General features: G+C 43.2%; 3 protein-coding genes across 13 annotated transcripts in view; 2 read left to right on the top strand and 1 right to left on the bottom strand.

Annotated features, from left to right (window-relative positions):
• The window catches only part of SYTL4 (synaptotagmin like 4), a 79525-nt gene extending 51980 nt beyond the window's left edge, over positions 1–27545 (top strand). For 4 of the 7 annotated variants that reach the window (XM_036840924.1, XM_036840922.1, XM_036840921.1 and 1 more), the window contains 12 exons: positions 11380–11481; positions 11961–12036; positions 12386–12476; positions 12589–12692; positions 13205–13297; positions 15085–15263; positions 15557–15659; positions 16189–16350; positions 20564–20672; positions 22537–22636; positions 23393–23601; positions 25600–27252. In XM_036840924.1, coding sequence (XP_036696819.1) covers positions 11380–11481; positions 11961–12036; positions 12386–12476; positions 12589–12692; positions 13205–13297; positions 15085–15263; positions 15557–15659; positions 16189–16350; positions 20564–20672; positions 22537–22636; positions 23393–23601; positions 25600–25748 — 1477 coding nt within the window. In that variant the 3' untranslated portion in view covers positions 25749–27252. Of the gene's footprint in view, positions 1–11379; positions 11482–11960; positions 12037–12385; positions 12477–12588; positions 12693–13204; positions 13298–15084; positions 15264–15556; positions 15660–16188; positions 16351–20563; positions 20673–22536; positions 22637–23392; positions 23602–25599 lie in introns of all 7 variants that reach the window. The other 3 variants (XM_036840925.1, XM_036840926.1, XM_036840927.1) reach the window with 3 other exon arrangements.
• Positions 27546–30129: 2584 nt separating this feature from the next.
• Positions 30130–54223, bottom strand: SRPX2 (sushi repeat containing protein X-linked 2). Of its 3 annotated transcripts, none has more exons than XM_036841040.1 (11): positions 53867–54223; positions 51947–52179; positions 47568–47648; positions 39590–39781; positions 37304–37480; positions 36900–37026; positions 36619–36740; positions 35347–35526; positions 34150–34283; positions 31751–31872; positions 30130–30662 (listed from the first exon to the last, which is right to left on the bottom strand). In XM_036841040.1, the coding sequence occupies exons 2-11, from the start codon at positions 52026–52028 to the stop codon at positions 30482–30484; spliced, it is 1398 nt and encodes a 465-aa protein (XP_036696935.1). In that variant the 5' UTR covers positions 52029–52179; positions 53867–54223; the 3' UTR covers positions 30130–30481. The 3 variants fall into 3 exon arrangements, with proteins under 3 accessions (XP_036696935.1, XP_036696938.1, XP_036696937.1); XM_036841043.1 differs by having other exon boundaries at positions 30134–30662; positions 51947–52029; positions 53867–54206; XM_036841042.1 differs by lacking the exon at positions 53867–54223 and adding an exon at positions 53654–53725 and having other exon boundaries at positions 30137–30662.
• A 7905-nt stretch (positions 54224–62128) lies between these two features.
• TSPAN6 (tetraspanin 6) lies at positions 62129–67853 on the top strand. 3 transcript variants are annotated; one of them, XM_036841118.1, is made up of 8 exons: positions 62129–62352; positions 63275–63316; positions 63721–63795; positions 64637–64735; positions 65023–65157; positions 65470–65553; positions 66267–66372; positions 67009–67235. In XM_036841118.1, exons 1-7 carry the CDS (start codon positions 62266–62268, stop codon positions 66333–66335), a joined length of 591 nt encoding a protein of 196 aa, XP_036697013.1. In that variant the 5' UTR covers positions 62129–62265; the 3' UTR covers positions 66336–66372; positions 67009–67235. The 3 variants fall into 3 exon arrangements, with proteins under 3 accessions (XP_036697013.1, XP_036697014.1, XP_036697012.1); XM_036841117.1 differs by having other exon boundaries at positions 62130–62352; positions 63275–63463; positions 67009–67853; XM_036841119.1 differs by lacking the exon at positions 63275–63316.
• The last annotated feature ends 743 nt before the right edge of the window (positions 67854–68596 follow it).

Below are 68596 nucleotides of genomic sequence, written 5' to 3'. Positions count from 1 at the left end.
GTGTTGTTCCTCATTGTTTGTTTGGTCTTTAATTCTTGTAGGTCTTTGTTTGGTCTGGTGTGTTTTTACCTTGCTCCTTCATCTGCTGTGTGTTTCTCTGTCTTCTCATTTTGCTTAACTTACTGTGTTTGGGGTCTCCTATTCGCAGGCTGCAGGTTCGTAGTTCCTGTTGCTTTTGGTTTCTGCCCCCAGTGGCTAAGCTTGGTTCATTGGGGTGTGTAGGGTTCCTAGTGTAGGGGAGTGGTGCCTGTGTTCTGGTGGATGAGACTGGATCTTGTCTTTCTGGTGTGCAGGAGCGCATCCGGTGGTGTGTTTTGGGGTGTCTTTGACCTTATAGTGATTTTAGGCAGCCTCTCTGCTAATGGGTGGGGTTGTGTTCCTGTCTTGCTAGTTGTTTGGCATAGGCTGTCCAGCACTGTAGCTTGCTGGTCGTTGAGTGGAGCTGTGTCTTAGCGTTGAGGTTGGAGATCTCTGGGAAAGCTTTTGCCATTTGATATTACATGGAGCTGGGAGGTCTCTGGTGGACCAATGCCCTGAACTCGGCTCTCCCACCTCAGAGGCACAGGCCCGACACCTGGCTGGAGCACCAAGACCCTGTCAGCCACACGGCTCAGAAGAAAAGGGAGAAAAAAAGAAAGAAAGGAAGAAAAAATAATAATAAGATAAAATAAAGTTATTAAAATAAAAAAATATGAAAAACTAAAAAGTAGTAAAAAAAATAGAAAAGAAAGAAAGAAGAGAGCAACCAAAACAAAAAATAAATCCACCAATGATAAGAACCACTAAAAACTATACTAAGGAAAAAAAAAAAAAAGAAATGGACAGAACCCTAGGACAAGTGGTAAAAAGCAAAGCTATACAGAAAAAATCACACAAGGAAGCATACACATGCACACTCACAAAAAGAGAAAAAGGAAAAAAGAATATTTATCTATATATATAAAAAAAGAGGAAGAGAGCAGTCAAATCAATAAACAAATCTACCAGTGATAATATACTCTAAATACTAAACTACAATCAACATAAAACCAGAAACAAATTAGATGCAGAAAGCAAACCCCAAGTCTGCAGTTGCTCCCAAAGTCCACCACCTCAATTTTGGGATGATTCGTTGTCTATTCGGGTATTCCAGAGTTGCAGGGTACATCAAGTTGATTGTGGAGATTTAATCCGCTGTTCCTGAGGCTGCTGGGAGAAATTTCCCCTTCTCTTCTTTGTTTGCACAGCTCCTGGGGTTCAGCTTTGGATTTGGCCCTGCCTCTGCATGTAGGTTACCTGAGGGCGTCTGCTGTTTGCTCGGACAGGATGGGGTTAAAGGAGCAGCTGATTAGGGGGCTCTGGCTCACTCAGGCTGGGGGGAGGGAGGGGTATGGAATGTGGGGCAAGCCTGCGGCAGCAGAGGCCACCATGACATTGCAGCAGCCTGAAGCATGCCGTGTGTTCTCTGTAGAGAGTTTTTTAAAATTACAGATTCTATTTCACTTCTAGTGATCAGTCTGGTGGGCTTTATGTTTCTAGAAGGTTGTCTGTTTCTTCTAGGTTGTCAAATTTGTTGTCATAAAATTGTTCATATTATTCTCTTATGGTTTTTTTTTGTATTTCTGCAGTATTGGTTGAGATTTCTCCTTTTTCATTTGTTATTTTATTTGGGTTCTCTCTCTTTTCTTCTTGGTGAGCCTGGCCAGAGGTTTGTCAATTTTGTTTACCCTTTCAAAGAACCAGCTCTTGGTTTTATTTACTTTTTCTATTGTCTTTTAAAATCTCTATTTTGTTTATTTCCTCCCTGATCTTTATTACTTCCTTCCTTCTGCTGACTTCAGGTTTTGTTTGTTCTTTTTTTTCTAATTCCTTTAGGTGGTATGTTAGGTTGTTTATTTGAGATTTTTCTTGTTTTTTTAGGAAGACCTGTATTGCTATGAACTTCCCTCTAAGAACTGCTATTGCTGCATCCCATAGATTTTGTATGGTTGTGTTTTCATTTGTTGTTTTCTCAAAGTATTTTTTAATTTCCATTTTGATTTCCTCGTTGACCCATTGGTTTTTTAGTAGCATGTTGCTTAGTCTCCGTGTAATCATTTTTCTGTCATTTCTTTTCCTGTGGTTTATTTCTAGTTTCATGCCATTGTGGTCAGAGAAGATTCTTGAAATAATTTCTATACTCTTAAATTTGTTGAGGTTAGTTTTGTGCCCTAGTATGTGGTCAATCCTAGACAATGTTCCATGTGCAGTTGAAAAGAATGTGTATTCTGTTTTTTTTTAGATGTAATATCCTGAAAATATCAATTAAGTCTAACTGTTCTATTGTATCATTTAGGATCTCTCTTGCCTTACTGATTTTTTGTCTAGAAGATCTGCCCATTGATGTGAGTGTGGTGTTAAAGTTTCCTACTGTTACTATATTCCCATCAGTTTCTCCCTTAATGTCTGTTAGTGTTTGTTTTATGTGTTTGGGTTCTCCTATATTAGGTGCATGTATGTTGATAAGTGTAAAATTCTCTTGTATTGATCCTTTTACCATTATACAGTGTCCTTCTTTATCTTTCTTTATGGCCTTTGTTTTAAAGTCTATTTTGTCTGATATGAGTATTGCAACTCCTGCTTTCTTGTCATTTCCATTTACATGAAATAACTTTTTCCATCCCCTCAGTTTCAGTCTGTGTGTGTCCTTTGCCCTAAGGTGGGTCTCTTGTAGGCAGCATATTGTAGGCTCTTGTTTTTTTTTATCCAGGCTGCCACTCTATGTCTTTTTTTTTTAATTAATTAATTTATTTATTTTTGGCTGTGTTGGGTCTTCGTTTCTGTGTGAGGGCTTTCTCTAGTTGTGGCGAGCGGGGGCCACTCTTCATCACGGTGCGCGGGCCTCTCACTATCGCGGCCTCTCTTGTCGCGGAGCACAGGGTCCAGACGCGCAGGCTCAGTAGTTGTGGCTCACGGGCCCAGTTGCTCCGTGGCATGTGGGATCTTACCAGACCAGGGCTCGAACCCGTGTCCTCTGCATTGGCAGGCAGATTCTCAACCACTGCGCCACCAGGGAAACCCCACTCTATGTCTTTTGATTGGAGCATTCAGTCCATTGACATTTTAGGTAATTACTGATGCATATGTATTTATTGCCATTTTAAACCTTGTTTTCCAGTTGATTCTATGTTTCTTCTTTGTTCCTTTCTTTTTCTTTTTGTGGCTTGATAATTTCCTTTTATTTTATGCTTGTGGTCTCTTCTTTTTGTTTTTTGTGAATCTGTTGTATATTTTTGATTTGTGGTTGCCCTGTTTTTCAAGTATGTTAACCTCTACCTATATCTGCTTGCTTTTGACTGATAGACATATAGTCTCAAACACATTCTAAAAAAAAAATAATCTACATTTTCTTACTCTCCTTCCCCACATTTTATGATTTTGATGTCCTCTTTTACATCTTCGTGTTTATCCTTTTGCTGTTCCTTGTGTTTATCATCACTTTCACAAATAGGTTTTTTTTCTCTTTTTGATCTGTATACTGGCTAATTTTAGTGATTTACTTTCCAATTGTGATTTCCTCCTTCCTATATCTTCTTGCTTCTTTTCAATTTAGAGAAGACCTTTCAATATTTCTTTTAGGATAGCTTTAGTATTGCTGTACTCTTTTAGTTTTTGCTTGTCTGAGAAATTCTTTATTTCTCCTCCCATTCTAAATGATAATCTTGCTGGGTAGAGCATTCTAGGTTGCAGATTTTTCTCTTTAAAGACTTTGAATATATTTTGCCACTCCCTTCTGTCCTGCAGCATTTTTGTAGAGAAATCAGCTGATAGCCTTATGGGGGTTCTCTTGTAATTAACTCTCTTTTTCTCTTGCTGCCTTTAGAATCCTCTCTTTAACTTTTTACATTTTATTATAATATGTCTTAGCGTAGGTCTGTTTGGGATCATCTTGTTTGGGACCCTCTGTGCTTCTTGTATCTGGATATCTATTTCATTCTTAGGTTGGGAAGTTTTCAGCCATAATTTCTTCAAATACATTTCCTTTCTTTTTTCTTTTTAATTAATTAATTTATTTATTTTTGGCTGCATTGGGTCTTCGTTGCTGCACACTGGCTTTCTCTAGTTGCGGCGAGCGGGGCTACTCTTCGTTGCGGTGCATGGGATTCTCACTGCGGTGGCTTCTCTTGTTGCGGAGCGTGGGCTCTAGGTGTGTGGGCTTCAGTAGTTGTGGCATGCAGGCTCAGTAGTTGTGGTGCACGGGCTTAGTTGCTCCACGGCATGTGGGATCTTCCAAGACCAGGGCTCGAACCTGTGTCCCCTGCATTGGCAGGTGGATTCTTAACCACTGCGCCACCAGGGAAGTCCCCTTCAAATACATTTTCAATCCCCTTTTCTCTTTCTTCTCCTTCTGGAATCCCCATTATGCATAGATTGGCACGCTTTATATTATCCCATAGGTCTCTTATATTGCTTTCACTTTTTTTCTTTTTCATTTGGCTTTCTGCCTGCTGTTTTGATTGGGTAATTTTCATTATTCTATCTTCCAGATCACTTATCCTTTCTTCTGCATTATTCATTCTGCTGTTCATTGCCTTTAGCTCAGCTTTTGTCTCGGCAAATGAATTTTCTAATTTTTCTTGGTTCCTTCTTATAGTTTCTTGTTCCTTTTTATAGTAATCTGCATTTCTGTCAATAGCCTTTCTTAATTCCTTTAGTATTTTCATTATCTCCTATTTGAAATCCATGTCTATTAAACTGAAGTGGTCTGTTTCATTGTTTGTTCTTTCAGGACAATTTTCTTGGTCTTTTAACTGGGAGTGGTTCCTCTGCTTCTTCATTTTGCTTATATTTCTCTTACCCTGTGAGTTTAGGAGAAACAGTTATCTACTGTAGTCTTGGAGGGCTATTTATATGCAGGAGTGTTCCTGTGTAGGTCGTTTGGGTTTAATATTTTTTTGGCATGAGGGCTGTTTTTGGTTTGGTTGCTTGCCATCTCTTTCCTCAGCGTGTGTTGGCAGTGCATGCTCCAGGGGAGACGGCAGGGGTGGGGAGGGCAGAGGTTGGTGACTGGTCACAGCACCCTCAGCAGTGGCGGGTCTTGCGCACTCCCAGGGAAGTGGGGGCAGTGGCTGGCGCCTGATCATGGGATCCTTGGTGGCAGTGGGCTGCACACCTTCCTGGGGAGGCAGGGGCAGCGGTTGGCACTCAATCTTCGGATCCTTGATGGTGGCAGCAGTCTGTGCCCATCTCTGGGGTCTGAGATGGCAGTGGTGGCTCACGCCCACCCTTGGAGCTTGTGTAGGCAGTGCCTTGCTGCTTGAGAGTCTGTGCTCGGAGAAAGAAGCTCCTATGGTGAGCTCACTCCTCTCCTAGCACCCCCCCAACAATGGGGCCTTGCCTCTCCTGCGGGCCCAGGCTTATTCCTGTATTCCCTTGATTGTGGCGCACCACACCTTAGCCCCCTCAGGCTGTCTCCATGCAGCCAACCCCAGTCCTCTCCCTGGATATGACCTCCGAAGCCCGAGGCTCAGCACCCAGCCCCCACCTGCCCCAGCGGCTGAGCGTCTCAGGCTGGGTAGTGCCAGATGGTGGCACTGACTTTCTGTGCAGGTCTTTCTCCACTTTGCCCTCCATAAACCAGTTGTTTCACTCTCCTCCGAGGCTCCGAAGCTCACCATCTGTCCTGGCTTGATCTCCCCACCAGTGAGGGGACTTACCAATGTGTGGAGACCTTTCCTCTTTTGCAGCTCCTTCCCAGGGACACAGGTCCCATCCCTATTCCTTTCTTTCTTTTTTTTCTTTTGTCCTACCCTGTTATGTAGAGATTTTCTTGCCCTTTTGGAAGTCTGAGGTCTTCTGCCAGTGTTCAGTAGATGTTCTGTGAGAATCGTTCCACATGTAGATGTATTTTTGATGTATTTATGGGAGGAGGTGAGCTCCACTTCCTGCTCCTCCGCCATCTTGATCCGATCCCCTGACCATACCAATTTTTGACAAGGATATAGAGCAACTGCAATTCTCATACAGTGCTGGTAGGAATGTACAATGGTGCAGCCACTTTGAAAAACAGTTTAGTAGTGTCTTAAGTTAAATGTGCACCTACCTGTGAGTCAGCCTTTAAATTTCTAGGTATTCACTCAAGAGAAGCAAAAGAATATGTCGTAGAAGATATACAGATTGCCAACAAACACATGAAAGAATGCTCAACATCATTAATCATTAGAGAAATGCAAATCAAAACTACAATGAGATATCACCTCACACCAGTCAGAATGGCCATCATCAAAAAATCTACAAACAATAAATGCTGGAGAGGGTGTGGAGGAAAGGGAACCCTCCTGCACTGTTGGTGGGAATGTAAATTGATACAGCCACTATGGAGAACAGTATAGGGGTTCCTTAAAAAACTAAAAATAGAACTACCATACGACCCAGCCATCCCACTACTGGGCATATACCCTGAGAAAACCATAAATCAAAAAGAGTCATGTACCACAATGTTCATTGCAGCTCTACTTACAATAGCCAGGACATGGAAGCAACCTAAGTGTCCATCGACAGATGAATGGATAAAGAAGATGTGGCACATATATACAATGGAATATTACTCAGCCATAAAAAGAAATGAGATTGAGTTATTTGTAGTGAGGTGGATGGAATTAGAGTCTGTCATACAGAGTGAAGTAAGTCAGAAAGAGAAAAACAAATACCGTATGCTAACACATATATATGGAATCTAAAAAAAAACAGGTTTTGAAGAACCTAGGGGCAGGACAGGAATAAAGACACAGATGTAGAGAATGGACTTGAGGACACAGGGAGGGGGAAGGGTAAGCTGGGACAAAGTGAGAGAGCGGCATGGACATATATACACTACCAAATGTAAAACCGATAGCTAGTGCGAAGCAGCCGCATAGCACAGGGAGATGAGCTCAGTGCTTTGTGACCACCTAGAGGGGTGGGATAGGGAGGGGGGGAGGGAGACACAGGAGGGAGGGTATATGGGGATATAAGTATATGTAAAGCTGATTCACTTTGTTATAAAGCAGAAACTCACACACCATTGTAAAGCAATTATACTCCAATAAAGGTGTTAAAAAAACGTATTAGAAAAAAAATAAAAGAATATGTCCATACAAAGACTTGTACATGAATGTTCATAGTGGCTTTATTTGTGATCACCAAAACCTAGAGACAACCCCAGTGTCTATCAACAGGTGAAGGGATAAACTGTGCTTTGTTTATACAGTGGAATACTACTCAGCAGTGGAAAGGAATGGACCACTGATACATGCAACAACATGGATGAATCTCAAAATAATCACGCTGAGTGAAAGAAGCCAAACAAAAAAGAGGACATACTGTATGATTCTGTTTATGTAAAATTCTAGAAAAAGCAAGCTAAATTTCAGTGACAGCAGATCAGCACTTACTTGGAGATGGGGTGAGGAGGGAGAGATGGATTATGAAGGGGCACAAGGAAACTTTGGGGAGTGATAGATATGTTCGATAGCTTAACTGTGGTGATGGTTTCACCAATGTATACATATGTCAAAACTCATCAAACTGCACACTTAAACATGTGCAATTTATTTATGTCAGTTATAACTCAAGGTGCAAATGGGAAAAAATGACAGAAAAATACAACATTGACATCTTTCCATGTCAGCACCAAGGGTCTGCCTCATTCTTTTTGGTCTCTGTATGGTGTTTCATTGTATGTATGTACTATGATTTTATCCACACAGCCTTGGGTGGGTGACTCATCTGTTTTAGGTGATGAGGCCCCCCTTTTTCCTTTGCGGATAAGGATGGCTTTTATTTCCTGAACCTGATTAACACATCTGGCATCATTGGTCAGAATGTAATTTCTGAAGCCCATTGCTTCTGGCTGTCTATGATCTCTTGTCTCATTGGGCTCAGAAGACTCTTATTTATCCTAAACATGGAAACAGATTAAGTGGCCATAAATGATCTTTTCCATAAAATTATGGAGCCTCAGAGATAATCTAATTCAACCCCCTTATTTTTACAGAAAAGAAAGCAGGATAAGTGATTTACCTGAGATCATACAGATAGTTAGAGCCCAGGACTCCCATCTCTTAGTCTATTTTTCTACTGCACAGATGTCAAATAATTGCTTTTTTGCCCTACGGTGGTTTGTATCAGCTTTGGATCAGTACGTATTAATCTTTAGGAAAAAATACAAGCAGAAAACACTCTCCATGGGCCATTATTAAACTACCTCTCTAGAGGAATGGTTCTGCTTTAGGTTCTTTATTCTTTGTAGCAAATGGGGAAAAAAAATGGTTCTAAAGTAAAAATGCAATCAAACTCCCTGCTGTGTCTTCACCTATAAAGCTAATGCATCTCTCAAGAAATGACCGCTATTTCACCTCTGGCATGCCTTAGGATTTCAACCCCAGCTGTCTGTTTTCGTAAAGCTATCTCAGACATCATGTTATGTTAACTTGGAAAGTTTAGTCTCTACTGCCTAAGACGTTATACATTTTGGTTACTTCATTCTTTGCTCATTTGTTATTAGTTCCTTCATTTGTTTGACAAATGTCTATGAATGCCTACTATTTTCCAGGCACTGTTTTAGGCAGTGGGATACACTGGTGAAGACAACAAAGTCCCTTGCTTGAGGAGCTTAAATTTGGGAGTGGGGGGCACAGACAATAAGGGAATAATCAAGTAAATATATTGTATATCAGATGTTGACAAGTGCTATGGAGAAAAATGAAGTAGATTAAAGGGAGGGAGTGTCAGGAAAGCATATGTGTATATAAGCTGTTTTATCTAGGCCAGCAGGGGAAAAGTCTTAATAATAAGATGACATTTGAGAGAAGACAGGAAGCAAAGAGGCACAAACCCTTAGAGTATCTGGGGGAAAGAGATACCTTCTAGGCAGAGAAAGCAGCAGGTATAAAGGCCCTAAGGTGAGTTTGTGTTTGGCACGTGTGAGTCATCTGGAACTGGTGAGCAAGTGGGGAGGGTAGGGGATAAAGACAGAGGTGAGGTGAGAAGCAGATCATGTAAGATATTGTTGGCACTTGTAAGGACTCTGTCTTTTACTCCGAGTGAGAAGGAGGGCTCTGAGTGACAGGATATTATTTTTTCTTTTTTTAAATTGGGGTAAAATTTACATAACATGAGATTAATCATTTTAACAGTTTTAAAGTATACAATTCAGTAACTTTTAATACTTTCAGAATGTTGTGCAACCATCACCACTGTCTAATTTCAGAACATTTTCATCACTCCAAAAAGAAGCCCCGTGCCCATTAAGCAGTCAGTCTCCATTTCCCTCAGCCCCTAATCTGCTTTCTGTCTCTATGGATTTGCCTATTCTGGACATTTCCTGTAAATGGAATCATACAGAATGTGGCCATTTGTGTTTGGCATTTTACTTAGCACAATATTTTCAAGGTTCATCCATGTTGTAGCATGTGTCAGAACTTCATTCCTTTTTATTATCAATAATATTTCATTATATGGCTGTACCACATTTCCTTTATCTGTTCATCTGTTGATGGACATTTGGACTATTTCCACCTGTTAGCTATTGTGAATAATGCTGCTATGAACATTTGTGTACAAGTTTTTGTGTGGACACGTGTTTTCAGTTCTCTTGGGTAGATACCTATGAGTGGAATTGCTGGGTTGTGTGGTAATTCTGTATTGGGGATATATATATATATATATATATATATATATATATATATATATATATATATAAATGATTGATTGATTGATGGATGTTTGGCTGCATCGCGAGGCTTGCAGGATCTTAGTTGCCTGACCAGGGATTGAACCCAAGCCCCCGGCAGTGGAAGTGCAGAGTCCTAACCACTGGACCACCAGGGAATTCCCTGGACTTATATTTTAAAAACTCATTTTGGCTGCTGTGTTGAGGATAGATTGTATGAGGACAAGGGCAGAAGTAGGGAGTTCAGTTAAGAGGCTACTGCAACCATCCAGGAGCTAGGTGATGGTGGTTTAGACCAGAGTAATGGCAGTGGAGGGGGAGAGAACTAGTCATATTCTAGATATACTTTGAAGATAGAGCCAAGAGGATTTGCTAACACATTGGATATGTATTTTGAGAGAACGAGCGGAGTCAAGGGTGATTCTTAAGATTTTTGACCTGAGAAATGAAAGGACAGAGTTGCCATTTGATGAAATTGAGGGAAGAGCAGGTTTGGGGGAGGATTAGGGCTTTAATTTTGGACTTGCTGTGTTTGAGACATCCCAGCAGAGATGTCAAGTAGGATGTTGGAAATAGAAGTCTGGCGTTTGAGTAAGAGAGAAATTTGGGAATTGTTAGTTTATAGAGCATATTTAAAGCCATGAGACTAGATGAGATCATTTAGGGATAATTCTAGATAGTGAAGAGAAGCAGCCCAAGGAATAAGTCTGGACACAATCCAAAGATTAGAGGTCTAGGAGGTGAGGAGAGACCAACAAAGAGACACTTCAGGAAGAATGATTTTTTTTTCCTTTTCTTGTTCTCACAAATTCCTTGAGGTAAGGGGTCCAGGAATTGTGTCCTTCCCTTTAGAGATGAGGACTGCTGTTTTGAGTGCCCAGGGTCATCCTTCATTAAGCTGAAAAGGAATTCGGGTCTTCTGAATAATATCTTCAAAGCATACTGCTTATTTATGTATACACTTTATGCCCCACTGAGGGCATTTAGTCAAAAATTCAGTCAAAAAATAATTGAGTGCCCACTCTATGCTTGTCTTTCTTCTAGGCATTGGGAGTGCAGCAGTGAACAAAATATGTGGTCAGTGATCTCCTGGAACTTACTCTAATGGAGGAGAAAGACATTAAACAAATCATTTGTTTAAATTATTGAACAAATTAAATAATTTATGTAAAAGACATAAAAAGTTACGCATATGATGACTGCTACCAAGGCATCAGGGTGCTTTACGAGCATATAGGAAGGTTACTAATCCAGACTTGGGGTGGGGGCATGGTCAGAGAGATCTGCAGGAACTGACATATAAGGAGAGACCAGAAGAAGCAATAGATTTAGCCAGAAGTTTCAAGTAAACAAGAAAAATGGCCATTGTGGCCATCCCAGGCAGAGAAAAGAGGGAAGAAGAAGAGCGTTGGCACATTCAGGGAACCAAAAGAGCTTCATCATTCTGGAATGTAAAGTATAAGGAGAGGTGGAGGGTGAAAGATGAGTCTGCAGACGTGAGCAGGGGTCAACTCATAAGGATCTTCTTGCCATGCTAAGGAGTTTGAACTCAATCCCAAGAGCAATGGGGAACCACTGGGCAGTTTTAAAAGCATACTCGGCTCTTAGAAAGATCACTTAGTCTACCACTGTGAAAGGTAGGAAGGAAGCCTGCCTCCCGGCAAGAGAGCCCACTTCCTTTATGTGTTGGCTCTTGGTTTTTATTCTAGTGTGCCATTTGAAGTCCCCAAGCTGAAAAGTGGAAAGAGTGCTCTGGAGGCTGAGAGTGAGAGTCTGGATAGCTACATGGCTGACTCGGATAGCACGTCCAGGTGAGATGCCCCCAGTCCCTGCTGCTCTGCTCAGCCGAGCTCCCATTTTGTTCTCTAGCACCAGGGTGCGGGAATCCGCTGCCTTCAGTGTTCCTGACTTCTGTCCTCGGCAAGGCGAATGAAGTATTTTCTCTGACGTTGCCGCAAGTCTTCCAGTAGCACTTCTACTGTTGGCTCTGAGCACAGCCTTCTGGAGCATGCGAACTTCCACAGGCTGCACCTTGGAGGATTCTTCCTGGACCAGCAGCAACGGATGCTGCTATCCCTTAGGCATGGGGGTGTGAGCATTTGTGTTTGTACAGAGTTGCTTATCTAATCGTCTGCATTCCTTCAAAGTAAATCAGATGTGAAGTTTACCTTCTGGATTTGGTTACTGCAGTGGCCTCAAGCCAGTAGCTCTCTATCCATAGAGCTTGGGTCCCTAGACAGAGGGGAAGGGGAGAAGGTGATTTTATTATAGCTTCTGTATCTGCCTCCAGGAGAGACTCTCTGGATAAATCTGGCCTCTTTCCAGAATGGAAGAAGATGTCTACCCCCAAATCTCAAGTAGAAAAGGTAAGCTTTATTTATTGGTTGGTCTATCTCTGTCTCTCTTTTGTCTGTCTTTGTCTATGTATGTCTCTCTCTCTTTCTTTTCCCTTCCTCAGGAAGAATTTAAATCAAGAGTTCAAACAAACAAATTTTAGTTCAGATTCCCTTGGGAGCGTTTTCTAAGGTTTTGGTTGAAACATGTGAGAAAATAGGTTTCGTACAATTTCCTAGGATTAAGTTAAAGTCCTAAGATTAAATTAATCTTTCCTTTAAGTTTGTCATAGTTTAGTGAAAATCTGAGCCTTCTTCCTTACTTCACTCTTCCACCTACTCAACTGTCTTTTTCCATTTCCTTGCCCTCATCTCTTCCTAGGAAGCTCAGCCTGGGGGTCAAAATGTAGTATCTGTGGATGAGGGTGAAATGATATTCAAGAAGAACACCAGAAAAATCCTCAGGCCTTCAGGTAGCTGGTTTCCCTTCATGGCCTTTTGAGATTGAAGTTCTGAGTACTTGGTGGGTTATTCGTACGGAGAAGAGTAGGTTTCTTTTGATTTGGTTTTCGGCCTTCCACTCAGAGTACACTAAATCTGTGATTGATCTTCGCCCGGAAGATGTGGGGCATGAAAGTGGCTCCTTGGGAGACAGAAGCAAATCTGTCCCAGGTCTCAGTGTGGATATGGTAAGTACCCTTGTATTTCACTTGGTCACTATATGAAATTTTATATATCTAAAGTTGACTTTACTGCCTGATACTCTCAATTCGCCTGTTTAATTCTTTAGGAAAAGGTAGCATGAATCTTGATTTCCCTCTCAATTTCTAAAGTAAATCTGGTTGCTGAATTTCTTAAAGAAAAAGACTATCTTTCACTGTCTCTTTTATTTTCTAAACATTGCTTGATATATGGTTGGGGGCTCAAATAAATACTTATCTTGAATATAATGTAAAGAGATGGCTGGGTTGGGGCAGTCAAATGAGAAAGAGATATTCTTATCTTATTATTTTTTGATTTGAGAAGGGTAGTTGGAATATAGTTTGGAAGCCTGAAATGGGGAAACATAAAGATAAGTATGTACGTGTGCATATGACACCTCAGAGCTTATCAACAATTATGGCCCCTACTAAAGGAAGGATATTCGTCTTTGAACTTTTTCTTATTTTTATTAACTCTGAATCTATATTTATTTTTCAAGGAAGAGGAAGAGGAAGAAGAAGACATTGACCACCTGGTGAAGTTGCATCGTCAGAAGCTAGCCAGAAGCAGCATGCGAAGTGGCTCTTCCATGGTAAGTTCTATTAGTTCTGTGGCTATGGACATGTTGGGATACCAGGAAGGATGGAAGTGCCTCCCTAGAGCAGGATCAGGACCTGGGGAAGTTCTCCTAGTCACTCTTTCTAGGTAAGTGAGATGCATTTGTTTGTTCCTTTCCTCAGTTTAGACCATAGTTGCTTAGTGCACAGTTAGGTGGCTTTCTCAGCCTCTGCCCTGGAGATTCTTACATCAGGTAGTTAGAGCTAGAGATGTTCATCATAGCTTTGTGAACAGTAACCCATAACTTCTCCCTTAAAAAGGTACCCAGGCCATGAAGTGAACAAGATCAGGTTTCTTCATCAGAGCACGTACCAAGTCTCACATTCAAGGGCAGTGAGTGCCATGAGAAGGGCCTTGACAGGGTTAATTGGCATCAGGATATGATTGAGGAACAACAGCATCAATCAGAATCATGAAGTTAAAGGGACATTTAAGAATCAGGGCCTAGTTCTGTCATAAGTGTGAAGATTGATGTTTAGGGGAAACAGAATCAGAAAGCAGGGTGATTAGATGGTCCCACTCACACATAGGAAGAGAACGGTGGGCTTGCAGAGTCAATTATTACCTGAGAGGAAGGTATCTTTTCACCTCTGTTGGGGTTTTCCCCCCAATTCTGATGCAATCACTTTTCTCTATAGGTCTTGAGAGACATAAGGTGGATAAAAGAAACCCACAAATAATTAAGGCCCCTTGTTTTAATTAGTAACTGACCCCTTCTAGCCAGCATTGTAGCATATATAACACACACCAAAATCGGACTGAGCTGCGTCTTGCCTCTACTCCTTGCCCACCTTCTGGGGCAGTTGAAAATTAACAATAAAATGTGTAAAAAGAGGGGAGAAGAGCAGCTCGGAGCCTAGGTGAGCCATGAGCTGATTGATGAACCTGAGCAGTTGTGCGTGTGCTCTTAGCTGTCTCTTATACTCTGGGTACAAGACGACTGGCAGTACTGGCTGGTTGGTTGCAGGAGGCTTTTGTTTTCTTCAGTGACTATGGCTTTCTCATGAGGGAAAATGTTAGCAGTGTGGCAGAGGGAGTGTGCCTTCGCCAGATGTTTGTGGGTGCTTTATCTTTTTTTGTTTGGTTGGTTTTTTGTTTTGTTTTTTGCCACGCCACACGGCATATAGGATCTTAGTTCTCCCACCAGGGATTGAACCCGTGCCCTCTGCATTGAAAGCACAGAGTCTTAACCACTGGACCACCAGGGAAGTCCCTGTTTGTTTTTTTCTTCCAGTTTTACGGAGATATAACTGACATACAGCACTGTATAAGTTTAAGGTATACAGCATAATGATGTGACTTACATACGTCATGAAAAGGTTACTGCAGTAAGTTTAGTGAACATCCATCATCTTATATAGATACAAAATTAAAGAAATAGAAAAAAAATTTTTTCCTTGTGATGAGGACTCTTAGTATTTAGTCTCTTAACAACTTTCATGTATAACACACAGCAGTGATAATTATATTTATCATGTTACACATTATATCCCTAGTACTTATTTATCCTATAACTGGAAGTTCATACCTTTTGACCACTTTCATACAATTCCTTCTCCCTTGACCCCTTGCCTCTTATAACCACAAATCTGATCTCTTTTTCTGAGTTTTGTTTGTTTGTTTGTGTTTGAAGTATAATTGACCTACAACACTATGTTAGTTCCTGTTACACAACATAATGATTCGATATTTCTGTAAATTTCAAAACGATCACCATGGTAAGTCTAGTTACCATCTGCCATGTGGGTGCTTTATCTTCAGAGTACGATTGGCAGCATGATGAGCATTTATAGCGAAGCTGGCGATTTCGGGAACATCTTTGTGACTGGCAAGATTGCCTTTTCCCTGAAGTATGAGCAGCAAACACAGGCTCTGGTCATTCACGTGAAGGAGTGCCACCATCTGGCCTATGCTGACGAAGCCAAGAAGCGCTCGAACCCGTGAGTGCTTCTGGACCCTGAGCGGTGCTTGGAGATGATCAGACCCCAGCATCTCTCTGGGCACCCTTGAACCGAGGCTCTCACTTCCTGGGCAGACAGGGAGGTGTGATTGAGAGTAGTTAGGGGAGATGTGGGAAAGGGACCAGGATTGGGAAAATGCAAGAATGGCAGGTCTAAGAGGGCTCGATGTGACATTTTCATTTCATCATGGCATATGTATATGGAGAGGAAGAAAGTAAGGAATGGGCTTCCAAAAAGACAGCAAATTACTTAGTATTCTCCTTGGTTTTTAGATACGTGAAGACTTATCTTCTGCCTGACAAATCCCGCCAAGGAAAAAGAAAAACCGGCATCAAGCGGGACACCATTAATCCGCTATATGATGAGATCCTCAAAGTAAGTATCTAGAGCCCGAGAGGGTATGAGAATTTGTTCTGTCTTGTGTGCTAAGCTGTAGCTATTCCTCTGCTACGTGGGTGGTCGACATGGTTTTCAGTGGCCATGTCTGTGTTTGAGGGTATACTATGGGCATCTCTTCACGTCCTGACCTCCCAGAGAAGAGGACAAAGCTGATCTGACTTGCTTGGATTATTGTGAAGTTGGAGGTCCACATGGCCACAAATCTCATTTTAAAGAGTCATTTGCGATCAGGAGTCTCCCTGGCAGTTCTTTTTGAATATTCCAGTGTTCTCTCACCCACTGAAGGAAAAATTCATATTCCAGGTCCTCCGATGGAATATGGTAGGTTTTTGTGAAACGGGGTAAGTGGAGGCTTTGAGGGAGGAAACTCAAAGTGTTTAGGGACTAAAGTGATTTGATATTCAGGACTATGGACTTTGAGTATGGTTGCTCAGATTTTGGAGTAATCTTTTTCTGAGGAATTACCGTGAACTAATCATCTTGGGCCTCTCCTTTCCTTTCACAGTATGAGATCCCAGAATCTCTCCTGGCCCAGAGGACTTTGCAGTTCTCGGTTTGGCATCATGGTCGTTTTGGCAGAAACACTTTCCTTGGAGAGGCAGAGGTCCAGATGGATTCCTGGAAGCTTGATAAAAAACTGGATCATTGCCTCCCTTTACATGGAAAGGTAGTCTGCTTTAACAACTCCTTACAGAGTTTGGATCTGAGGTAGAATTGCCTGCAGTGACTTCTGCTGGGACAGTTTTGAATGCAGTCTGTGGAGTTCTAGCGCACCCTGCTGGGGTTACTGAGTTTAACAGTAATTTCAGATGCACTTGGATGGCAAGTGTGAGTAATCTCTTCTGTGTAGGCCAGACGAAGATGAAGCCATGGTTTTCCTTTGAAGTCTTTCATATGTGTGCCAAGCTTTGCCTCCTGATCTTCCAGAGTCTGGGCGTATCCTAACATCCTAACTTGTGCCTCTTCTCCAAGCTAACTTTTTGGGTGTATCCTAATCTGCACTGGTTTTCCAAACTACCCTTTTCACTAAAGAAGTGGGAAGTAAAGCAATTCACCGAGTTCCAATTGCTGTGCTCTTGGTCACACAAGTCAGGGACAGTTTTACTTTGGAGATGACATCTCGGGTGAGAGTGTGGCAGTGTGCATAATAGTACCTGGGATCTGAGTGCAGACCTGGATTTGAATCCAGGCCCTGTGATTTACCAGCTAGGTAAATCACCTAACTTAAAGGTAACTTACAGGACTTCCCTGGTGGTCCAGTGGGTAAGACTCCACGCTCCCAATTCATGGGGCCTGGGTTCGATCCTGGTCGGGGAACGAGATCCCACATGCATGCCGCAACTAAGAGGTTACCTGCTGCAACTAAGAGTCCGCATGCCGCAACTATGAGCCTGCATGCCACAACTAAAAGATCCCACATGCCGCAGTGAAGATCCCGAGTGCCACAACTAAGACCCAGTGCAGCCTAAATAAATAAATAAATATTTAAGAAAAAGAAGAAAAAGTAACTTAGGTAAGTCACCTAACTTCTGTGGGCCTTAGTTCCTTCACTTATAAAATGGAAATGATAATAATATTCCCCTTCTGCAGGATCATATACAGAGTACCAATCAGTGCCTGGCACATAAAAGACATTCAATAGGTTACTGTCACTCTGGTTAAGATGAAATGCTAAAACAGAGTTAGGACTTCTTGATTATCAGAACTGTTCAATGTCAAGGTTCTTCTGTAAAACTTTTTTTACACTAGCATTTTCAATGCTAAAAATAGTACATGTTACATAGAATGCCTTTGGAAAGATGGACATGAAACTAGTAGTAGTGGCTGCCTCTAGGAAGAGAGACTGAGGTGGGAGGGTTTAGTTTTCTCTATATGCCCTTTTATAACGTTTGAACTTTTTATCAGGTCTACATATATTGCTTATCAAGAACATTAAGAATAAAAGGATTTATGTGCACGATTCAAAATTAAAACAACATGGAAGTGTATAAAAAGAAAAGTAGGTTATTTCCATCCCCTAGAAATACTACTGTTATCAACTACTTGGATATCTTTATAGAAATTTTGTATTAAGCAGCACAGATATATACATATGGATTTACATTTTTCCTTTTTACACAAATGGGCTCTTATCATTGTGTATATATATCTTGATTTCTCATTTAACAATTTGTCATTTACCATGGACATTTTTCTATGCCATCACTTACAGATTTATCTCATTTTAACTGCTGGATAGTATTCTTCATGTACCTATATTATAATTTATTTACAATCCCCCCACCAATGGGTATTTAAATTGTTTGCCTCTTTTTTTGCTGTTAAAACTATGCTATAATATATCTTGGCCTTCTTTTGTGAGTGTAACTGTAGGAGAAATTTCTGGTGGTGAAATTGCTGAGTCAAAGGAAATGTACATCCAGTATTTTGATAGCTACTGCCCTCCAAAAAATAGTAACAATATTAAAAATGTCCCTAGGAAAGCAGTTATCACCAAACTATAGCATATTATTAGAAATTTAGAATTTCTGAAGCATTTGGCATGTAAGATATTCTCTCTGGGGCCTACAGTTGATATAATTATATTGGAAATGTCACTGTAAGCCATCATGAACTACTGCCAATAAAAAATGTCTTACATAAAAAGAAAAACCTGCACTGAATTGGAGCTGTTTGCTCTTTGCAATTATTTTGAGCCAGAATGAAAATATGCTACTGAAACAAATACGCCAATTATGCCAATTTCCAGCTAAGGCTAAACTCCAATTTTTAGGAGTCCACTGAAGTTCACAATCTAGAGACTAATAAATTGTGTAGACATTTTATAAACAACAAAAAGACCACTCCAGTATTACATATCTATTTTAACTGAAAACATTCTACATTTATTGTCTCTGATTTTTCTTTTTTTGCCCTAGTGATCCGTTTGCTCCCATTCAGTTTTCTCTTCCTGGCATCCACCTCCCTATTCTTTTGTGTCTCTCCCATACACTACACTTCCGTGCATTCTGGGTATGTGGTATATTTTTCCAAACCAGTGGGGATTATACCTTCCTTGCATTGCCATGCTCAGAGTTGAGGCCTTAGGTTAGAGGAGCCCCGGTGAACACGGGCAGTGAAGGAGCACCTCTGATCTGCACCAGCTCATGCTCTGGGTACCAAGGCATAAGGGACAGAGCCACGCTGAGAGAGCCAGTAGAGTGAAGCAGTCCTGCTGCCCACGGCCACTTGCTGCTCATCCCAGATATCCACTCATTCACTCTTGCATTCATTCAGGAAATATTTGTGGAGCACCTACTATGTGCCAGGTACATTGCTAAGTGTTGGGCATACTAGGATGAACAACAACAAAAAGGCTTGATTCCTGTCCTCCTGGCATTTAGATTCTAGTGGTAGAGGCAGTCATTAATCAGAAGTAACCTAAACAAATGTAAAATTAAAAACTGTGGCATATTCAAATCCTTGTAACAGAGTTTCACCTAGCCCTCAAATCTTTGCAAGCTCTCTTTTAAAAAAGACTTTTTATCTTTGAAAATCATACAAGTGATACATGCCATTCTCATTAAAAAGACACTATAGATATAGACAGAGTAAAAAGTGAAAGCCCTCTTTCCTTTCCCCATTCTACTCCCCTTCTTAGAAGATACAGGTGTTAATTATGTCTGTATGCTTCTGGGTCTTTCTATGCAGTGTAGTATAGTGCTTAAAAACATGGATTCTGGAACCAGTCTGTCTGAATTTGAATCCTGGCTCTGCCAATTACTGGGTGACCTTGGGCAAGTTACTTAACTTCTCTGTTCCTCTGTTTCATAATCTGTAAAATGGGGATAATTGTACTCATGTCATAGGGACTATCTTGAGGATTAAACAAAATGATATAATTAAATATATAGTTATATACTATAACAGTACCTGATACATAGTAAGTACTATATGAGTGATAATGATAATAATCATTATTTACATACATATATATTCACATATACAAATATGAATATATTTTAATATAATTATATGCTTTTTCTGCATCTTGCCTTGTTGACGTAACAGTACATCTTGGATATCTTTTTTTTTTAAATTTTATTTATTTATTTATTTACTTATTTATTTTTGGCTGTGTTGGGTCTTCGTTTCTGTGTGAGGGCTTTCTCTAGTTGCAGCAAGCGGGGGCCACTCTTCATCGCGGTGCACGAGCCTCTCACTATCGTGGCCTCTCTTGTTGCGGAGCACAGGCTCCAGACGCGCAGGCTCAGTAGTTGTGGCTCACGGGCCTAGTTGCTCCGCGGCATGTGGGATCTTCCCAGACCAGGGCTCGAACCCGTGTCCCCTGCATTGGCAGGCAGATTCTCAACCACTGCGCCACCAGGGAAGCCCTTGGATATCTTTCTATGTCAGTATGTAGAGATTCACTGCATCCTTTTTGATGATTGCACGCCATATGCCATACGATGGCATTAAAATCACTCATTTAACCTTTCCTGTACTGATTGACATTTAGGTTGTTTCCACTTTGGGGCTATCACTAACAATGTTGGTAACAAGATTCTTCGTCATGGTGTCAGTCCCCTGTCAGTTTGTATGGCAACCTTGCTGGCAGACCTTTGAGGGTATTTGGAATCTAGTAGTGGTATCCCCAAAGTAGCAAAATAGTAGGCATTGCAGAAGACTCTTTGTTAGTTCTTCTGCAGCTCCTTCGGAAGAAACTGCCTTAGAATCCTGTGGCTGCCATGGCCTAGGGATCGTGGATGGTATTCATAAGGAGAAGGATCCTTTTATGCTGTGAAACTGTTCTTGGGGGTAATTTTAGAATCTCCTCAGCGAGAGGTCTCAACAACTCCTGAACAGCCCAGCTTGACCTATTGGGTTTCCCTGTGTTTCAGATCAGTGCTGAGTCCTCGACTGGCTTGCCATCACACAAAGGCGAGTTGGTGGTTTCATTGAAATACATCCCAGCCTCCAAACTCCCTGTTGGAGGTGACCGGAAAAAGAGTGAGTTTTCTTTGGGGCCCTGGATTTAGCTCTTAGTTTTCTGCACAAGATCTGTGCGAGGTGGTGCTGGCTAGTGGCTAGCGCTATTGGAGAGACCAGATTACGATGCACACTGGATCATTTTCTAGGGAAGATTCCTTTACTAAGTAAGCCATTTCTGCTTTGCAACCAGAAGGGAATGCCTTAAGAGTTGGATTCCCTTTTTTGTTTTTGTTTTTATGTTGTTGTTTTGTTTTGTTTTTGATGCCATTAAACTAACTTGGTCTTGGTCCAGCTCTGACAGGCTACTAAGAGGTCAGAACAGAACAGAAACTTCAGGACCGAGAGAGGGTGGTTGGAAAGGGTGGTGTATAAGTATAAGAGACAGAAAGTTGAAGGCTGAGCAAGGATAAATCAACACACCAGGCATTGTGCTAGTGAATGTGGATATGTAGGTGAATAAGACACGATATTTGCCCTCCCTTGCACAGTTTATTTTAGAAAGAAAGACAGTCATCTGCTAAAAGAACACAGATAAGGGAGTAATGAATTCTGTCTGGTTATATTTGGGAGAGTTTTAAAGAGGAAGTAATGATGATACTGGACTTAAGACTTTACTAGGCAGAAAAGGAAGAGGATGGGGTGAGAAGAGCATTTCCAGAAGAGGCGATAGCATGAGCAAAGGTTTGAAAAAGGCATGGTAAATGGGGGGGTTGTATGTGAGTGTGAGGCAGTGAACTTCTTAGTTGAGTGGGGCTGGAGTTATGGTATATAGATGTGGAAGTGGGGCTGGAATTGTTGATGAGGCTGCAGCCTAGCTGAAAAGGGCCATGAATGTAATGGTAAGGAGTTGAACTTGACACTTTGGCAACGGGAAGCCAAGTTCTTAAAAAGTTACCCGCAGCAAAGTCTAATGTATAGGATTTGGGGAAGTCAGTGAGATCCCCAAGGAGGGTGTGCAGGATAACTAGAGAAGAGAGGCAAGGATAGAACCAGAGGGAACACTTTAAAGAATGAAGATGGGAAGAGAAGCCAGTGAAGTGGAGGCTTATCAGGGGAGAGCAATGCTGGGAGAGAGCTTGAAGAAGGGAGCGGGGGTTGTCAACAGTATTGAAATACCACTGGCATGTCGGGCCCAATGAGAAGACACAGCTCATCGGCATTAGATTACATTTTCAGTGGATCAGTGAAAGCAGAGGCCAGATTTCCCTAGAAACTAGGTTGAGTGAATGAGGCAAAGAAGTAGAGGCGGTGAGTGTGGAGTCTTTTTTTCCAGGATAATTGATGGTGAAAGAAAGGAGAGCCAGGGAGGACAGCTTGAAAAGGAGATAAGGTTGAAGGGAAATTTACTTTTAAAAGGATGTTTAAAAATCAGAGGTGAGATTAGCATATATTTAGACTGAGAGGATGGGACCAGTAGAGAATGAGATATTAAAAATGGGAGGTGGGGGTTGAAATTGATGATGCCTGATGAGTCTTGTTGACGTGGGGATGGGATCCAGAACACAAGTGGAGGAGTTCCCTTTTTTCAATCATTCAGCAAACATCAGGCAACTTTATTTCTCTGTGCCTCAGTTTTCTCATCTGTAAAATGAGGAGAATGATAGTATATATCTCATATGGTTGTTTTGAGGAATAAATGCTTAATGTTGAATCAGGCACATAGCCAGTTTTCAATAAGCCTTTGTTGCTATTGTTATGACTTGAGCGCCTATTTCTCGCTGTTAGGCACTGTGCTAGGTACTGAGAATACAAGGCAGGTGTGGTCCACTTATCATGGAAGTTGCTGTCTTCAGGAACAAGGAGAGGAAGTGCTATGTGGATAAAGCTTGAGAGAAATGTGGAGGTGTCGGAACTCACTTACTATGTCTGACATCCCTTCCAGGTACAGGTGGGGAAGGGGGAGAGCTCCAGGTGTGGATCAAAGAAGCCAAGAATCTGACGGCCGCCAAATCAGGAGGGACTTCAGACAGCTTTGTGAAGGGGTGAGTCCCTGGACCAGCACCAAACTAACCAGTTTCAGGACATGAGAGTTAAGAGAGGAACCCAATTTAACATTTCTCTGTAGATATTATCCCTGTGTGTCCTGCCACCTCCAGCAGCCAACTTGTTCCTGAAATTAGGTAATGGCGCAACCTCCACTACCACGTTGGCACTGGTCTGAGCTCAGTTTGGACTGGGCTGTAGTGTTGATTTCCAGAAAGGAGGGTGGTAGACAGTTAGGTCTGACTTTTCCTTTGTTGTAGATTTATGCCCTTAATTAATCCTGAATAAAAATCTGTTCCCTGACTGTCAAGACCTGGGGACTCAGGACTTTGTTCCCCACAATATTTAAGCAATGGCAGCTTTCCCCAAGTTACAGCTCAACCTACTGACTTAAGTTCTCTAGCAAATCATGTCTGGCTATGCCTATGCTTATTACTGTTGTTTTTATTAAACAGGACTTTGCCCAATAGAAGTGGAACCAAATATTCAAAACCCATTTTTGATGGCATATAGACAATAGCTCCATAATAATATTGTATTAATTTTCTCTCCAGGTAAAAGGAATTGAATCGGGTGAATGATCTAGTGGAGGTGGTAGGAACTATGCTTCAGCAGATTCAAAGGAGGGAGAGTGTGTCCTCGGATCTGAGTGTTGACTCACCTTCCTGGGCTAGGCCTGTGGGAGGGGAAAGGGGAATTTAGATAGATATTGCCAGCTTTGAGTAGGTTGTTGATTCCTCCGCACCCTCTGCCAGATACCTCCTTCCCGTGAGGAACAAGGCCAGTAAGCGTAAAACTCCTGTGATGAAGAAGACCCTGAATCCCCACTACAACCATACATTTGTCTACAATGGTGTGAGGCTGGAAGATCTCCAACACATGTGCCTGGAACTGACTGTGTGGGACCGGGAGCCCCTGGCCAGCAATGACTTCCTGGGCGGGGTCAGGCTGGGTGTTGGCACTGGTGAGAGCCTCTCCCCCACCCTCACTGTCTCCAAGGCCTCTTAGATATTTCACTCTGAATAGACCCATCCCCCTCCCTACACAGCTCCACTACGTTAGGAGTTGTCTTCTTTCAGTTAACATTCAGCCAGTGTTTACTGAGGGCCTAGTATGTGCAGGGCTGGGGGGAGGCTGAGCTCCTGCACTTTCATGTGTACAGGTAAATGGGACCCTGATTGCCAGGAATGCCATCATCTTCCCACCAAAAACATATAAAAACCTACATATATCTGTACCTCTGATTTCCACCTTCCATCCTGTTACATGAAAGAAGGGTCCTTCCTAGCAAGGGCCAAGGTCTTTCCAAGTGTTCTAGATCACACCCTCTCCTTCTCAGTGACCTTACTTCTGGAATCTCCTATCTCTCCTGTCTGATCAGTTTTATTCTCTCTGCCTCCCTATTGGAGGAGAAAGTACATATACTCTGGTATTTCCAGTCTTAATAAACAGAAACAAACCTTCCCTTGATCCCACGTCTCCCCTCTGATTTCTTAAAAAGAGTGGTTTCCATGGCCTCAGCTCTCCTTTAGTCTTCAATCCACTGTGATCTGACTTCTGTCCCACCACTCCACTGAGTAACTGCTTATGCCAAAATTTTGTTTTCATCATCCTAGAATTTTCATGCTGTTTAGCATAGCTGATCACTCCCTTTTTCTTGAAATACTTTGCTTCTCTTGACACCACACTCTTTCTTTGGGACATCCTCATTCTCTACCCAAACTCTAAATATTGGTGCTCTCAAGGCTTAGTCTTGAATTCTCCTTTCTTTCTCTACAGTCTCTGCATTCCTGTGACTGTAAATATTACTTGTATATTAATAATTCATACAAAGCATTTAACACAAAGCATCTAGAATGATGTTCTTACAAATGTAAGCCAGTTCATGTCAGTCCCCTACTTAAAACCCTTCAGGGGCTCCTACCACACTTAGAAAGCAATCCAAAGTTCTCACCATGCCAATAGGCCCCTGTATCTAGACCCTCTGTTCCTTTATGATCCATCATATAGTACTACTTGCTCACTATGCTCCAAACACAGTGACTTGCTTTCTGTTCTCCAAGTATACCAAGCTTCTCCCCACTTCATAACCTCTGCAATTAGCGCTCCCTCTGTCTGGGAAGGCTGGTTCCTTCCAGTCCTTCAGCTCCTGACTATATATCTCCTTCTCAGAGGGGCCCTCAGATCACTTAATCTAAGCGAGGCCTTGATCTAGGCACTACAAATCACCCTGTTTATTTGCTTCATGACACTTACCTCACTATCTGGAATACTCTTGTTGATTTACTTGTGTATTTTCTGTCTTCTCTATTCAAATGTAAGCTACCTGCAGGCAGGACTTTTTCTGCTTTGTTCACTACTGTATCTCCAGAGCCTGGAAGAGTACTTGGTACACAGTAGGCACTTGATAAATGTTTGTCGAATGAATGAATATACAAGAGAATAGAAATGAGGCCCCATATGATCTGAACTTCAAGCCTGGAGTCTACAGCCAGAAAATAAAGGTGTTCAGCTTCCTTCCTTCCTTCCTTCCTCCCTCCCTCCCTCCCTCCCTCCCTCCCTCCTTTCTTCCTTCCCTCTTTCCTTCCTCCCTCTCCCCCCTCTCTTCCTCCCTCCCTCCCCTCCCCTCCCCTCCCCTCCCTTCCCCTCCCCTCCCTTCCCTTGTCAAGTTGGCAATAACAGAAGGGCTATAGCTGTAACAGCCTTAGAATAAGAAGTCTCGAGCTACCGTGTGCTGTTTCGAGTCTCATTTCGTCAACTTGAAGTCTCTTGATGGAGTCTCAAGAGCACAGAAATAGCTGTGCAAAATCAACAGGGAGCCATTCTCAGACCGCTGTCCCCATCAGCCCATCTTCATAGCACACTGTCTTTTATGGGGTGCTACCCTTAATGTGTAACCCATATTTCTCAGTGGGCTGAGGAATGGGGTCCCTGTTCAGCCTCCTCTGGTGTTTCTCCTTAGGGATCAGTAATGGGGAAGTGGTGGACTGGATGGACTCGACTGGGGAAGAAGTAAGCCTATGGCAGAAGATGCGACAGTACCCAGGGTCTTGGGCGGAAGGGACTCTGCAGCTCCGTTCCTCGATGGCCAAGCAGAAGCTGGGCTTGTGAGCCCCTATCCTTCTCTGCAGCTCCAGCCCTGTCTAGGGCAAGTCAGAGGAAGCGAAGAAACCAAGGGTGAAGATTTATAATTTAGTGTGTGTGTATGTGTGTGTGTGTGTGATATATGTGTGTGTATAAACGTGTATTTCTACAAATCTCATTATGCTAGAGTGATGTAGACTTCCATCCCTTTTTAAAGCAGGCTTGAAAATAAGCGTCTCTTCAAAATGTTTTTATTTGTGCATAAACTATATATTTTCAGAGTCCATGTTTCTTATATCTTTATGAGATTTAATTAACTTATCTTTTAAAACAACTTTTTATCACCTGTCTTGCTATCCTGGTTCCTCCTTCCCCAGGAAGCCCCAGCTGCCTTTGGCACTCATACTGGTCTGTGTGTTTCAAGGTGTGCCTGGTCTGAGGCCAAGGCTCCGGGAAACAGGGGTGGGTTACAGAAGATGGGGTGGAAGACAAGATGGGAGAGAGGTGAGTAGGTCCATCCTTTCTTCTCCAATTTATGCTTTTAACTCCATTTCTACCTTCACACATTTCTGGAACTTGGCTTTTAACTCTTCTTGTTTGTAGCAGTTTCCACCTTGCTTGGGTCGAATGGTTTTCTTGGAAATGCTAAGAAAATGTCTAAGTTGCTTCCCGTTCTGAACACCTTCCCTAGACCTTTGGGGAACCCTTATAACAGAGCTGCTTTAGAAGAGCACTTTAATTAGATAATGGCCTTTGGACTGGGTCATGGGCATGCCCAGTAAGGGCTTCTCAGTGGTCTCCCAGCCCATGCTGAATTCTTTGCATTTTAAACTGATACAGCGGTTGTTAAAGAGCTCCTAATTTCTCTAATGAAAGACAAGACGTCTTCACTCTCACGTACCACACTTTTCTTAGCGTTTGTGTCCGCCATATGTTACCACCCAGAATAGGGTCTACATGCTGTTATGTCAGCCAGAATGGCCACGTATGGTCTAAACCAGTCCAGTGTTTCTTCAGGCTGGGCACTGCTGGTGTCCAAGAGAGTGTGTTCAGAGAATCTTCCAGGTTTTCTGACTTCCTTCTTGAAGTGGTTTCGGTTCCTATTTTTTCTGTTGTTTCCTAAAGTTGACCTAGATGTAACCTGGGTGTGCTGGGTTGAGACCTTTCTAAGAAGGGTCTAGCGATCTCAGGTTCATTTTCTGAAACTCACTGTCCCAAACTGACCTTCTTATTCTCACAGTTTTATCTGCACAAAGTCATTTGTAAAAGGAGTCTGTACCGGAGAAGAAATCCCTTTCAGTAGAGTTGGCTGCTAGCGGACTCTCCTGTAAGGCTACTGGATTGAAGGTGGCCACTGCAGTTTTCTGTTGTATGTGTGAAGTGAACGGAAGAGTGTTTTAAAAAGGTTTATTCGGTGTGGATTGATATTGTAATGGAAGGCATAACTTGGGATCCTGGACTGTCACTTGCTCCTTTGTTCTCCACCCCCTGAAATGTGTGTGTGCTTCAATAAAGCTTTCTTCCTTGTCAAGCGTTTGCATTTGTTAGTTTTATAGATGCTTTCGTCTCTGATGTCCTGACTTACTGTTGTTGCTTTTCATGTGGCTTGAAGGATAAGAACCAAAGTGACAAATGCCCTTCCCTAACCATACTGTGCTCACTTGAAGAAAATTTCCCTGTCCCCACATTGGTGCCTGATACCTCTGCCGAGCTCTGATCCATTGACCTCTGTGTTTGCTATTGAGGGAGAGAATGAGAACCCATCTTAAAAGTGCCAACACTTTTCTTTCTCTCTCTAAAGTACCAAGGGAAACTCCTCCGTTACCTTTGTAGCCACCCCCATCCCACATCTGCAACTGCAGGAAGGACAGAAAAGTGCACAGGGAAGGGAAGACATCCCCTGCTGTTTCTTTCTGGATCCTTCACTTTCTCTAGGAGGTAGGGCCTTTTCCTTCACTCCTACTACCACTATTTAGTTTTGAGAGATAAATAACCCAGATACCAAGTAACCATCTCAGAAATAAGGCTCTGGGTTTCTAGGTAGAGCCCAAGTGATTTTTGACCTCTTGTATAAAAGGGTATTAAAATATATTGAATGCCTCTTGTGTACAAAGCTTTCTGCTAGGCATATATTATTTCCCTCATTTCTCCAAGCACCTTATGAAGTAGGAAACCTTCCCTTTTTACAGGTGAGGAAAGTCAAGCCCACTATCATGCATAAAGTTGGGAAGTGAATCAGGGTCTGACTCTACAGGACCATGCTGCCTCCTGTGAGGCATGGGCCAAGATTCAAAGGAAGGGGTGACTCCTCTCTTCTAAAATATCTCAAAGAAATAAGTTTCGTTTACGGGGTAGGACAATCAGAATGCTTTGGATGTTACCTAGTCAGCTGACTGACGGAATAGCTTGTATGGGGGGGAGGGGTCAGGGGGAGGGAAGGAGGGGGGAAAGGAGGAGCGTTGAGGGCAGGAAGGGGCAGAGAGAGAAACACAGAAACAGGTAGTACAGGGTCGGGTCTGGCTAGCCCCTTTGGGTCTGGCTGTCAGACTGATCCCACTGCTGTTTCCTTCCCCTATTTTAGGAGTTGGGATTTCCTGACTCATAATCCCGACTTTACTCATAGCCGTAAAACTTGACGGAAAGAAAGCAAGATTGATTTGTCTTGACTACTCAATAAAATGAAACAAAACAAAAGCTTCTCAATTTTTTTAAGCTAGAGGAGCATTTATATGCGAGAGTCAGGCCCAGGTGGGAACTCTGCTTGAGAGGCAGTGGGCCTCCTCGTGTTATCACTTGGGCCTTTGACCCTCTGGCGTGCCCTGGCTTTGCCACATGAAGTGTTAGTGATAAAGACAAGGAAGGGCATTCATTTTGCCTGATGTGCAATCTTTGCCTCTGGAACCACAGACCCTGTCTGATGGGAGATTTTCCACATTAACTCATTGTATTTTGCCTTCTGCCCATAACTTGCTTCCTGCCTTTCAGAGCTCCTGTATTTCCCTGGAGGGAAGGGGGAGAAGAGACCTTTGTGCTCCAAGTTTGATCATTTCCTCCATGTCCCATTCCACCCAGAAACTGCCTTTTAATTTTGCATTTTACAAATGAGATTTCCACTAACCGCCCAGTATAACAGCTTCTCTGTGACTCACTACTACCCCATAGGTCCTGGGCTCTCGATTTCCATCCCATCACTCTGCTTGAGAGAGTGCTTTCTTGGGTTGAGAGCTTTTCTTTTCCCTCTCTCCTCCTGGGCACACTCTGAGTGTTCTGTCTGAGTGGGATTACAGAAGATAAAACCTTTGTCCTTGTTTAGAGCTGTCAGCTGTCTTTAAATGAAAAGTAGAAAAAGAAGTAGAGGCAGTATAACATCGTGTTTAGGAACACTGACTCTGGAGCCAGCCTGCTGGGGTTTAAATCCCGACTCTGCCACTTCTGAGCTGTGTGATCTTAGGCAAGTTGCCTAACCTCCCTGTGCTTCCATCCCTGCATCTGTGAAATGGGACTCATAACAGGACCTACCTTACAGGGTTCTTGTGAAGAGTTCAGTCAATCGAGAGTGTTTAGAACAGCACCTGGCACATAGTGAGTGCTCGAGCATTTTAGCTCTGCCTCTCCACCTAGCCTGCTTCCTTCTCCCCTCTAATTTCCCACCAGTGACCCCCTGGGGAAAGTGGAAGGTGAATGGCTGCTGTTCCAAGAGAGTAGAAAAGAAGGTTCCCAGCAGCCTGGGGAAGAGCGCTTTTCTTTCAAACACTGCTGCACGCTTGAGTGCGGCCAAAGCCAGAGCAGGCAGTCTTGAGTGTAGCTCTGCTTCCCAAGAGCTCAAATAGCCCACATTTCCTTGCAGGCCTGGCCCTTAAGGCTAGCCTTTGTGCTGCTGTAGCTCTCACCTGCTCTGTGCCCAGCTCTTCAAAGTGGGTGTCTGAGTAAGTTAATACATGAGGCTGAGGCTGTCTTTTTTCCTTCTCCCTGATTTAGTTTCTAGCTGGTGGTTCTGAGGTTTCCTAGATCACGAGCTGGGGGCTTCTCTGAGGAGGGGGCAGCATTGGCTCCCTTTTTGCTCTGAGAACTGGAGGCTCAGTAAGGAGAGAGACTGTTGCCCATGAGCTAGTTGGAGGGGCAGGAGAAAGCCTTCTTCTCTGGCCTGATTTTTCTTCCCAAGCTCCCTCCCCCTGCAGCAGTTTGCTAACTCTTAGGTGAGGCGATGGCTAGCAGAACACTGGTGGCCCAATACCCTAAAAAGGGAAAGGACAAACAAGTTCAAGAATGTTTTGGCGCTCCCCCCACCTCCAATCACACACTTAACCTGTAAGATCAGCCACACTTGCTGGTGTCCTGGTTGTCTGTTGTGATGGTGCTGCCCTCTGCTGTCACCTCAGGGTAGAGAAACCATTTAAAACACAGCTGGTTAGTGAATGAATTTAGAAATTTACTTATCTGGAAGACTTTGGAGAGCTGGGCAGAAGCCCAGGTTAGGAAAGCAAGACCTTCTGTCCACAACCTGCTGCCCAGGGCCTGCCCTCAGTCCCTCCCTAGCTTCTTATGCCCCTCCAGTGCTACCTAAAGCAGAGACTTGCTTAAGGAAACTATTCCACAGCCGTAAAAAGGTGCCTGGAAATGTCCCAGGATCAGGGAACCTCACCCACCTCAGAGTCCAGTTCCCTAGAGCTGTGGAAAAGCATTTTCTCCTTTTATTAGGCCCCAGTTTCGGCTGACTATGGGACCTTTCCCCTTGACCTCAACCATACCCTGGCTCAAGTTCACTCGCATATGTCCCTTTGCATCCGGCGCTGGATCAGCTCCTGGTTGCTCAGTAGATAGTCATCAATGAACGTGAAGATTTCCTCGGGAGTGACAGGTTCCATGTAGCGTTCCCGGTCAATTCCCTGCTTGTCAATCAACACCATGTTGAAGTAGGAGCGAGTGAGGCGCTGAAATTGCCTAGAGAGAAGAGCCCAGGGAGGTCTGAGACCTTGTCTTGGCGTCATCCCACCAGGCTCTACTACCCTCTGACCTTTCACAGCTCCACTGATGGACTAATTTTTTCCCCACCCAATCCCTTGGCCCCATCCCCTCCACTACGTGTCTCAAGCCCGAGTCTTGCTGCCCCTACGTGTCTAGCTCTGTTAAGCTGTCCCTTCCTCACCCCAGATGGAACAGCTTTGTTATTACCAAGCTGTGTTTGCCTCACAGGCCCCCTTAAGCAGGGCTATCACATACAGCAACGCAGGCTGCATGGAATAACTCCAGGGAGCACCGGTCACACGCACTATGCTGCGACCAGTGTTTGCCTAGAGTTGGGCTGGGCACAGCCTGCACGACCAAACATGGCAGCCCTGAGGTTGATGAATGTCACCTGGTCAACCTTGAAGTTGAGCAATATCACCAAGTCTGCAGTCTCCTTCCTCTGAGTGTTTCCCAGTCTCTCTTCTATCTGGGACTGAATCTTTCTGTCCCTACTGAGACTGAGCCCTAGGGGCAGGTATTGTTTATAGAACAGAGATCAGTGATGGCTTTATTGGCTCTGAGTATAGGTGGAGGCATTGGAAGGGTGATAATAGATAGATAATGAGAAAAGTCAACTTCTACCACCTGTTGCCTATGGTCTTCTCTCCCCCCCAGGGGAAGATGGGTATGATTCAGATTTCAGTGCCTAAAATGTGTTTTGCTCCTTTGGAGACTGAGGGCAAAGGGATAAGGCCATAAGGCAACAGGATCAGAGGCTTATCTGAGTCATGTTTGGGTCTGTGTCTCAGCCCTGGCTGTGCTTCAGAGTCACCTGAGGTGCCTCCTGAAAGCACAGTCCTGAGGTGGTTTGGGGTGCTCATCTGTATTTTAAGCACCGCCCAACCCCCAATTTAATTCTGACACCCTGCCACTCTCTGATCTTACCTAATACATCCAAAGAGTTCAAACACAAGGAATTCCCCAAGAGAGTAGTGTCTGCTGATTGTCCCACAACCCTCCTGTGGCCAATGTCCTGCCTAGAGTTTCCGCCCAGCCCTTCCCTGTGGCCTCGCAGCCTGGACCTGAGCTCCTCGATGATGCTGGCTGACAGCTGTTGCTCCCGGATGCGCCCCACTTCCTGAGGTGGCTGCCCCACCAGCTCAATGATGCTCACGTGCCGCAGGTCCAGTCCGCAGATGGATTGCTGCGAGGGGAGAGAAGAAGGTTTTCTGGAATAGGCTATCAGACTCAAACCTAAGGCTACTTAGCTGATTCCTCCTGGGACCACGTCGAGGCAGTGTGGGAAAGGAGGGGCTTCATCCCCAACCATAACACCAGGGGGTCTACGACCTCTTCCCTCTGTCGTTCCTGAAGCACTTGCCCTAACAGTCTTTCCTTTATTCTAATGAAGCGTGGGACACTGGTTACACCATGTGGGGTAGAAAAGAGAAGTGTAATTGATAAATTGCAGGCACATCATCTCTCCTTGCTTAGTTTTGCATAGGTTTTTAAATACATAGGTTCTTTTTTAAATTGAGATATTATTTGACATATAACATTATATTAGTTTCAGGTGTACAATATAATGATTTGATACTTGTCTATGTTGCAAAATGATCGCCACAATAAGTCTAGTTAACATTCATCACCACACATAGTCCCAATTTTTTTTTCTTGCAATGAGAACTGTTAAGATCTACTTTCTTAGCAAGTTTCAAACATACGATATAACTATAGTCACCGTGCTGTACATCACATCCCCAGGACTTATTTATTTTATAACTGGAAGCTACATAGGTTCTTAATGGATAGCTATTGTGATAGGATAACAATGACTATTGTTCATCGAACACACATACCTAATGCTTCGCGGGAATAATTGAATTTAATCCTCACAACACCCCTAACAGGGTAGGTGGTATCATTCTTATTCTGTAGAGGAGAAAGTAACTTGCCCCCATTTGCATGACAATAAGATGCTGAGCCAAAATTCAAAATGAGGGCCGAGGCTGCCTGCCCCAAGTGTGTGCTCCTTACCACTAGGCTACATGGCCATGGCCTTCTCTCAGTCTCCAGAATTTCTCCAAAATGGCGCCAGTGCTCTTTCCGTTACCCTTTCTCGTGCGTTCCTCTGCACTGGGCAGGACACCCTGTAACCCTACCCCGGCTCTTGGCCCTGCCTCATCCAGCAGGGGCGCCTCTTAGCCAGTTACCTGGGGGGAGGTTTAAAGCAGCAGCGAGCACTGCCGGGTGCCCACCCCTTGTTTAATCTTTGGGCTACTCCTCTAGACCTGGCCCTCAAAGCCACAGTCCTCCCTGGCTGGTTTCTGTTCTTTCTTGCTTTCTGCTCAAGCTGAGGTATTGCCTTTGTCTGCCTTTTTGGGATCCCTGGAGGAACTAGGTCCTTTTTGGTCTAGATACCCAGGGTCATTCTCTTGATACAGCTGCTTTCATCCTGGGCCTCTGAATACTGACTTGGCAACTTGTAAGATTCAACTTTTAGAAACCCCCTAAATAACTTCTTCTTTTACCTGGGTATCCAGCCCCTTTCAGTTTATCAGAGCTGGTTCTCCAAGTCTTGTCAGCATAACTTGAATTCTCTTCAAGAGCCTAGTCTATTCCTTATTTTTATCATTATATTATTTTTCTCTTTTTTATTGAGGTACAGTTGATTTACAATATATAAGTTTCAGGTGTACAACATAGTGATAGAATCTGGTCTATTCCTTTCACAAGTCCCAATGGTCAGATCTATTCTGTCCTTTCCACTTCTCCTTCCCCCACAAGTGGCTTTAACTAGATACCTGGTAGAATGTTAAAAATCCTCACGCAATTCCCTCATACTACTTTGCAATATCACAACACTTTTCCTTCTCGTCTGCTGTCAGTCGCGGTTAAGAGCACAGATCCTGGAGTCAGACTGCCTAGGTTAGGTCCCGGCTTGGCCACTTACTTACTAGCTAGTGATTTTGGGCAAATCATTAACCGCTCTATACCTCAGTTTCCTTACCTAAAAAATGGGGATAGTAATGGTACCTATTTCACAAGGTTGCTGTGAGAATTAAGTGAATATGTGTAAAGCACATACTTGTATACCTGGTCCTTATATAGCACTTACTGTCTGTCTGTTAGTGCTATTATTCCTTGAAAACATAAACATAATTAATTCCCCACATTTACATTTGATCATACATCTTACAAGTCTCTCCAGAGTGTTTTGCCACACAGCCTTCTCATGCTTCACCAAGCCTCCTGTAACCCACCATTCCAGTGACCTCACTGTCTTTTCAGTGAAAACAGCAGTTTTTAAAATGTGCTCAATTTGTCTACAGTAAAACTGATCAAATGTTGTCCACAGAGTCTGAGGAAGTAGCGTTTGTGCTGCAGAAAGAGCAAGTCTTTGAGAAGAGGTAGGGGAGTAACGGAGTGGGGTAGGGGGAATGCCAAGAAGCTAAGCCCTGATTAGAGGAGTGGCTCTCACCTGTAGCATAGAGATCTGCATTTTATAGTATCGGTTGGAGGGATCAGGAGCTGAGATGATGAGGAGTCGCCGTTTCTCATAGAACTGATCCAGAAGGCCAGCTGCCGAGTTGACATTGACATTAATCTTCATAGCTAGGGCAGAAGCACATGGCCAGTCAGAGTATGGCCTGCTTCTTCATCCCAGCATGGATAACAGCATCCTGAGGTGTTCCAGCCTTTCGGGTTAACCTTTTTTGGTTGTTTCTCCCTTTCTTTCTTTCTTTTTTTTTTTTAAACATCTTTATTGGAGTATAATTGCTTTACAATGGTCTGTTAGTTTCTGCTGTATCACAAAGTGAATCAGCTATACATATACATATATCCCCATATCTCCTCCCTTTTGCGTCTCCCTCCCACCCTCCCTATCCCACCCCTCTAGGTGGTCACAAAGCACCGAGCTGATCTCCCTGTGCTATGCGGCTGCTTCCCACTAGCTATCTGTTTTACGTTTGGTAGTGTATATATGTCCATGCCACTCTCTCACTTTGTCACAGCTTACCCTTCCCCCTCCCCATATCCTCAAGTCCATTCTCTAGTAGGTCTGTGTCTTTATTGCTGTCTTACCCCTAGGTTCTTCATGACTTTTTTTTTTCTTAGATTCAATATATATATATATATCCCCTTCTCTTTTTTTTTTAACATCTTTATTGGAGTATAATTGCTTTACAATGGTGTGTTAGTTTCTGCTTTATAACAAAGTGAATCAGCTATACATGTACATATATCCCCATATCACCTCCCTCTTGTGTCTCCCACCCTCCCCATCCCACCCCTCTAGGTGGTCACAAAGCACCGAGCTGATCTCCCTGTGCTATGCGGCTGCTTCCCACTAGCTATCTATTTTACATTTGGTAGTGTATATAAGTCCATGCCACTCTCTCACTTCGTCCCAGCTTACCCTTCCCCCTCCCCGTGTCCTCAAGTCCATTCTCTACTTTCCTTGGGGGAAATCCTCAAAGAACACTTGGAGATTTTAAACCCTTTTTCTTGGAGGTGGAGTATGCTAAGGGGGAACACTGGCCCCGAAGCATCTCAGAATCCCCCATTCCCACATCAGACACATTGCTCTTGGCCCCTGAGTCATAGACATTGGGAGATCCCCCCAAAGTAGCCCTGATCAATATGTGCACTCTCCCCATTTCCTAGTTTCACTCACGAGCACAGATAGGTGGTGATCCTGACCACTGGCGGCTGGATTGGCAGACCCGGGAGGGGGTCCCTTGGCGCTCATACCCTCCATCACAGTGGTATTCACAGGTGGCACCATAGTTGTCCCCTGCTGAGGTGCAGGTGAGGTAACCATGCTGTGGTGGTTTCAGAGTTGGGCAGCGTCTCACTATCAGGGAGGAGTTCAAGTTAGGGGCTATGTTATCTCTTTTAGAAAAAAAAAAGGCTAAGAGGATGCCTATCCTGGGTTTGCTAGATCAGCAGACCCAGAATGATCAGAATGAATGACTTGTCTGTGTTTCCCATGACCAAAGCTAGAGCCAGAATTTTCCTTCCTTACGGAATTAAATCTGAAATGTAGACAAAGGTGTTCATAAAATGTGGAAGCACAGGTGAGTATACATATTGTCATCAAAAGACTATCAATCTGTAAAAAGAAATTGCCATTTTTGTTTTCAGACTTTGGGGACACCCCGCATAAAGATGACTACCTTACAAATTACTTTTAATATCAAAAAGAAATTGGAGGAGACTGAAATATCCATCAGTGGGAGAAGTGTTAAGCAAAGTATGATATATTCTTAGAAGTAGATTATTATACTGTCATTAAAATACTTCTGAAGAAACTTTAAAGAACATGAGAAAATTACTTGTGTTATAATGAAAAGTAAAAAAGGGTGACAGAAGATTGGATATGCAGTATGATCTCAATTATATATTTTTTAAAGTATGTGTGAATAAAAGACTGGAAGGAAAATACCAAAAGGTTAACAACAATTGCCTCTGGATGATGATAGAGTAATAGGTTTTTTTCCCTTTATATATTTCTTTAGTTCCCATATGTTCAACAGTGAGCATGAATTAATTTTATGATGAAAACAAAACAAAACAAAAAGCAAGAATCGGGCAGCCAACACCACCAATTTCAGCAGAGGAGGAAGATGGAGAATGAAGGCTGATTAGCTTTAATCATTAATTTGAAGGCCAAGAAAAGAAATGGATAAGAGTACCTTTGTGGATTTTATGTAGATTTAGGAGAGTGAGAAAGTCTTGCTGGGAAACAGAGTTTCTGAAACATGTGTATGCACATGTCATGCAGGCTTCCTGAGTGACCTGTTTAGTGAACTTATTTTTCCCATCTCCCAATATATATGCAGTGTCTGTTTCAGGCATAGAGAGGAGAGGGTTGTGATGGGCATCTGGAGGGTAAGGGAAGAGCAGGAATAATAAGCAATGCAGAAATGGAAGACTTCTTTCTAACCTTGTACTTTTACAATGAACTTGCAGCTGGCCCGATTGTAGGCTCGGTCGTAGGCAGTATAACGAATCACGTGCTCTCCTTCGGGAAAGTGAGAGCCAGGCTCAGGGCCCCGAAGTGTCACCCTGCATGGGACAAAGTGAGAGAGCCACTGAGGAAAGTGACTCTTAGAACTGGGGTCTGGGGCACATTATCACTGTACCCTCAGTCTGTGCGGTTCAGTGGGGGCAGCCTGAGTGCCTGGGAGAAGCTGGTGGGAAGCATAGGACGCATCCATTACTCACCTGGTGATGGTGCCATCAGCAGAATCTTTCACCAGGGGTGGGTCCCAGTATACTCGAGCAGTCAATTTCTCTGGCTCTGCCATCTTCTCACGGGAGTGGGGACAACGGATCTTGGGGGGATCTATGTCTGCCAAGGTCAGAAATCAAGTGCTGACTCGTGGGTCCCCTGCCTTCCCTTGAGGGAACCCATAGAAACAATACCACACCACTGGGTAGGTAAAAGATGCACTCTCAGTTCAAGATGCTCAACAAAACTGGGGAGGCCCAGCTCCACGGGAAGTGATCACTTTGTTAAGCTCATGCCCAGGGTACCACCCTTGCAGCGAGTAGGAATGCCTTCTGTGGTGGACCTAATGCCAGGCTGGCTCTTTGCAGCAGGACAGCTGGGAGTGACCAGCATTTACCTACACATACGGGCTCGCCTCCACTCCATCGCCCATCTTCCATGCAGATTCGGCTGCGGTCACCTTCCAGGTGGTAGCCACTGGAACAGCTGTAGTCACAGCGAGAGTCAAGAAGTACGCCATTTGTGCATGTGTAGGTGCCACTCGTGATTAATGGCAATGCGTGGCATCTCATCTCTAAGAGAGAATGAAGTGGCAAGTTCAGTGGCCTGTGGGGTTATGTGGAGGTGATGCCTGGGCATCTAGCACAGGGAGAAACGTATCGGAAACAGCAGAAAATACAGAAAATCCTACACCAAACTGCCCTGACATTTTTGTGCCTGATTGCCTCTTTTTCCTAATTGCCTTCTTATTTTGATATTATGAAGTATGGTACTGCTCTTGGTGGGTGGGGGTCGGGTGCTGGTCTCAAAGAAGCAAATTACTCATCCAAGTGCATGGATTTGAGAAACGCACCTGAGTTTGGATCCCAGCTCCACCACTTACTAGCTCTGTGACCTGAGCAAGTTACTTCATCTCTCCAAGCCTCAGTGTTTTCGTCACTAAAATGTGTATACCATGAAGTAGGATTGTTGTGCCGATTAAAGAGGCAATGCATATAAACCTCTGGGCTTATTCAGAGCCTCAGCAGCTGATAATTTTCCTCTCTTCTTCCTCAAATGCTAGACGCCCTTGAACAAATTTAAGGCTCCTTTTTTGAGTATAATGTTGGTACTACCACAAGCACTCCTCAGCTGAGGCTCACTTACAGGCAGGCTAGCCCTCTGTGACAGTGAGAATACAAGTCAGGCCAGTGCCTGGAGGGCCAGCTTTGGTGGCATTTGCTTAAAGACGAGTCCGTGTGCTTTAGACATCACGTGTGCCAGAAGCGGAGACAGCTCCCATGAATTGATTGTGAGCCTGTGCTTGCCAAAGTCTAGTTTGAAATACCTGACACCTGAAAGAAGTAGGCCAGCCATATCTTCCTTTAGGTTGTCTAAGTTCTAACCCTCCTTACCTTCAATTATTGGAGCTTTGAATAAAGATTCTATGAGCTATGTTTGTTTTGCTTCTTGGTCAAACCAGACTTGAGGATGATTGCCTTTTATTTTTTCCAGTCTCCTTTATATAAAGACCTAGGCAAAAATGACCTCCTTGAAATCAGGCCCCAAAAAAAAGGTTTGTCTTTTCAGCTGAATTTGTTTTCTTAGTATTATATGACAGTGAAAATGATAGATCCAAAGTGTTTGCCCTTGTGTCTCTTATGAGGAAGGACACAGCCAGATTCAGTGTTTAAATATAGTAATTAACTCATTCTAGGCACCTGGAAATATGTACATCTCCATTTTTTTTAACTGGTTTTATGTTCATTTGTAGACTTATTTTAAGTTTTATGTTCATTGTAGACTTATTTGTAAGGCCATTCAAATTCATTTTGGAAATGATGGTGTCTAAGTCCTAAAACAAATGCATTACAGTCACCTAGAGGGGCGTGGTAGCTTCCCTCTTTCTGGCTATCAAGCTTCTCTACAGCATCTTCTCCGACCAGCCCCATTTCTCTCTGAATGCTCGGCATTCTGCATCCCCTTACACTCCATTCACGTGCACACATTTGTGTTTCCATCCCATTAGTCTATAAGCAGCCTGGTAACTGAGGAATTGGCTCCTGAAGTGACCAATACAGGGCCCCGCACACATGGGTGTTCTACAAATGGCATTCAGTGATGGACATAGGGACAGACGAAGCTCAGCTGCCAAAATGGGGTAGGCTGTAGGGCTTGAATAAGAGGTAGAGATTTGGGAGCTGAGGGGGACATGATGTGAAACGTGCGTATTAGCACGCCCACATTCCAGCCTTAGGGATTCTTCTTGACTTTCAGAAGAAAATGAAGACTAGTGGATGTCTTATAGTTTCACTGCCAAGGCCTTCTAAGGCCTTAGGTCAGGAAGTACAGCAGTTTACCACAAGTGGGAATGAGTCTGAGACCACATGTGCTCAGAGCTCCAGAGGAAGGCCCAAGTCTACATCGGGCCCCAGGCGTAAGCCTTCCATGCAGTCCTCGACCTCCTAAGCCAGAAAGGCTGGTTGCTACTTAATGACCCTATTGCTTGACCAATAACTACAGGGAGAGAAAATGAGCTAGAATGTTAGGATGGGGAAAGACCCTGTTGGGAGCCTGTGGAAAATTCTCAATTTGCACTTGACAGAGGTCAGAGTAACACCTCCAGGCATATACCCTGGGTGGCTGGCCAGCCAGCCTCTCTCACACGCACATATCAACACATGCACGCACAGACACCACTTACGCCTGCAGTAGGCAGTTCCAGACCAACGGCGGTTTGGCAGGCATTGCACCGACCTCCGTCCAATCAGTCGAAAGCCCCGGTCACAGGAGAGCTCACAGCGAGTGCCCAGGCTGCTGTGATAATTTCCTCCTCTCGGTGAGTAGCATGTGGCTTCTCCATCCTGGATATTTAATGTATAACACCATCGGGGGACTGTAGCAATAGAAGAAAAGTAAGCTAGAAGCACAGTAATCAAGACAGCGTGGTATTGGTGAAAGGACAGACACATAGATCAATGGAACAGAACAGAGAGCCCAGAAACAGACTCACACAAATATACTGAAATGATTTTCGACAAAGGTACAAAAGCAATTTAATAGAGGAAAGATAACCTTTTGAACAAACGATGCTGGAGCAATTGAACTTCCATAGGCCAAAAAAAAAAAAAAAAAAAGGAAAAGCAAAGCAAAGAACCTCGACCTAAGTGTCTCATACCTTAAACAAAAATTAACTCAAAATGGCTCATGGACTTCAGAGAAAAAAGTAAAATTATAAAACTTTTAGAAAAAAATAGGAGAAAAATCTTTAGGATTTAGGGCTAGGCAAAGAGGTCTTAGACATGATACCAAAAGCACAATTCATAGAAGAAAAAAAATCAAGAAACTGAACCTTGTCAAAGTTAAAAACTTTTGTTCTGTGGAAAGCACTGTTGATAGATGAAAGACAAACCACAAACTGGGGGAAAATATTTGCAAACCATATATCGGACAAATGACTAGTATCTAGACTATATAAAGAACTTGGAAAACTCAACAGTAAAAAGAGCAAACAATCCAGTTAGAATATGAGCTTTAGATATGAACGGATATGCCACTGAAGACGATATAGTGATGGCAAATAAGCACATGAAAAGATGTTCAGCATCATTAGTCATTAGAGAAATGCTAAATCAAAACTACAAAAAGATACCATTATACACCCGTTGGGATGACTGAACTTAAAAAAAAATGGCAATTCTAAGTGTTGGTGAAGATGGAGAGAAACTAGAACTCTCATACATCGCTGGGGGAAATACAAAATGATGCAGCTACTTTGGGAAATTATTTGGTAGTTTCTTAGAAAGGTAAATGTACACTTGACAGGTGACTCCACAGTCCCACTTTAGGTATTTACCCAAGTGAAATAAAAACCCGTGTTCATACAAAATCCTGTACACAAATGTTTAAAGTATTCTATTCATAATTGTCAAGCACTGGAAACAGCTCAAATGTCCTTCTGAGGGTGAATGTTTAAACTAACTTGGACGAATCTCCAATGTAGTTTGTGAAATGAAAGAAGCCAGAATCAAAAGGCTGCAGGCTGTAGGATTCCATGTATGTGACATTCTGGATAAGGCAGAAATATTGGGATAGATCAATGATTGCCAGAGATCAGGGGTAGAGGGGTGGATAACCTCAAAGGGGCAGCCCTGGGCAAATTTTTGGTACTGTGGTACTGGTGACCTGACTCTTTGCATTTGTCAAAACACCAAAAAGAGTGAATTTTTACAGTGTGTACATTTACAATAACTGTTAAAAATAACACAAAGATGTAAGCTAGAGAGAGGAAGGGAATGCCATGTCAAAGTAGGCTGCTTAGGAATGAAAGTCCGATCCCAGTTCAATACTGAGCACTAAAGGTAATAAGGCTGTTAAATCATAAAGCTATCATAAAGATGCCTCATCTGCTACACAAAATAAATGACTCTTCAGTGGGTTCAGATTTTAAAGGGGAACGTATAAACAAGCAGAGGGCCACCTGCCCAAGGATGCATACATAGGCTGACACAGATTTCTTAGCCTGGGGCTGGGAAGGCTAAAGCCCCATATGAGCTAATTTGGTTCCCAAATCCTAAGAGACAAAAAAAGGGGGGCTTTGAAAAAAAGCTCAACAGGAGCTAAAGGAACAAAGAAAGGCTAGAGCGTCTGTTTGAGGGCAGCTGGAGAATGGAGACAGATGACAGTGAGAAAACTAGCCTTTAAGCCACAACAGCCTTGTGGCTTCTAGCATTAGCTTTGAGCCTGTGGCTGTGACACACAGCTGCCATCTGGAGACACCATCTCCAAATGACAGAAAATCTCTTAAGCACTACAGTTGCAGAGCTGTTGATTATATGGTCACAACACATATCATCAAGACTTTACATTCGAGGCCGGGACCTCAACAATCACTCTCGTCCTATTTTTCACCCATATTCTGTCAAGGAAAATACACATAAAATTGGAATGGATAGAACAAGCAAGCAATAGTAAAGGGAAATATATACCTCAGGATAAATGCTGAGACAGTAATAGAGGGTCTAGCTATTGTAAATAAGTCCAATTTTGCTGGCCTTGAGGAATACTGGCATCAAGAGAACATGTCAGATTTGTGATTACCAGAGGCAGGGGGTGGGGGGAGGGGGAATTGGATGAAGATGGTCAAAAGGTACAAACTTCCAGTTATAAGATAAATAAGTGCTAGGGATGTAATGTACAACATGATAAATACAATGAACAGTGCCGTGTGTTATATGTGAAAGTTGTTATGAGAGTAAATCCTGAGTTCTCATCACAACGAAAAGTATTTTTTTCTATTTCCTTAATGCTGTATCTATACGAGATGATGGATGGTCACTAAACTTATTGTGATAATCATTTCATGATGTATGTAAGTCAAATCATTATGCTGTACACCTGGAACTTATACAGTGTTGTATGTCAATTATATCTCAATAAAACTGGAAGAAAAAAAAAAAAAGACTTGAACCACAAGGCACAGCAGTTGACCAAAAGAAAAAAAAAAAAGAACATGTTGGAAGGCTGGAAAGAGCAAAAACACTATCCCAATTTTCTTTTTTTCCAGATTTATTGAGGTATAATCAACACATAAAATCGTATATATTGAAGGTGAACAATGTGATGTTTTAATATATGTATACATTGTGAAATGATTACTGCAATCAAGTTCATTAACACATCCATCACCTCACATAGTTACCATTTTTTTTGTAGTGAGAACACTTTAGATGTACTCTCAGTAGATTTCCACTATGAAACATAGAATTATTAACTATAGTCACCATGCTGTACATTAGAGCCCCAGAAGGAAGAAGAAGGCAGCCTCTGGGAACTATAGCCTGGTGAGACTGACAGCACTGATAGCAAAGTGTTCTAGAATAGTTAAACATAGGCTTATGAGCAGTTAGGAGAAGAAGTGGTGATCTCCACGTGACCCCAAAAACAAGTAATTCAAGACTGACCTTGTTTCCTTTTTGGGTATGGTCACCAGACTAGTAGAGCAGGGGAAATGGTAGGTACCTTATGTGGAAGTCAGTGAGGCATGTGACAATGCCTTTCATGCCATTGATCTGGATGAGATGAAGAAATACATCCACATAGGAGAGGTGACAGTACAGTTATGGAGATTCATAACTGGCTGAACAAAAGAGTACTGATGGGAAGTTGAAACTAAGAACGTGGTAGGAAAATTGTTAGTCATTATGGAGTAGCTATGGTGTGCTAGTCACCATGCTTTATATTTTCATTTTCCCATCATCTCATACAGTTCTCCCGATAGCTCTGTAAGGTACAATATGTAGATGTTTATCCCTATTTTGCAGATGAGGAAGTAACTTGCCCAGGATCCCTCAGCAAGTAAGGGACAGAGCTGGGATTTGAACCCCAGGTTTGTCTGGCTCTAAAAGCCATTTTTTTTCTAACTACAATATCTGTCATTGCAGCATGTTAGGCTGCTGTTTTGAAGTGTACATTTACATTTTTGATTAGGTACTATAGCCATATGTTTCAAAACCCCAAAAGTATAAAAAGTTATGCAGTAAAGTTCTCCCTCCCACCCCTGCTCCCACACCTACCCCCACTAAGTCCCCCCATCAGGAAACACTGTTAATAGTTTCTTTACACATATAAAGCAAATCTTATTTTCCCCTCCACTTTATCACATATTACGTCCACTGTTCCCACCAATGCTTTTTAAAATAAACTTAACAATGTGTTTTAGAGGTCTTCCCCTATCACTCCAGAGCAAGCATGAAATGTATTTAAATGAAATAACATTTATAAAATACATAGCACAGTGACTGGCACATAATACGTGTTTGTCCAGGGTCAAAACTGCTGGAAAGTGGAGGAGCTGGGATTTGAATTCAGGCCTGTGGCCTCTGCGATCCACGTTATCTCTTTCTAGAGATTATAAAGAAAACAATGTGCTGCCAACAGGATTGAAAGCGCCTTCTTCGTGATTACCTTCAGATAACTCAGGCAGAGTTACCAGCTTGCCCGGAGCTGTAGAAATCTGGGAGCAAGTGGTGGCCCAGAGGATTGGGACATACCTCAGAGAAGGGTTTCTGACTCCAAGCTGGGAGTCAGTTTAAGGGAATGAAAGAAAGTTCAAGATTAGTGAAAATGGTACCAAAGTACATGTGCACTTTGCTCTAAAATATTGATCTGCTTTTTACTGGTTAACTCTTGTTTTTGTTTTTTTTTAAACCTTCTTTGCAAAAAAAAAAAAAAAAAGGGTTACCTTTTTTATGAAAGAGATGATAGAATAAGCATGGCTTTGAAGTCAGACAGACCTGGGCTTAAATTCCTGCTCTGCCACCCCTGAGCTCTATGATTCTCTAAACTGAACTTCCCTGAGCTTAGTTTCCTGATCTGTAAAGTGGGAATAATAAACCAGTTTCATAGGACTGTTTTGAGAATCAAATAAAAATGCGTGTGTAAAATATATGTAGTCCTGGGAATGGGAATGATATTCCCTGAATCAGTGTCTGGGTTTGAGCCACTGGCTCATCCCGTCTCAAGCAACAAAACGCTGCTGCCATCTGGAGATGCCAAATTACAAAGTCTCTTAAGCACTACGGTTGTAGAGCTGTGGATTATGAGGTCACAAGACCTTACAAGGAATGCTGGGGCCTCAGGTTGTACTTTCCTCGCCACCCCTCCCCCGTCAACATAGATAACCGTACTGAATTAGTTTTATGCCCTGAGACTACGTCCCAAAGATAGCCATGAGACACTTGACCCCAAGGCCAAAGGCCACCATGTGGCTTATTTTTTTTAATGGATTTATACACATTTAAAAATAACCAATGAGGCAGATTAATATTAATCATAGGGCTGTTGGACCCTCCCTCCCGAAAGTACCTTCTGCACCTGTTGCTTTTTCCTACCTACTTCTCCCATTTACAGTCTCCTACAAGCTGGCTTCTGCTCCCAGAATGCCAAACAGCCAGTAAACATTTCTTGAGCATCTACTTTTGACATAGCTCTATGGGGTGTCATATGTGGCTCCTTCTGTTAAATAGGTAACTATTTTGTTGAGGGTAATAAAGAGTAAACCAAAGAGGCAGTACATAATGAATGCCGAACGAGTGGTCCAGACAATAAACATTTATTTCAGAAGAGGTATACAGTAGGTACTCAACAAATAGTCATTGCATAAATGAATGAAAGAATGAATGGATGAGGGAGAGTTCAGCGTGGGCCAAAGCAGTTAGGGAACAGAGTAGAGCTCCACTAATCTGGCTACTCATAGATTTCATGTGGGGAGAAGGGGTAATGAGTTGTTAGGCCAGGCAGCTAGACTGAGACCAAGTTCTGTTAGAAATGATCACAGTGGGCCACTAGGTGTGGGGAAGGGAGAAACATGAGTCAGAGAATCCAGTTAGGAGGCAATTGTCATTATCAATGTGTGAGGTAGTAAAAGTTTTAATCCCATGGGTTAATAAACAAATGACAATTCTTGGTGAATGACTGGTGAGAGGTGATGAGGAAAAGGGGCTATGAAAGGTGATGGGGGCTATTAAAGGTGCCATTAAGGTATTTTTAAGAGAATGATGGTATCCTTATCAAAAGTCTGAAGGCCAGATGTCAAACCTTTTTCAGGGAAGTGGAAAGAATTTAGTTTTCGATATCTCCAAATTTAAGTGTCCAGCAGCAATTGGAGATGTAGTCCAGAAGCTCAGGGGACAGGTCAGGGTCACTCAAAGTTCAGATCCATGCCTCACGCTCCCTCTTGTCACCACTGGAGAACCCATCTCCTTTCTTGGCTTCAGCTACGGCCAGAATAGTGAAATGTCGTGCAGCCCAAGGAAGGGGGCGGGGTGAGAAGAGAGGGATGGTGTTCACTGTTACTGAGACATGGGGGAGGTTGAGCTCAAGAAGGGGCCATATGATTTGGGCTTGGGGAGAGAATTGTGATTGATCTTCAAGGGCTGTCACTTCAGCATGGAAATCTGTGGGTGAGTGGAAAAGAGACTGTAGGGAGTTGGGGAGTTAGTTAGCAGGTGCTGGGACAGAGAGGCAGTGGGTGTGGACAATTTGGCAGTGAGAAGATAGGTAGACGGTAGCTAGAAAGGAGCAGAGAGGAACCCCAAACTCCGATCATTTGTCTATTGAAACTGTTTTCTCAGAGGTCACCATTTACCTTCTTCTTGCCAAATATATTGTTTATACCCTCAATTTGTTTCTTTCCAATATTTGACACAGTAGATCTCTTATCCCGTCCCCTTCCTTAAAATTCTCTTCCCTCGTGGCTTCTGTAATTTGATAGGTGCTACCTCAGTCTCCTCCTACATGGCTGACCACTAATGATCTCTTTTTTTCTTGTTGGTTCCTCTTCTCCTGCTCACATTCGTAGATGTCTTCTAAGGCTCTGACCTTGGCCCTCTGCTTCCTCAGACAGCTCATCCATCTAAGCTAACGACTTGACTCACAAAACTCCATCTTTCTACTCCCCACTGTCTATAGGGTACAAACCACTTTTCTTTTCTAACCTTGTCTCTGTGAGAGGGGTCTTACAGTTCTCCCAGGTGTTCAGACTGGATGCTTTCAGAGAGTCGTTTGTTTCTTAACCTCTTGGTACATCAAATCTGTACTAGGTCTTGTCATCTCTTTCTTTGAGACATCTCTGGGGCTCATCCTTGCTCTCCATTTCTTTTCCACTAGCCTCAGTCATCTCTAACCAACATCACTGTTACTGATTCCTGGAGAATCTCCCTGACCCAGGCTCTACCCCTCCCAAACTCCTACTTTCTGTCCACAGTAATGAGGTTGATATTCTGAAATTACTATTTACAATCTCACTCCCCTCTGCAAAAACATATGATGACTCCTTATAACTTCTAGCACAACAGCTAAACTCTTCAGCATGGCTTGCAAAGCACAGAAACAAAGAATCTTAGAAGTGGAAGGGATATCAGACATTGCGTGGTCTAAATTTCCTTCTAATGCAGGAATCGCTATTCAGCATTTTTCACAGATAGTCCTCCTGCCTCTCCTTAGAAGGGTCCCTAGATCATGGAGCCTTTCCAAATTTGGTCTCACTCTTTATATTTAACTTTATCTCCTACTACTCCCTCCACATCCCATCTCCTCTAGTCAGGCTGGATTCTTCCTAGCTCCTTCCTCTTACACGTTTGTTCTTACCTCTATATCTGTGGCCATCTGCTTTGCTGAAGGCCCTCCCATCCCCTTTCCAGTTCTCAAATCCACACATCATTCAAGGCCTAGTCTAAATGTCATCTTTCATGACCCCTCCCCTGACTTCTTTTTCTTAACTCCTGTTGCATTTACTGCTAGCACAGAGTTTCACGCTTACTTGCTCTATGCCTGCTAATTTTATTGCGCCCTCACCCATATCCCCCAGCAGAATGTAAGCTTCTTGAGGGGGACAAAACACTACCTTAGATTTTATATCACCCAAGGCTTTCGTTACACAGGATTAGGCATACAGTAGGTACTCAGTCAATACTTAATTATAGATGGGTAACCTTAATTCCAGAGAGGTGAGATCACACAGCAAGTCAGTAACCAAATTCATGACTGGAAACCACAGCCCCTGCTTCCCTGAGCTGCAACTTTGGCACAAGTGAGCCAAGCTGGGTGAAGATGCTTCAGGCAGGGCCTAGGCCTTAGGCCAGATAAGGCCCTTCCTGATCCTGAGAAGCAGTGAGGATTACCTCGGTAGTCTAGGGCAGGGGCCTGTGGGACCTCTTCAGCATATACTTCATTGTAGCTTTCATCTGGGTAGTAGCCTGAACCTAGAATGAAGAATATATCAAGATGACATATTGGTTTCTTACGCAAGTCCTTCCCAACCTTTTCCCCTTTCCAACTTGGTCCCTTTCTGAGGACATGACACTCCATAGGTGGGGAGCTAGGTGGTTATTTAGTGGGGAAAATCCTGCCTTGTGAAGCAGCAGAACTATTGCGGGCAAACGTCCACACCTCAGGTGCACAGAGGGTGAACTCATGTTGGGGCAGAGGTGGGTGGCTTACTGGTAGCACTAGAAGCCTCCATTCAAAAGAAAAAAATAAAAATTCTTGACCAGCCATCAATCCTGCCCATCTGGACTAGAAACGACCCATTTCCTTGATGTAACACATGAGTTTTGGTGAGACGCTGATGACCAGGCTCTGAGGATGGACAGTTGTTGTCCCAGGTAGGAGGAGAACATAGAGCCTGAACAAGGGTCTCTCCACTAGTGATGAGCCGTCTCACAATCCTCAGAGGGAAATAATTCCTCAAGCTCCCACCAGCCCACAGGGCACCAGCCTTTTGCCACCTGGTTGCCAGGGCTAGGGGTGGCATGCGAAGGCAAAGAGGGAGGGCTCAAAAGGCGAGGGGGCACGAGAAGAGTTTCACTTCCTGAGCAGTTTGTCCTGCTTTGGAGAGATATCTAGTTCCTCTAGTCAGCAGGAGCCTTAGTAGGGGGCTGCTGAGCTAGAGAACATTCCACAACCACCCCCATCCCGTTAAGTGGGCCACTCCCCGGTGGAGGCCAGTCTACGGCTGTCCGGGAGACTAAACAGTGCCTTCCACCAGACGGCAGGAAATGGGTCATGAATACGAACTAATTGGTATACAACTTGGTCCTTTCCGGAGGGAAGTTGCCGGAAGCTCTCTTTCCAGCCTCCCAGAGCCCTAAAGCACACACAGGAATAGAGCAGCCAGCCGTGCTGGAGTCAGAAGACAATTCTGCATTCCCAGGAGAGGGTGTGCTTCCAGGACAGGGCTGGGTTTTAGTGCTGAAGCCCTTTGGCCTGTGTCAACACTCCGACCACAAGCTGGCCTGCCTCCTCTCTGCGCAGAGGCACAAGGCCCCCTGCACTCAAGGGTGGAGCGCAGCGCAGATGATGAGGCTCTTCCAGTCCCCACAGGCTTAGGCTGCGGGTCGGGGGTGTTGGGAAACCAGTCCAGCTTGATGAACAAGCAAATGAATCAAACTGAAAGTTTGCCTTATGAAATCATGTCCTCGTTGGTTTGCCCTCATTCCAGAGGAAAGAGTTCATTTTTTCTGCTTCCCTTTATTTTTTCCTGGTTTCCCATTTCGCGTCTTCTCCTGGATTTCCTTTATTTCTCCTTAGGCCTCCTCTCCCTTGCTCCCTCTTTCCCCACCTGGGAAATTTCTTTGTTGGGGGGGCTGGGAAACAGAATTCTTGTCAGCTGTTTCAGTTTAGTATCAAAGCCTTACAGCGCCTGTAAACAGGAGGACAGATGTGCACGATTCTCTAAACGCTTTGGTCCCCCTACCCTTGTTCCAGAGCTTGCTTATGAAGAAATGGCCAGCAGGGAGCAAGCCTCTGTTTACCAGAAGAGCAGACAGGAGTGTCCAAGGCCTGTGGCTGGATAACAACAGCCACAATAACAACAACGACGGCTAACATCACTCAACACCTACTCTGGGTTCAGCGCGTTACATGCGTCATCTCATTAGATCACCCTAACATCTCAGTGAGGTAAACACCCATATTGCTTTCATATACAGTTGAGGTAACAGGCTCAGAGGAATTCAGGGAGTAGCCCAAGGTCTCCCAGCTAGTAAGGAGCAGAATGGGCATTCCAGCCCAGGGCGGTTTGATCCCCTCGAGACCAAACTCAGACACTCCACTAAAGATGGCGGTAGGGGAGAGCTTTGGACAACGCCCAACAGGGATAAAAATCCAAAATCTTTCTCGCAATTCAGCCTTTTTTCACTCTATGTATGCGGGATCGAAGGCCACCAAGCATTTCACATCATTCCAGAATTACAGGGGATGTGGGAAAGCTGAGGGGAAGACTCAGTCAGATAATTACAGTCTCGCCAGGATACAGAGGTGGCTGGCCCAGTGCCAAGTCTGCTTTGTGACAGGAATAAGTTGGGGCCACCTTACCACTTTAAGCCTTTCCATTTCCCCTCTTTGCCTGTCTTTGGGTATTTTTTGGCAAATATTGAGATACTGAGATGAGATAAGGGAAACCAGAGGGTCCCCCCTTCCCACCTTGTTCTATCTGCTTGTCCCTCTTCAGCCCTGGTTGGGAGAGCTTTGGGCAGCATTCCTTGGTTCCTTTATGCTGATCAGTGGTTACTCTTTCTGTTACTGGGTTCCTCCAACTTCCATAGTACAGTCAGACCCTCTAAGCACTACCCTTCACAAAAGTGTGGTTGCAAATGTAACTGATAGTTGATGACAATTTTAAGATCCCCCCCTAATGCTTGGATTATGATAAGAAACACTGTCTGACTTCCTGAACTGCACAGATATGCCAATATGCACTTTTAACCCACTGTTGGCTTGATTTATATTCTTAACGCTTCCCACCCCCTGCTGATTATTCTTGGATCCTTTTTCTGATTAGCCAGGAATCCACACTTGGCTGCTTTCCTTGTACTATTCCCATTGGAGGACAAGGCTATAGTCATGAACAAAACAGTGCTGAATGCATAGAGAGTGGGGAGGAGCTAGTGATGTAGGGGAGGATTATTGGGAAATTTCCAAATTTCTCTCATCACGTAGCCTCCTAAGAAAAGAGAAAGGCAGAATGAGTGGGTTTGCAGGGCTGTCAGAGACCTCACCAGCCTGGGCTCCTGAGAAGGAGTGATGACCATAGTGATTCTTGTGAGAAGTGGGGAGTAGCCACCTTTGCAAACAGCCCTTTGAGAGTTTCAAATGAATCCAAGTCTTTAAAAAACTGCACTGTCCTTAAGACTCCAACAGCTCAGGCTTCCACCTTGGGAAAGGTCAAGGCCTTTGTGTGCCATGAGGTTTCTTATAGTTATTCAAAATGGGACTTGAGCCATCTAACCTCCACTCCATAGTCTCATGGTCTTTGGCCGGATTTTGGTCTCATGTACTTGAACTGAAGCTGGGGGGAGGTTGGGGAGGACGGCTGCACATGGTATCTCCTGGGGACTTGGGGCTCCTTTAACCCCAAGCAGTGTGCACTCTGCCAAGGGCTTGACTTGAATTTCTTCATCTCAGTGTCAGCCCTTATGCTTCACCCCCTACAGAGCCAGGTTAAGCCAAGGAGGGGAAGAAGTGCGCATATTTGTTTGAAAGCTTGATGCAGCTGTTCCAAACAGAGCTACTGCCAGAAGCCTCCACCAGGAGCTAAGGGCATGTGGAAAATTTTAGCTACAATGACTGCAGCTGTGATGGAAGCAGTTTCTTATTTACTCATCTCTGGATGTTTTTCTAACTCCATTAGTTGGGTCTGTCTCCTGCCCCTACTGCCCCCAGCCCCTGTGAAGGCAGACGCTGCAGGCCACAGAATATTCTTAGCACTTGGAATGCCAGCTGGGCCCCATCAGGAACCCCTGTCTGGCACCTCATTATCCTTCCTTCATTCCTCCCCTTCCCCTCTGCCATCTCCTCGCTGGGTCTGTTCTCTTGAGCTCCCTATGTCTCCCCAGGGGCAAAGGATGAAACACTCAGGGATCTAGAAATGCCCATCCCTTCCGAAATAAGAAACAAGCCAGAAGAAACTGAGGGATTCCTGTTTAAGAGAATGTGGTCTGAATTGTCATTAACAATCTTTGGCAGAAAAGGGCTATAAAAATCTCATCCTATAAACAAGGTCTGGGAGGGGAGAGAGAAAGAGAGAGAAAGTAAGTGGAGAAGCAGGTAGGATAGTGGCCCCAAAAGCCATGTTGACCAACCTTATTTTTTAATATTTATTTATATTTATTATATTTATGAAGTATAGTTGATGTATAATATTATATAAATTACAGGTGTACAATATAGTGATTCACAATTTTTAAAGATTATACTCCATTTATAGTTATGATAAAATATTTGCCATATTCCCTGTGTAGTACAAATAAGCTACAAGGATATATTGACCAACGTCATTTTTATGCTGGTGCAGCCTGTTTTCAAAAATCTCTTATCAGTTTGCCTCAAAAACCTCCCTCGGTAGCCTTTTGCAATGTTTAACCATCTTTGTTGTTGAGGATAGTTCTTCTCTGTATCTAATTTAAGTGTCTCCTATTGCAGTCTAACCCTTCCCTTCTCTAACACTTGCTCTGAGCCCTGCCCTTCCTGGAAATAATGGGCAATAGCTCCTAGAGCTTACCTGCATACCATGTTGGCATCACTGCTGGAGTGAGGAAGAGCAGCAGAGAGAGAGCTCCTCTTCGAGTTAGTTGAACGGCCATCCTTGAAAGGGGGAGAAGGGGGAGTGGGAGGGTGGTTTAGGGAGACAAGAATAGAGGTATGTGGTCAGAGGCACCAGGGCAAAGGAGGATGACTTTCAGAAATCAGCCATCAATGAACTTCCAAAAGTGAGAGAAAGCAGAAATGCAGGATCTGCAAGGAAGAAGAGAGATTTTAAAATTAATGAATGCCTGTTATATGGTCTCCCTTGTAAGGATCTTCCACTTTACAGAGTAACAACACTCTGTTTGTTAATTTTGGTTTTTTTCCTCCCAGGAGGAAGAGGACATAAAACAACCAGTTGTCAATTGACCCTGGTGATATCTGATGCCAATGTTCCATGGTCCAAGTTACAGAGAGGGACAGTGAGGTACCAAGACCAGGAAAAGGCCAACATTAAGTCATATAGAACCAAGAGGGAATCCTGCAATCTAAAGGCACCAGTTGGTGGTTTTATCCACTTAACTAGTACTTCCTAACCACAAATCTGGGAAAGTGTTAGCATATATGGACTAAGAACTTGAACTCTAGAGTTACACAGATCTGCATGTGTATCCAATTCTGTCCCTATTAGCTATGGGGCTTTGGACAAATTCCTTACCTTCTCTGAGCCTCAGTTTCCTCATCTATAAAATGGGAATAATAATAGTATCTACCTTACAGAATAGACTATTGCCTGGCACATAGGGAAGCAATCCATGTATATTAGATATTATTATTACCAACTCCATCTTGAACAGGACTGGATGTCTCCTTTCTGCAGTCTCTCAGTCGGTGACTATACCCTGGCTCTGTTCTTAGCTTTGGGTTTTGAGGCTTAATGGTTTAGTAGTGGCTTCTGGCTTTCAAGTCCAGCCTAACCTTCTAGTTTTACCCTGCTGAGCCAGCAGGAAGTCAGTGGGGTTGGAAAGAACCTACTGAGGTACGTGAGGAGAGGGTAAGCAAGCTCCCACTGCCCTCTTACTTCCCGTCCTGTCCTCACTCTAATGGGATGAGAGTTGTGTGGTTCCCAGTAGGCAAATACTTCATAAATGACAGTATTAAAACTTGCTACCCATTGGTATAAACTGGCCGCTGGACCTCTCAGCAAGCACCCACAGGCTTTCAATGAAATACCATGCTCGGGGGAGGTGTCAGTCCCAGAAATGGAGGAACAAAAAGATGGCAGATTCTGGCCAGCCTCCCTAAGGGGCGTGAGAAGTCCAAGAATGGCAAAAATTCACTTTCCAGTTCATTACTCCCTGGCTTCAGATTTTGTCTAGAGAGTGGCAAGGAAGCAGGATAGAGAAGAAGTAAGAGCAAGCGGGGGAGGCAAGGAAAGTGGAAAGATGTGGAAAGGAAGCTTAGCAAGAAAAGACAATCTGCCAGAGCTGAAGGCAAGAGATAAAAGCAGAAAGAGGGAATGAAAGGATGAGAGAGAGGAGATTCAAGAAGATTCAGGAAAATGAACAGCTAGATGCCCTAATCATCGACCCCTCTCCCACATGCAGCTTCCATCCAGTTCCTTGGTTTGGGAGCAGGGGCTTTCCTTTGCAGACCCAGTGCTCTGAGTCTGTGACCCCTTCCCTGCCCACCTTCTCCCCAATCTCAGACTGAAAACTTGATTCACCACCGGGGTCAGCCATACCTCTGCTATGGGCCGGGAAGGTAGTGGGAACTTGTGTCTGCAGCCAGGTCACGGCTCAAATGGAAAGCAGCATGTGGTCCAGTTTCATAAAAGAACTTCTTCCTTCCCCCACCCCACCTCCAAGCCATTTTGCCCAAGTCCTGGGTCTCGTTACCCTCCCGGGTTGTGAAATGGGGGTAGTGTGGTGTGGACGGATGAAGCAGCAGATCTTACCTGTTGTACGGTTTTTTTGTGTTCTCCCTCTCTCCTTCTCTTTCTCTTTCTCCTTCCTCTCTGCTTCTCTCATCAGTCGGAAAAACTTCTACTTTTTTACATTCCTAGAACGAGTGGCTCCTGGTCTGTCCGGGCCTCCGGGATTCTGTTAACACTGCCCAGATGTTAGGACATCAGCATCTGCCAAAAGTTTCCTTAAAGCTATATTATCCCCAAAGCTATAGCTGTTCCTCCCTCAGAAAAGAGTTTTAGAGAGGCGGGGGAGAAGGAACTCAAGGATGAGAGGAGCTCAATCCGTCTGCTGCAGAGCAGAGGAAAATGTGAATGGCGCTGGCCCCAAGCCTGTGAGTATAGTAATGACTAACAGGCTGGCTAAAGGGCTTCCAGAGATGTGGTGCACTGAAGAACACTTTTGTTTTTCTTTTAAATGACTCAGCATGACCTCAGGATTGAATGAAAAGGAATTCCACAAACTCCTAGGAGAGGGGAAGAGTGGAGCTGATTTTGACATTCCCTGCAGATTTCCCCTGTAATTCCTTAGTACTCTCCATCCCCAAGTTGCCCTGCCATCCCTATGCACAGGGTCAGATCCACTTGGAAACCCTCTCTGATGACCTAACTCCTATGGACTTCAGTTTCTGATAAGATTATGTTGCTGACAAAAAATACCATGCACTTCTAGCCTGCAGAATCAAAACTGATTTCCTGTAATAAGAGTGGAGAGAAAGCATGCTTAGAGAAGCTTTAGGGGAAGGTTGTTTAAGCCAATTGAGATGATCTATCTGTGCATGGCAAGGTTATAGCCATTGCTAAGCTGTTTCCCGATGATCTCTTGTGGAGGGCTGTGTTTCTCTTCACTAAGCAAGCTTTGTTCACTTTAGTATCTGATAATGAGACTGTTCTACCAGAGTGCAGAACAGCTCCTGATACTTTCCCTCCCCTTACAGTTTCATTTCCATCCTTTTAAATGCACTGTCCTGGAAGAAATGTTTTTAGCTGCTGTAGAAATGATTTCTTCCTTGTGTGTGTAAGCAAATTGGTACCCCCTTCTCAGTTATGAAGGGAAGGATTGTGTTTACAATAATAAAAAGTTCATTAGCAAGCCCATTTCATTTCCCATCCACCGATCAAAAATATGTAATGAGTGTTTACCATGTGTTCAACAGTGTGATCATTGTATAAAGAAGGCAAAGACGTGGTCTTGGCCTCATTCATTTAATAAGTTTATCAAGCATCTACTGTGTTAAGGATGGTGGACAAAATCCCTGACATCCTAATGCTAATTAATTAAACAAATATTTGTTGAGTATCTATTATGTGCCATACACTGTTCGAGGTATCAATACTTGATAGACATCAGTGTGTAAAATGGAGATAATCCTTGCCCTCATGGATTGGAGGAGACACACATTCAACAAAAATGTTCTTTTTTTTTAAACAACTTTATTGGAGTATAGTTGCTTTACATTGTTGTGTTAGTTTCTGCTGTATAGCAAAGTGAATCAGCTATATGTATACTTATACCCCCATATCCCCTCCCTCTTGTGTCTCCCTCCCACCCTCCCCATCCCACCACTCTAGGTGGTCACAAAGCACCGAGCTGATCTCCCTGTGCTATGTGGCTGCTTCCCACTAGCTATCTATTTTACGTTTGGTAGTGTATATATGTCCATGCCACTCTCTCACTTCGTCCCAGCTTGCCCTTCCCCCTCCCTGTGTCCTCAAGTCCATTCTCTACATCTGCGTCTTTATTCCTGTCCTGCCTCTAGGTTCTTCAGAGCCATTTTTTTTTTAAGATTTCATATATATGTGTTAACATACGGTATTTGTTTTTCTCTTTCTGACTTACTTCACTCTGTATGACAGACTCTAGGTCCATCCACCTCACTACAAATAACTCAATTTCGTTTCTTTTTATGGCTGAGTAATATTCCATTGTATATATGTGCCACATCTTCTTTATCCATTCATCTGTTGATGGACACTTAGATTGCTTCCATGTCCTGGCTATTGTAAATAGAGCTGCAATGAACATTGTGGTACATGACTCTTTTTGAATTATGGTTTTCTCAGGGTATATGCCCAGTAGTGGGATTGCTGGGTCGTATGGTAGTTCTAGTTTTAGTTTTTAAAGGAACCTCCATACTGCTCTCCATAGTGGCTGTAACAAAAACGTTCTGAACTACAATTGTGTGTGTTTAGTGGACCAACCTTCATTGGACATCTACTATAAGCTAAGAACCGGAGGACAGTGATGAGTAAAAACTGTGTGATTCTTGATCTTATGGAGCTTACTCTCCAGCTCCCAGAGGGTTTATGTTAACTACGGGAGAGAAGGGGGACACAAACAATTAGAAAATTGTACAAGACCATATAAATTTCCAAAAGCTACCGAATACACTGTGAGGTCTCTGTGGGAAGACATGGGCCATGGTCTGCTCTCAGGCCAGGGAAATGACATATACAAGGGCTCATTGTTAGCTCAGAGGGGAGATGGGTTCAGGGGAGCAGTAGGAAACAAAGTTGAATAAATACAGTAGGGCCAGATTGTGAGGCCCTTGAAATCAGATATAGTAGTTTACATTAAAGTTATGTGTTAGGAAATAGTGAATCTGTTAAATGAGTGTGTGTGTGTGTGTGTGTGTGTGTGTGTGACAGAGAGCGTGAGAGAGAGAGAGAGAAAGAGAGACAGAGAGAGGAGAGAGAGCTAGTGAATGAGCAGAGGAATAAATTCTACCAGGGTTGTTTTCTTTCTAAAAAAAACCCTTTGGGCTTCCCTGGTGGTGCAGTGGTTGAGACTCTGCCTGCCAATGCAGGGGACACGGGTTCGAGCCCTGGTCTGGGAAGATCCCACATGCCGCGGAGCAACTGGGCCCGTGAGCCACAATTACTGAGCCTGCGCGTCTGGAGCCTGTGCTCCGCAACAAGAGAGGCCGCGATAGTGAGAGGCCCGCGCACCGCGATGAGGAGTGGCCCCCGCTTGCCGCAACTAGAGAAAGCCCTCGCACAGAAACGAAGACCCAGCACAGCCAAAAATAAACAAATAAATAAATAAATAAATAAACAAACAAACGATGGAAACCTTAAAAAAAAAACAACAAAAAACCCTTCACTGGCTCCCTCTTGGCAAAGAGTATAGTCCCAGCTCTTAGCAGGGCACACCGTGCCCCGCACAAGCAAACCCCACCTATGTCCTCAGCCTAGTTTTAAACATTCACCCCATGACTCCTCATTCTGGACACACTGAACTTCTTGCTCTTCCTTTCACACTGTGGTAGCTTGGAGCAGATATATTTACTCTACCCTGTAACCCTTTCCCTTCTTTCCTGGGCTGTTGAGACCGTATCCATCATTGCTGCTGAGAAGCTTCCCTCAGCCCACCCCAGCCAGAAGTGGTTTACTTCACCTTCCTTTCTATCATATCACTCTGTACATGTCTCAGTTACAGGATTTATCACACTTATTGTCACTGTTGATATATGACAATCTCTGTCCCCTATTCTACTAGTCTGTTCATCTCAGAGTCATCTCTGTCCCCTACTAGACTGTGAGTGGGACCACGGCATAGTCTTCTTCATTCCCCCAGCACCAAACACAGAGCCCAGCACGTGCTAAGATGAGGATGCTGCATAAGGCCTCATGTCCCACTTAGGGCTGGAAGGAGCAGGGCACAGGGGTGGCAGAGAGAGATTAAAGAAAAAAATGAAGGAGAAGATTATGGAAATCATAGGGAGGTCAAAGTAAGGGGATAAATGAGACAAGAGGGGCAGCATTTGTATGAAGCACTGGGATGGGTAATATGAAGACCTTGCTCAAAACAGATGGGGTCAATTTAAAAAACCAACATTTCTTCAGCACCTACTATGTGTGGGTAACACTATGTTAGACACTGTGGGAGATATAAAGTTAAACAAAACACCTCTCCCTATGATTTGGTTGGGAAGATAAGACAAAGACTGGCAACATTCATGCATACAAATACAAAGTTTTAAGGTTCTTAAAGTTCAGTATCATTTTCAACTTCAAGACTTTTAATATGAAGCCCCTCAGCAGTCAATAAGGTATTGTTTTAAGAAATATTAGATAGGGAAACTGACTTGCCTAGTTGAGATCTCAGCAAAGCTCAACAAGCCCAGACTTGAAACAATTTTCTTAGAAAGTGGACTAAGACAAATTGACATGGAAATGTAAATTTTAATACCATTTAGGAGTATTTCTCATTTCTCTGTGTCTCAAACTGTATATTATGAGCCTTTTTGAAAGAGGCAAGATCAAGGCTGGAAAGGGAAGAAAGGATTCATAGAGAATCTGAAAAGACAAGAGGAATAAAAAGATACTCCTATTCAGGAAACTAATTTTTAAAACTATACCTATGAATTATCTGTTTAAATGATGATATTTAAATTATGTGTTTAAATGATGTTTATCTGATGGCTGTAATGTAAAATATGACACTTTAAGAAAATAAGTAGAAGGTGCTTTTAGATTTTACGATAGGCACTTAGCCAAAGGTAATTGGAGGGATTCTAGAAAAGGTATTAGAAAATGAAAATGGTAAGATCATTATGTGAATAAGAGATAAGATGCATTCTGTGCGAAATGCCTGATGTCTTTTTACTGGTTCCTAAGACAAGCAGTAGTAATGTCCCAAGACATTATCAACTTAATTTTTCTGGTTTATGTCAGTGCGACACTGGGATGGCTTAGACATTTAGTTTTTAATTTCATTTAACTTAATCAAACCTTGGCTGACTACTAAGTGGTTAGCCTCAGAGACCAGCTATGACCAATGAGCTGAACAAGGATTGGCTGAGCACCAAAGGAGCTCATCAACTGAGCATTGTGTCCTAGGGTTCTGGAGAGTATAAAAGGGGGCGCAGTAGTTTCTGAACAACGGGATGTAAGACAGGTAAGTAGAGAAAAAGCAGGTACTGAAAGCAGGTACTGTAGTAATGGACTAAGGGTATGAGTTAACGTGAGTAGTCACAGTATAATCACTGATGTTAAAGAAAAAGGTATGTGTGTGGGCCGGGGTGGGGGGTTGGGGAGAGGACGCTCTCATTGAGTTGGGTTTGAGCTGAACCTTAAGTTGGGGGGGGGGCAGGAATTTTGAGTTTGGAGAGTGGGAAGTGAGCAGGGAACAGATCTTATTTATTGGGGAAGATAATCATACTGGCTTATTGTGGAACAGAAAATTCACTTTGGAAAAGCTGTAGGAAATAAGTTGATACATGTGCTGGGGGAGGCATCATTTAAATGCCAAAGAAAAACATTTAATCTAATCTTGAAAGTTACACGAAGTTAATAGGGAAGGGACACAAATCTATACTAAATATTGAATGTAAAACAAGCAGCAACAATACTTAAGGAAGGTATCTTCTTTTTTTCCTACATTTTCGGCATCAAACATGTTCTTGTGCTCAGAAAAGAGGGAGAAATTAAGAGGCTGAACCAGAAGAACTATTGAACTCTCTACCACTCTGGGATGCGCAGGATTACCTCCTAGGTGATTGGGCTATTGAGTGAAGGCAAAAGTAAAATTCAACAAAAAAACCCAAGCACGAGGCAGAATTGGGGAAACCATTGAGGTTCTTGTGCTTCAGGGGCTGCAAAGAGTCCTTGTTTGTGTTTAAATGTACAATGGCAGCCATGTCTCATCACAGAGTGGGCCCCATTTCTGATGAGGGAAACAGAAGTTGCCAGGGCTTAGTCCTAGGCAAGTTACTTAGCCTCTTTGAACCTGTCTCCTCATCTGTAAAATGTGGGCAGTGGTAGTCCTCACCTCACAATAAGGGCTTTTGTAATGTAAGCATGAGGCAACGCTTGTTGATTGCTTAGCAACGGTGGTTGGTACATAGTCAATGCTCAATATTGTAGTCATTATTAATACTTTAAAGAATAATCTTATAACCTAGAGAAGTACTTGTTACATTGCCTAGATGGGATGAGACGCCCCTTTGTCTGGGTTTGGACCCAGACCCAGGCCTAAATTTGAACTAAACTGAACTTCTGGGTTTGGTGGCATGGCAATGGGGTGGGGTGGGGGGGAGTAGCAGGGTGGGAGGCTCTGGTGCAAGGTGTTGTGGCCATAGGAATATTAAATTCCATGTCAGCTCTCGGTTTAATTTGGCACCGACTGCTATTCAAACAAAGCAGCGTTGTGAGTGGCAGAGGAAGGGAGAGGAGGAAAATCAACACATACTTGGAAATAAGATGTGGCTTTTGCTTTGACTATTTTGTTTTTTCTTCAGCCACAGAAGTATTTATTTGCTCTCAGGCTCACAATGAAAATCCCTTTCAGGACATGGTACAAACCTAAGCTTCAGAGGAAACTTCCATTTAAGATGACAAGAATTTAGCAAGACTTCCCTTGATACTTTTTTGTTTTAATATGAGAACCCCTCAGATAGTGCTATTTAGTTTAGGGAGACAGCTTTAATTATACTTAGAGCCCCCCTCAACCTCATTTCCTGTAGCTATGGCATATGTGGTACTTTAAAAGTTGATGTCTGCCTTATGCCTGATGACCTTGGCTTAGTGTTTACAAGGTGTACAGATGTATCATTTACCCATTCTCTCCATGTATTTATGTGTTAGGCTTTTCTAATTTTAGGATAAGATTTTAGTATAAAGTGTGGCAGTGCAATAATTCTCCAGTAGTTGCTCTCTTGGACCTCAGACATCTGGCATGGTGCTATAGGAGCTGGTCCTAGGTCAATATTTGAAGCACAGGGAAGCTCTGTGTGACCAAGTTAATGGAACTTTCCTGTTTTCTGGTTCTGTGGTATATGTTTAAAGCAAGGTTTCGAGCAAAAAAGTTTAGGTATCCATCTCTTCTTCACTAATGCAGGACTTATTGCCATAGTAATACAGTAAATGCCCATTTGTAATGTTAAGCTTGTGTCAATGATGATGTAAATTGGTTGGTTAGGAAACTGATACTGTCTTCTAATCCCACCCCCCTAGAAATAACACACACACACACACACACACACACACACGACACAGTTTCTTCCCTCAAAGAGCTTATACTTTAGTTGAGAAACCAGACTTTAATAGATTAAAAAAAAAATCCCTCTCCTGAGGTTTCCAGTATTTAGGAGACCGTGAAGAGGGCTGTTTTTTTTTTGTTTTTTGTTTTTTTTTATTCCACTTTATCCCAAAGTCTGACTTCGGGCTGCCTGTGGACATAAGGGACCAGAAACTTTCTGGTGATTCATTCTCATCCTGTAAGCAGTTTAAGTCCTTAGGAACACGTGGTCTCAAGTTCTAGGAAGATCTAAGCAATTGGGAGAATTTCTTGGGGATGAGCAGACACCAAATACCATATACAGCTTGTATAAGAGGGGAGATGACTGCAAAGCACAGTTAGCTCTAGTTTTGGCTTTGCCATTAGTTGTATGACCTATGATTTCAGCCTCTTTGTGATCAGCTGGTTCTTGATCTGAAAAACCAGAAGGCTGGAATAATACAGTGCCTTTCAGTTTTAACATTTAAAAGGGGGTCACATTTACCTGGTATTCTCTGTAGCGCCCTCCCTTTTTGAAGTTTGTAGCTAATAGCTGAACTTACATTTCAGGATTAAGTACTTTAAAACACTTTTCCTCAACTCTCAAGTCACTTAGAGGATAAGGGAGGAGAGGGATAAAGGAGCTTGGCAAATTCTTGTAGAGAAATTCTAAAATTCATTATCTTTCATACCTACCTTTGGAATTCGTACAAGTGATTATTTCTTATTATTCTTATGCCCCCTCCCCACCTCATAAAACAATGTTCAAAAATCGAAAAGCACAAAACAGGAGAAAGGAATCAGCGTAATTCTACCATTCAGGTAAATTGCACTTTTCCTTTCGGTTTTTGTCTAAAAACATGTGACTGGACGTATCGCTCTGCGATCTGCTTTTGTTTCTCTTTGGAAATATATTTCTTGAGAGTATTTTGCTATGTCATAAAATATTCTTAGGTCACTTTTAACCTCTTTCCATTTCTGTTTTTCCGGCGAGGCCGAATCTCAGAGCGCTGCTGGTGCTGCTGGTGCCGCTGGTGATAGAAACAATATGATGCAGTTATAAGGTCAGGGGGAGGGGTGGCGGGCGGGAAAGATTCCTTGAGCGAAAAAATGAAGCAAGCTCCCCTTTGAAGATCTAAGAAATTTCCGACACTAGAACCTTTTGTGTAGAGTTTTCGGCAACCTTCGGCAGGGGGCGCTCGGAAATTGTCGTCACTTTCCGGACAGCCTCCCGGGCCTTGCCCTCTAGAAAACTGTACAGTGTTTCCGGCTCTTCTCAGTCGCAGACGCTCGTAACTTTTCGGCACTTTCCGGGGAGACTCGGGGGCTCCGCGCCTCGCTCACTCTGTTCCGATCGCCTGGCGCGGCGGGGCAGGGTCTCGGGCTAGTCATGGCGTCCCCGTCTCGGAGGCTGCAGACCAAACCGGTCATCACTTGTTTCAAGAGCGTCCTCTTGATCTACACATTCATCTTCTGGGTGAGAGACGGAGACGCCAGGGGACGGGAGGGGATCCCGGGCTGGGGTCGTGCGGGGGTGGGAGGGTGACCCCAAGCGGAGGGAGCTCGGATCGGGGGTGGGGAGGGGAGGCGCTGGTGGGGCTGGGGCGGCGGTCGCTGCTGGGGCCCCGGCGCTGGTGACGACGTGCTGGGGCTCGAGCTCGGGCTCGGGCATCTCGCCCGCGCGGGTCGGGGTGTCGGGCAACGGCAGCCGAGAGGCTGAGCCGGGACCCAGACGTGCCTAGCGTTGGAATTCGATCCGGGGGGCGAGTAAGGGAGTGAATCCCCCCAGAGCAAACAGAGGGTGTCCCCGGACCGTTGGAGAGGCAAGGCTTGCCCGGCCCCGGTGAGGGTTCGCTTGCATAATAGTCTTTTTCTTTTCACTGCTTCATAAGAGGGGAGTATTTCGCAGGTAAGTATGGTAATGGCTCCACTCCCGCCAATCTGTCCTTGGGCTTGCTTTGTGTACCATCCCTTTGTACCCTGTGCTCATCTCTGAACTGGGGGGAAGGGGAAAGTTTCTGGAACTTTTAGAAACACTGCCCCCCACCCCCCCACCCCCACCTGCGGAAAGGTTTTCTTCCTAAGGCGGGTGTAAAACAGTTAAGTTTTGATCCCTAGGGCAAAAAAAACAGATAAAGTTTAAGAATTTTGTCAAGGTGCCTTCTCTAGCTGCCTCTTAGTTTTGTCCTGGCCACAGTGATCCAGCGTGTGGATTTATCAAGGCCTGTTCTTGTGTACAGCCCCACCCCCTTGTCTACCATATCCCAGCCACAGCTCTTTGGCCACAGACTGCTACATCAATTCTCACACCTATTGTTTCTTAAACACCTAGTGGTTTGTGGTTTGAAGATGTTGCTGTATACAGTGTGTAACTCTCAGTTCTCTGATTTCCCACATAGATCACTGGTGTTATCCTTCTTGCTGTTGGCATTTGGGGCAAGGTGAGCCTAGAGAATTATTTTTCCCTTTTAAATGAGAAGGCCACCAATGTCCCCTTCGTGCTCATTGGCACTGGCACTGTCATTATTCTTTTGGGCACCTTCGGCTGTTTTGCTACCTGCCGAGCTTCTGCATGGATGCTAAAACTGGTGAGTCCTTGCTTTCTTAGAATTGGTTGTTGGTTTTTGAAAAGGCTTATATGTTGTAGGCTTTGTTTCTTGGAACTAGGCATGGCCCTTTTTGATTTTTCCTCTTCCTTATGAAAACTTAGCAAGTAACAGTGTAGCTGCCAATTCCCACCTTTGTTGTGTTTTCCCTGCCCTTTTCCATAAAAACGTGCTGAACATTGACTCCCTTTGCAGCTGTGATGTATAGACTGACTTGGACTTTTCTTTTTATCCTGCAGTATGCAATGTTTCTGACTCTCATTTTTTTGGTTGAACTGGTCGCTGCCATCGTAGGATTTGTTTTCAGACATGAGGTAAGCTTGAGTTTGGGAACCTTAATATGTGAAAATTTATCCTCTAAGAGATAAAGCTGGATAAATTTAAGTAATAGAGTTAAGCGACAGCTTTCACTAGTTTAAAAAATCACTTACAGCTGTGTTTAAAGCTGACTTTTCAACCTGTAGCTGACAGTAATGACTTTCTGGTAAAAAAAACCTAGCCCACTTTTTTGGTAAAGACTGATAGTCACCAGAAGAAAATTGAAGGTACCCGTAATTATTTGTATTTGCAGTCATTTTTTCTGTGTATAAGTACCTATTAAAGTGTAGATAGTACAATTTATAACTTTAGCGATAGGAAAATATTTAAAGCACAAAATTGATAACACAAAATTGATACCTTCTCCACTCATCAAAACCTTAATAAATCTGGGGTTAGGAAGTCATTCAATGAGTACTGAGGGCTCATCAATGAGAGTGGTAGTGCAAAGTGGTAGTGCATTCTCCCAGAGTGAGATTTTGTAGCTTAAAAAAATCCCATAGGCATCAAATGTGTACTCAATTGAAAGTGAAGAAAGATTGAGGGTGGGAGGAGATACAGCAGAAGGAAGCTGACACTTGAATAAATACGTGTTCCCATAGCACTTTGAACTTCTAGTCGTTATCATCTTTTACTGGAATGTTTCGCTTAGGAATCCCCTTAGCTAAACTTACATTGCTTAGAAGACAGGATTGGACCATAGACGTTAATTACCATACACATTGCTGCTATCAAAGATAGGACCATTGGTCGGATGTGGGAATTTCTTATTTGACGTAGAAACCAAAAGAACATTCTAAAATCTTTGTTTACTGGCCTTGTGTTTCTTTGCTGTAGATTAAGAACAGCTTTAAGAATAATTATGACAAAGCTTTAAAGCAATATAACGCTACGGGAGATTATAGAAGCGATGCAGTAGACAAGATCCAAAATACGGTAAGTGGTCATAGGTGGTGGCTTCTCAAGAGGGGAACACATTCCTTATTCCCTCAGAGAAGAGGATAGGGCCCTGCCTACCAGACGTTGTTCATTTGTACTGTAGCAGTGAAAGTAAGGCCAGTCCCAAAGTGCTAATCTCATGAATTATAATGCCAATAGAGAACAGCTGCTTTAAAATATGTCTTACGGTAGAGATCACCAAGTATAATCTAAGATGATGGTTTAATTGTTTGACTACAAAGTGGTAATGTGAACTATAAATGCTTCTGTTGGATTTTTTTCAGTTGCACTGTTGTGGTGTCACCGACTATAGAGACTGGAAGGATACTAATTATTACTCAGAAAAAGGATTTCCCAAGAGCTGCTGTAAACTTGAAGGTTGTTCTCCTCAGAGAGATGCAGATAAAGTAAACAATGAAGTAAGGAGTAAAACAAGAATTTAATTTTTACTCACAGTACATGTAATCTGAAATAGGGTAGAGCAGGTGTTATTCTCATTGAATAAATGAGGAAACTGAAGCTCAGAAAATTGGTGACTTGATTTCACACTTAAATGCATAATCCAAGGTGGAACCTGTGTTCCTCAAAGGAGACAGGATTTGTTATGAAAGAATACATTTTAATAAAAGAACAATCAAAGGCTAAGGTAGCTCATCTTTCGCAGAGATGTGTGATCAAAGTATTTATTATGGTTTGAGCTGTACTTAATGTTTTTTTTTCTCTTCCATTAGGGTTGTTTTATAAAGGTGATGACCATTATAGAGTCAGAAATGGGAGTTGTTGCGGGAATTTCTTTTGGAGTTGCTTGCTTCCAGGTAAGTCCTTGTAGTTAGGAAATGTTTCATCACTCTTGTTAGGTGTAAGCTATAAGATTTCCACTTTGAAGGCTTCAGTTTTTGCTTCAGGGCCCTGGTTAGCAAGGGCATTTTTAGAGGAGTCATATTGTCACAAAACTCTCAGTTGCTCATCACAGTAGAGATGTAGTAGTTTTGCTCTTTTCATTCCAATTTTTGGTTGTCTTGCATCTTACGTTTTCCCACACTGTTTTCCACAACTACAGAGTTCTCTAAGACCTGCCCTGCTAGGTCTTTCTGAATCTGCACTAATAGCCGCTAGCCATCTTTCAAAAGCTATGTGGCTAGTGGCCACCGTGTTGGACAGAACAGGTATTGCAGAACATTTTCATCATCACAGCACTGTTTTAGAATCCTCCAAGAGAATCTCTGCCTTGATAGATGGACATTTTACTTGATGAGATGCATATTCTAAGCCATATCCTTTTTGCTCTGATAACTGAGAGGAAGAGTAAGAAAAGTTTCCCCAAACTTCAAGATTCTCCTGAGTGATTTTTGTCAGTGGTGGTTGTGAAATTCCAGATCACAATAGTAGTTAGACTTCACTTATATGCTTACTCTAGAAAAAAACTTAAGGAAATTGGTACTGAATTAGCAGTGAAAGGAGAATATACCTGTATCCTGAGGTCTTTAAGCTTTGTGTGTGTTTAATTTTGCTTGTATTTTATTTCCAGCTGATTGGAATCTCTCTAGCCTACTGCCTCTCTCGCGCCATAACAAATAACCAGTATGAGATAGTGTAACCAGCACAACACGGGCCTATTCCTCTCCAACTTTAAGGTGTGTTCATTTTGATGCTCAGCTCTCTAGTGTTAGTGTTTACTCCAGCCTATACGTGTAATGGATGGACTGAGTTTGCCAAGAAGGTCATGTCCAGCAGTGCATTCAAATGTTATTGGTACTGTGTAACCCTTCATAGGCACTTGTCTCTCAATACAAGTCATGGCCAAAAAGGACAGAAGGGCCTCTCTGGGTTTACCTGCACATGTCAGCCTAAAGATCCTAAGTGGTCCCCTTTCTAACAGATTTGGACCTAGTGTAGAGAAGTGAAGAATCCCAATAGTGACCTGGCAAGTACACTCTGCTCTTGGTCAATATCGGCATTTTCCCCTGGTCTTTTACCTAATTCTCGTTTACTGCAGTCCTCTGGTGGACTGTTACTAGAGCCATAAACTCATCTAGCTTAACTAGATTTTGGAGAAACATGTGCTTCAATAACTTCAGTATTTGAATGGTAAAACGTGAGAACTGTAGCTGGCTGAATTAATCCCTGGGGCGCCCTTCACATTTGAATTGAGCCACTGACTGGGAACACGTGAAGGTCTTCATTAGCAGACTAGATTAAAATGTGTGGAAAGGAGTACAGATATTGAAATTTGGGTTATAAGTAAATTAACTTTTTTTCTTTAATTTTAGGATATTAACATCCCCACCCCCAACCCTGTGAATTACAAGATCGCCTGGATGGAAGACCGACATTTCTTACAGATAGATTGAAAAACTATACCAGTAGTCTGATTCGATCAAGACATTTGCTTGATATGTTCGAAGTCCACCTTTTGTCCCATTCATGTTAGATAGTTGAAATCCCCATGTCACTCTGAAACACTGGAAGAGCTTAGTAAATTGTAAATGAAGCAATACTGTGTTCCTCTTGACTTTTTTTTTTTCTCAGTGTGTGGCTTTTGAAAGGCACTGTGAGTTTGCTGTCAATGTAGTGTGATCGAAAATTGATCCCTCCAAACTGGACCTTTTCCCAGCCAGGGTTATGTGGTGTGATTGTATAATTTGCATCAAGAAGTTAAAATGTTTTCATTAGTCTCTGTTCTGCTGATAGGCAGAGAGTCACATTGTGTAATTTAATTCCAGCCAGTAGTTGAATAACACCCATCATCAGAGTTGCCAAACGGTAGTAACGACGGTCTCTGACCTCTAAGGCACCCAAGACTATAAAAGGCACTACCAGTCCTCTGTGATACACCAGGTTGCAACACAGTTAACACTTTACATTTCTTTGCCTCGAAATTTAGGTATTTGTACTAACATTCATATTTCCCCTATTGTTTGAAAAGTTCTAATTATTACTTAATGGTGTCAAGAGTTATTGTATTCTCCTTAGGAATTTAAAGCAACTCATCTTCATTAGCTTCAGCTGGTATTTCCTTACCAGGTTGATAAGAATTGTCAACATTAAGGTTAACTTTTAATAGTCTTAGTTTTGTTTTGTGCCTTTGATTAATATAAATCTTTTACACAATAAATAGTGTTTTCCTCTAAAATCATTGTGTTTAACTTTTGGAAAATCTGGGATGGTTGTTTTCCACTGAGAAAGCTAAGCCCCATATTTCTACTTGGAGTACAGTTTTAGATATGAAATATAAAACTGAGGTCTTGACTCTCATTTTAAAAAAGTCCCTGTTTACAAAAACTATTCCCTGTGAAAGGATTACATTCCTTGCTATGAAATAGCATACGCTTAGCATTCTCCTAGAGATCAGACTCTTTTTATTGTATAGTTTACATTAAGAAGTTGGATAGGGAGAGGTATAACTTGTACCTTCCGGCTAGTAAGGAAATTAATAATTAAAATTGGAGTTGGAATGGGGGAGTTCTTTCTTTGGTTTTGAGTTTCTTTACATATCCATTAGTAGAACCTAGCTCATCTGATCGCCACACATTCACACAGTCCTTGAATTTGATGGTAAGGGGGAATCAATCACAGTTATAAGGAAAGTGGATAAAAACTACTAGTTGAAAAAGATTAATAATGAATTTTGGGGTACATGTTTTAAAGTACTTGGAGTTACTGCAGAGAAAGGATATTCTCCATTAAAACATTTGATGGGTGACTTTTTTTTAATGTTTTATTTATTTTTGGCTGTGTTGGGTCTTCGTTGCTGTGCGCGGGCTTTCTCTAGTTGCGGAGAGCGGGGGCTACTCTTCATTGTGGTGCGCGGGCTTCTCACTGCGGTGGCTTCTCTTGCGGAGCACGGGCTCTAGGCAC

Source organism: Balaenoptera musculus, chromosome X (assembly GCF_009873245.2).
Source record: "Balaenoptera musculus isolate JJ_BM4_2016_0621 chromosome X, mBalMus1.pri.v3, whole genome shotgun sequence".
Lineage (NCBI taxonomy): Eukaryota > Metazoa > Chordata > Mammalia > Artiodactyla > Balaenopteridae > Balaenoptera > Balaenoptera musculus.
The sequence above is the reverse complement of the archived record's forward strand: the minus strand, read 5'-3'. Positions and strand labels throughout refer to the sequence as shown.

Coding starts and splice junctions, on each gene's coding strand:
- TSPAN6 (XM_036841117.1), top strand. CDS start 62,266: ATGGCGTCCCCGTCTCGGAGGCTGCAGACCAAACCGGTCATCACTTGT. Junction 62,353..63,274: donor TCTACACATTCATCTTCTGG/GTGAGAGACGGA, acceptor TTTCCCACATAG/ATCACTGGTGTTATCCTTCT. Junction 65,554..66,266: donor TTGGAGTTGCTTGCTTCCAG/GTAAGTCCTTGT, acceptor TTTTATTTCCAG/CTGATTGGAATCTCTCTAGC.
- SRPX2 (XM_036841040.1), bottom strand. CDS start 52,028: ATGGCCGTTCAACTAACTCGAAGAGGAGCTCTCTCTCTGCTGCTCTTC. Junction 37,027..37,303: donor AGGCGAGCCCGTATGTGTAG/GTAAATGCTGGT, acceptor TGACCTTGGCAG/ACATAGATCCCCCCAAGATC. Junction 30,663..31,750: donor AGCATCATCGAGGAGCTCAG/GTCCAGGCTGCG, acceptor TCTTCTCTCTAG/GCAATTTCAGCGCCTCACTC.